Raw genomic sequence first — 72,089 nt, forward strand, 5'->3', positions numbered from 1 at the left:
TATACTCTAAAGGTGTAATCTATTGGGAGCTTTAGCTGTTAATCTGCACATGCCCCTCCTTTTCTAAATAACCTATCTTACTCCTCCTTTCTTTAGGAGGAGATTTGTAAGATGGAAAGATTTAGATGTGCAGCTTGACACCTGCAGTTCCATAGTACTAATGAATGCTTTGGTAATTCTATTTATACTGAAGCTGTTCTCTGTTAAACTATAGATACTAAAACTTTGCAATGTTTTGTGTTTTCCCAAACTGCACTGCTCAGTAATTCTCATTACTATGGAAATGCCACAATGTTATATGTCAGATAGACAAGCCTGTACCCAACATGCCCTACATAGCCAACACAGTACCTTGAAAAAGTAGGAATATATTTTCTCCTTTGCTACAATCATCATCATCATCATTTATTTATATAGCGCTGTCAAGATACGCAGTGCTTTACTGCAGTTATAGCAAACAAGGAATAAATGGTGGATAACAGACAAGGATTACAGAGAATAATAGGGTTTACAAACTAAAAGGTTAGGGTACAATTGAGACATTAGGATTGTATAAACACTTTGTCATTTTTGATACAGCAATGATTAATTAAGGTACATCGAATAGGCCTCTTTAAACAGATGGGTCTTTAAGGAGCGCTTGAAAGTTTGGAAGGAAGGAGAAAGTCTGACAGCTTGTGGCAGAGAGTTCCAGAGAAAAGCAGAAGCCCGAGAGAAGTCTTGTAGACAAGAATGGGCAGAAGTGATCAGAGGAGAAGTGAGGCGAAGATCAGAAGCAGAGCGTAGGTTTCGTGAAGGAGTGTATTTGGAGATTAGAGATGAAATATAGGGAGGGGTTTCATTATTAAGGGCCTTGAATGTGAGTGTAAGTAATTTGAATTTGATTCTAGAAGAGATTGGGAGCCAGTGAAGGGACATACTGTACATATGGGAGCAGCTGATGTTGAGCGGCGAGATAGATGAAGGAGTCTAGCGGCCGGGTTTAGAACAGATTGGAGTTGTGAAAGGTGACTTGTTGGAATACCTGTGAGGAGTAAGTTGCAGTAATCAAGGCGGGAGATGATGAGAGACTGAATCAGTGTTTTAGTTGAATCTGAACTGAGATAGGGTCGTATTCGAGCAATGTTGCGCAGTTGAATATGGCAAGATTTTGCAAGTGTTTGAATGTGTGGTGAAAAAGACAGATGAGAGTCTAAGATGACTCCTAGGCAGCGTGCCTGTGTGGTGGAATGAAAGGTGGTGTTGTTTACGGTGAGTGATATCTGAGGGACAGGGGAAGATCTTGGAGGAAATATGAGTTCTGTTTTAGAAAGGTTCAGTTTCAGGTGGCGCTGTGACATCCAGGAGGAGACAGCAGAGAGACAGTCTGTGACTTGGGAAAGGACAGAATTAGAAAGATCAGGAGTAGACAAGTAGAGTTGGGTGTCATCAGCATAAAGGTGATACTGAAGTCCAAATGACTGAATGAGTTTTCCTAGTGAAGTTGTATAGAGCGAGAACAGCAGGGGGCCAAGAACAGAGCCTTGAGGAACTCCAACAGAGAGTGGGAAAGTAGTAGAAGTAGAGTTAGAGAAGGAAACTTTAAAGGAACGGTCAGACAGATAAGATATAAACCATGAAAGAGCAGTGTCCCGAATGCCAGATGAGTGTAGAATGTCAAGGAGGAGTGTGTGGTCAACTGTGTCAAAGGCTGCAGAGAGATCTAGAAGGATTAGAATGGAATAATGACCTTTAGACTTTGCCAATAGAAGATCATTGGTTACTTTGGTGAGTGCAGTTTCAGACGAGTGTGATGGGCGGAAGTCAGATTGCAAGGGGTCGAGGAGGGAGTTGTGAGTGAGATGCTGGATCAGGCGTTTGTAAACCAGCCTTTCTAGTAATTTGGATGCGAATGGAAGAAGGGAGACTGGATGATAGTTAGTGGGAGAGCTGGGATCAAGGGAAGGTTTTTTGAGGATAGGAGTGATTAGTGCTTGTTTGTATAATGATGGAAAGGTACCAGTAGAGAGTGAAAGATTGAATAGGTGGGTAAGTGCAGGAGAGAGTGTATCAGAGATTGGGTGGAGAAGGCGAGAGGGTATGGGGTCAAGGGAGCAGGTGGTGGGTTTTGAGCTGGCTAGAAGTTTGCTAACTTCATCTAGAGTTGCAGGGGTGAAGGAGTGCAAAGTAGATGTGAGTGGACTGCACGTTGGTCTGAGATTGTTGTCGGACGGTATGCTCAGCCTAATGAGATCGATTTTTCATTAAAGAAATGAGCAAGGTCTTGGGCGGTAACATTAATAGGTGGAGGAGGTGGAGGGGGGCATAGGAGTGAGTTAAATGTGGCAAACAGCTGCTGTGTAGGGATGTAGCGAACCGCCGTTTTGGTGTTCGCGAACGCCGTTCGCGAACACCGGCAAAAAATGCGAACGGTTCGCGAACCGTTCGCGAGCTTCGAACACCCGCAAAATCGTTCGATTCGAACGTTCGAAGATTTTTCGTTCGATTCGAACGTTTGAAGGATTTTCATCGTTCGATCGAAGGATTTTCATTCGAATCGAACGGTCGAGGGATTTTAATCGTTCGAACGAATGGAAATCGTTCGAACGAATGGAAATCGTTCGAACGAATGGAAATCGTTCGATTTTAGCGGTCGAATGGTCGCGAACTCAAATTGCGAACGTTCCCAAACGTTCGCGAACATTAGGCGGACGCGAACGGTCGAAGTTCGCGCGAACTGTTCGCTACATCCCTACTGCTGTGGTTTGGAGGACATAGTAGATATTAGATAAGAGAAGTATTGTTCTCTGGCTAATGATAGAGCTCGGTTATAGCAGGAGAGCATGAATTTGAAGTGGGTGAAGTCAGGATCAGTTCGTGACTTTCTCCACCGTCGCTCAGCTGATCTACTACATCTTCTGAGGTACCGTGTTACACTAGTGTGCCAGGGTTGGGGTTTAGCTGGCCGGCTGTGACGGGTGGTAGAAGGTGCAAGGGAGTCAAGTGCTGTTGAAAGGGCATCGTTGTAGAGAGAAGCTGCCATATTGGGACAGGAGAGAGTATTAATATGAGATATGGATTGTGCTGATACTGTTGATAATTGTTGTGGTTCAAAGGCATTAAGGTTTCTGTACGTGTGGGTAGAGAGAGATGGTTGTGAAGGTGCAGATGAAAGCACCTGAGTAGTATTATGGGCTATGGAATGGCTAACTGAGTAGTATTATGGGCTATGGAATGGCTAACTCTTCTGAATTAGATAGTCAGGTGTATTTCAGGCACGTGTCCTCATTTTCTTTAACAGAAACAGCTGTAGTCCTTCTACCAGATAAGACAACACTCCCTGAAACATTTAATTATGTTTGGTCCTACTTTCTGGAATATCAATATCTGTTTGGTCCATTTGGTGATAAAAAAAAAGTCACTTTTGATCTCCTAGAAGATGAGGAGACTATCCCTGAAATGTTTTGTTGCATGTTGCTAACATGTAAATTGCTGCAGAAATCAGGTACACCGGACCATTGAAGGGGGGACCCATACGTTTTTGCACAAAATAAATATTATATTTTGCATTCATTTATACCTTGGCTAGACCAATTCTAACATGTAAAGATTGTCGAAACTTGAGACACAAACTATTGCTTATTTATAGGGAGAAGGGTGCATGTATTGTTGTCAAACATCTAATTCTTTCTTTCTCATAAACTCCGTAAGAGTGTTTCTGCCATTCTGTATTTCTTAGCTGACAGAAGCTTCCCTTAGTATTTGTGAAACTATTCTGTACTTTTAATAAATTCAAATAATATTTTGGATGAGTTTTCCTGCTAAGATATTATAGTTTCATCTATAAAATAAATCTGTTTCAATCATAGAATTTAAGTATAAAAAAAATCATATTTTGTAGATGTTTATCGACCATCTCCTTAAGATCTAATAAATACAATTCTGGATATTGTTGGGTTCGGAACACTATTTACTGGGATAAAATAGTGCTTCTTTCTTCTTGTTCTTTTTCTTCCCTAAAAACCATGATTGTAATGAAAAAACAGCAGATATGCCTTTAGGGAGAATATCACAGTACTAAAGTAATATACATTTTTTTCTTACATAAGAAATATTTGCCTCTAGGCACACTGCTATGCCATCAAAGTAAAATTAAAGTTCTATGCACAAATAAGATTTAACAATGGTGGTAAATCTCTTTGTTTAATCCAAAAATAGATGTGATAATATGTAGGCAATCAATAAGAAACACTAGAAGTAGCCATGTACAAAATGTCTCAATGTCCTAAATATATTGATAATGGGTTAAGTGCAGAGGACTTCTTGTATTTGTCTATATGTATTTTGTGGTCACAGCCTCATTGCACCCCCGCCTAATGGTTTTAAAAATTAGCGGTGAGCACAACTTTTCCTTGTTTGTTATAGTTATATAGGAGCAGTGGCCAGCTCCATGTTGTAGCCCCCACCCTTTCCAGCTATAGTCAGGTGATCCCAGTTGGTGGCCAAAAAAAGAGCAACCATGTTTGGGAGTTTTAACCTTGAAAGCAGCAAGTAAGTTGCAGGTAAAACTTTGTAAAATGTATAATGAAGCAATAGAATTCTTAATGAATCAGATGAAAATTGAGCATAGGACTGGCCAGATATGGGATGACTTTGACATAGTTGACCAGCTTAAATATATTGCAATATATGGACAAACAAGCCCTGTGTTGTTTAAAGGGTAAGGCATTTTGAGTGCAGAGGACTTCTTGTATTTGTCTACTGTATATGTATTTTGTGGTCACAGCCTCATTGCACCCCGCCTAATGGTTTTAAATATTAGAAGTGAGCACAACTTTTCTTTGTTTGTCTTAAAGGACAAAAACTATATTTAAGTTTATTACTGGGAGACTAATGTTTTGGCCAGCAATCTAGCCTTTTCCTCTCTCTCTATACAGTATATATATATATATATATAGAGCGATAGTGGGACGCACATCCATTCAAATGGACAATGTCTGGGTGCCAGTCGTAAAGTCAATAAATATATCCCAGCAGATGACGGCACACCAAAAAATGTAGCAAAATGCAAAAGGAGTTAAGTTAAATCAGGTTTATTATGATCCAACGTTTCAGCTCCATCTTGGAGCTTTCTTCCCTGACGAAAGCTCCAAGATGGAGCTGAAACGTTGGATCATAATAAACCTGATTTAACTTAACTCCTTTTGCATTTTGCTACATTTTTTGGTGTGCCGTCATCTGCTGGGATATATATATATATATATATACATACACACACAGTAGTACTACCTAGGGCAGCACTCCGCTTCTGTGTTAGCCTCGGGTGCATGGTAAATGTTCCAAAGAATACTGAATAAGACCAGCATCTTGTGATAGAAAATAAATGTGCGTGAACAGACAATGTGTATATACTGTACATACTTGTAATTGTTGATTGTCTTATACATTTTTGCACTAGGTGCTTCCAATAGTTTAAGGATACTCTATACACAGTTATTTATATTGACTGTAGTTCTTATACGTCACCTTTTCACAGAATGTGTTCATAATTTTTATAGTCAAAAGTATATTCCAAACAGGTTCAAAGTGGCATAATGTAAGTATTCCAAAGTAAATTTGGAGAGCCTTTTTCCCTTTATTTCCTTAGCTATTTAATAGTGAATCCCAGTACTGTTTGTCTTGATGTTCCAACAGGAAAAAGTAAGCCAAAAAGAAGTTTACTAGACATTCTGCTTGCAGTCATTTTCCAAATAAATGGGCTAATTTTCTCCAAGATATTAAAACAGTGATACTACAATCTACCAATTTTAAATATAAATTGAAACTATGTTAGAGCAATAAATGTGATCCCACTAAAACAACATTCTTATGACCAGTATTTATCTATATGAGGAAGACCGCAAATTACATTACTATAGTAAGCATTTTCACAGCTACACCAAGAATAGTTTAGCAAAGGAGAGATGTGACAAAAAAGATTGCTTTTGATGTTAGAGTAATTCATAAAAAACATAATGTCTTCTCAAATAACCCTGCTCGATTTGTACATCAAATACACGCATACAAATTTTAAGAAGCTTTACACAGACATTATATTTGGTGTTTTATGGGGTTAAAAAACACAATATAGGTGCAGGTCAGCAATTCTGTTGATCCTGAAAAGCAACTGAGGTGACATAAAAAACTCATGTTTAAATGGTGTAGACAGCATGACCCTTTCAAGGGTTAATGTAAAAAATGCAATACAAAATATCGCATTCATTATACTTATTTCATTAAGTTTAGCCTGCACTTGTTTATATGCTACCATGTGACATGTAGATGAACTAGTTACTAGCTGATTAAGCAATATGAGTATTGTAGGAGTTGACAGTTTTAAAGATACAAATACCTTTACTAGCATAGTTGCTAAATTGCACAGATTGCAACCAATAATATCTTGCTCTTCTAATTTCAAGTAGCCTAATAAAGAAGAGTTGCTAATTAGAATATTTGATCTGCTGAACTAATCAAGTCCTTTATCTGACAGCCCTAGCTATGACAGTATATGGGAGCATATGGGCCAAATATTTATGTGCTCCATGGGGAGTATTTTCTTTTAACAAGATAAGCTTTAAGTTACCCTTACAACAACATAAAACAATAACATCCATAGTAAAAGGACATGATTATTGAAGCAAATGTGACACACTTTAGGCATCATCTACGTATTGCACCATATTTATGGGCCCTCAAATTTCCCTGCAATATGTATTGGTTTATACTGAACCATAGTTATGCATAAACTCCTATTCATTCATTCAGTGCAGATACATCAAAATAAATGGGCAGAAGTGTCACTCTTATGCCAAATGCCATAAACTACGCCAACCAGACTTTCAACAAAATTGTGTAAACTTTAATGCATCAGTTGCAGTCGTGTCACGTACATCCTACCGATGACCACAATGACATAATTTCTAAATGATACTGTTTACACTGCAAATAATTTACTCTACCATATACAATTTAATTACTGTACTAACAAGTGTATTTTTTGTAGCTGTAATATTGGTGTGTAGGCAGCTATCCCAGGTTGTTTTGTCTGATCCTGTGCTTTCAGAAAGAGCTGGCACTTCACAATGGAACTGCTTTTGTTTCTCCTACTTAAGTAACTAAAGAAGGCACAGTGGGGCTTGGATTTTTACTATTGTGTTCTATTCTCCAATCTACCAGGGATCGGGGGGGCAGTGCAGCCGTAAAGAGAGACTGAATTTTATCTGAACACATGACTGAGAGCATCTGGGAAACTAACAACATGTCTACTACATATCCGATTTTAAAATTAAATATAAAAGCATCTGTTTGCTCTTTTACTATTAACTGATGCTTTTTCAAAAAACATGTTTTCCTGTTACAGAATCCCTTTAAGCTTTACTATAAATGTACCCTTAGAGATCCAAAACTAAGAAATGGGATGTGAAAATGTAACATTTCAGGAGGGGTAAGTAATGCAAGTAAGTGACAATTTTGTGTAACACCCTCTTGGCGACCCCCCTGGTGCCAAGGTTGTACATTCTTAATAATTCAGGCCCTGAGTCCCCTTTGCAAGGTGAAAGGGTACTGGGAAGTTCCTCTTTTGGCAGTGCCTCCACCTAATGGGATCCGGGAATATACCTGCTGGTGGCCCCATAAGGAAAAAATTCAAACACACAAACTTCTGTGTAACAAATGTAACTTTATGCTAGATTAAAGGCAAAGTAAAATACTGTATGCATTCACTTGGTATTACCCACACCCTGGAGAACCTGTGACGGTCCCATCCTGGCACCTCCCTGCCAGGCAAAGTCCTGCACTACTCCTTTGGCAGAAAAACCTTCCCTTTTTCCCAAAGAGCACCATTGTCCTATGGTAGCGCTACCAGCCCAAATACCTCTCTGGCTGGACAGAGGTAATTTGCTCCCACGTGGCAGGCACAGCAAAAAAGCCTGTATCACAAAGTCTGTATCACACACAAGAGACATGCTGGATCCTTTCTTTTTTTCTACCCTCCTTCAGGCACAACTCACCCTTGGGATTCACACAGATGGGTAGGCTCACAAAGAGCTGGAACAGGCATCCACAGCGATGACATCCTCAGAAGCTCTAGGCTCTCCTAGCCAAACACACTACTTGCTTTATCCTCCAGCAGAAATATAGCTCCCAATTCTCTCCATAATGCGAGCATGTAAAATTCCAGTTTTGCATTTTGGAGCTTCAGACCCTCCTGGCCTAGCTCCCAGACTTGGGGCTGCTGCACCCCAGTCATCCAGGGGCTCCTCCAGCTTTTTGCCCCTTACATCTTTGTAGCAGTTTCTGTCCACCCTCTCTCAGTGAAAGTGAAAGCAGGAATGGCAAATGTGAGCACATGGCTCTCCTATATATCCAAAGGTGGTGCAGCAGCAACTCCTTGTGACACCCTCCGTTATCTGTCAGACACACTGCATTGGGACAAGGTTCCAGCCTCTTCCAAGACTATAGGTAGACCCTGTAGCTCACAAGCAGGGGATTTCCCAACATGTGGTTTCAGATTTTAAGGAACTGAGTGGAATTAACCCTCTGTATCCCTACTGTTGTTAAATTATGTGTGTTCTCCTTTAATGTGCAATACAGGATTGGATAAAAAATGTTTCATTCAAAAGTTACATTTATTTGATCTTACCTTTCTTTCTGTTAAGAATTACACCTCCCTCCTTAAATACAGCCAATTCTGACTATGATCTGTGACACAGGCTTGATCAGAGGGAGCTGATCAAAATGACACAGAAGAGTACCTACTAGATAAAAGTTTGGGTTGAGAAATGTTACTGCCAGAAAGGAACTGTGCCTCTGGACTTGTGAAGCAATCCCTTTGCATGAGGTATTTAGTTAAATTTTTAGTTAATTTTGGGCTTTAGTTGGCCTTTTTTCACAACAATTATTAAACAATCTTTGAAATGACTTAATAGATGAACTGGTTAAGTTAACATAGCTGAATAATTAGCACCAACTTAATAAACAGCTTCAGAAGCAGAATTGCACAAATATTGTGCTGTTAGTAAAGCACACATTACCTGTAAAAGGAGTATTTCTTTTCCAATAAAGAAACACCCAAGGGACAATTTAACTGCAATTTCATTTGCAGGGTAATGTGAAGAGTATAGCTAATATCTCTTAAATTTGAATGCTGCTTAAACTGGTTCAAATAAAACAAACAAAAATCCCTGCATATTTGATAATTAACTTTCAATTCTGTTCTGTGAACCTTTCTCCCCTTCATTAAAGAAGCTGATTTGGGCTGATAATTGCATTTGCTAACAGATGTCGTATTGTTACTATTTCCAAAATGAAGTTTTTTTCAACTGATTTACTATTTTCACATTTTCAGGTTTTGTATTGATTTAACAATAAACAATGCAAACCTATTATTTTGAGAAAATAAACCAAATGTGTATATGCATAAGATAGCAATAAATGATATAACCTTAACAAATATGCTTACCTGGGAACATGACTTCTGTTATCATTACTACTCATCATCAGTAATTTATTAATCAATGTTAAATGAATTGTTTATGAGTTAGAAATTACCAAATACACACAATATTTAAAAGGAAAATTAATTGTGTCTTAGTTTTACCCTATTTAATGTTAACTTATTGAGGTTAAGCACTATCACTTTGTGGGATAAATTATTTAAAAAGGGGGGAACTCATAGACACTGGATCACGTGACCTAATGGTTTAACTGAAAACAAATCATACAGTGATAATATATATTCTTTTGTATTTTTTTTGATTAAGAAGACGGGGATACGTTTCTTCTTTTCTCCTAAGCAATATATCTTTGTAACATTTCCATGATATACATAAATGGCCCTTAACTAGTCCATATTCATCAAATATTCATTAGCTATACTTTCAGAAAACTAAACATAACCAATAGTGATGGGCGAATTTATTCGCCAGGCGCGAATTTGCGGCGAATTTGCGCGATCCGCCGCCAGCGAATAAATTCGCCGGCGTCACATTTTTTTTTCCGAAAAAACGAGAATGCAAATTCACCCATCACTATTAACCAACATACTAGGAAATTACACAAAGCTGGTTGCATAAAAATATGATTTAGACCCACTGGTAAATGAATTCTAAGATGGAGTAACCAGAAAATTTCTCTTGTGTAGTAATATCAATGAATCACTTGTTCTGATCCCTCCTCTCTTGTCTGTGGTTTGAACACTCATTAAAGAAATTTAACTAATTATTGAATCCTCTTCTAGAGTGGGTCTAGCACATTTCAAGCAGGCCAACTATCGGAATATTCTGGAGACATTGCAGTGCATATAGGATATAATCTTATGACATTTCTTATGTTAATGTGAGCTATAACTTGAAATAAAATATATTTTACCAAAGTTTTTTTTTTTTTTCCTCATCTTTATCTTTCCTTTTGGGGACTACAAAGATGTGCTGGCTGCATTCATGTCCATATTATAAGCCCTATCATCTGCTTGATAACATTGCTCAAGAAATCTTTTGGAATTGTGTAATAAAAGGCACTACATTTGCCCATTTGCAGCAACTCATAGCAACCAATCAGCAGGTAGCATTTACTGGTCACCTGTTTTAAGTCAAATATCTTATTGGTTGCTATGGGTTACTGCCCCATGGCAAACCTATTACTTTTTATAACATATGGGGGTATGTTTCATGTCCTGAGTTCTTTTTACAAAATCAGTTTGGGGTTTGTCTTAAGAAACAGGAACTGTCCCACTGAGCGGATTTTAGCTTAAATGCTGCTGTATAAATTAATATTTTCAGTGCCTCCCTATTTGAAAGTTGAAAAGAGGAGGAAGAGGGCAAACCACTCAAAACTTATAATAACAATGAAGACCATTTGAAAAGTTTCTAGGAATACAACATTCTATAACACACTGAAAGCATAATGAAAGTCCCTTTAAAAGAGTCCTTTGCACCAAAACTGTGTTTTGCATCATTAAAAAGATATGATTTATTTGTAATTGCTATTGAAAGTATTGTCTGTCACTTGGCACTAGGAACCCCTGTACTGTATGTTCTGCTTAGTGCACTTCTACCTCACCTTTAATAAATGAGCCCAACAACTAGTTTCACAATGTTTCTTATGCCAGCACCTATTATCATCATCTTAAAAGCCAAACACTCACACTAGCTCAATTTGATACTTCTACTGTACCCCTTTCATCCTACTACCTTATTCTGAGTAACATTCATGTATTCAAAGGGATAATGTACCCCCACTGTAAATTATGATAGTAGAAGTCACTGAGGGTTTTGTTACCATATAAAGTCACAAGGCTTCAGGCTGAGTTACAGTGACTATCACTAATGGATTATAAGGGATAATATACTACATATTATAAATTATATGGATATTAGAAGACTAGTGGTCACTGACCATATAAAGACACAAGGCTGCAGGCTGTGTTTGGGAGAGGATAGAGATTCAGTGGGATTACTGATCAATTAAGGGTATATTTATGTGTAACTGAGATGATAATATTATAGTGTGGTTGTAGCACTGAAAAACCCAAGGTAACAATGAACAAGAGGTACTAGCGATGTTGGGTCTTTAGAAGATAAGTATATAGTTTAGGTGCTGGCTGTTGAAGAACCAAGTGCAAAGTGTAAATCATAACACCTTTAGAATCCAGTGCAAATGTTTCTACCTGAAAGCAGCATAAATTACATGGTTACTACCAGTTAGAAAATGAAGATCTGATTGCTTGCTATAGGCAACTGCTATCAGCGACACTGTGCTTGCACCTAACACCGGTGAAAAGCTCTTTATTCCCTTGTGCCTTGTGCAATCACAAGGGAGTCTTGGACTTAGTGCCTGCTCGGAGCAGATAACCTTTGGTTATATCTCTCCTTTTTTATGCAGCACTACCAATGATGTGAATGATTTTTCTTAGTGGTTTTCAGCTTGGTCCCATTGCAATTAGATCCTTAGGCCTACTATTCAAATATTAATTGATGAATTCTAAAATCATGTTAGTTATGATTGCAGCATCTGAAATAAACAATAGCCAGAAGCCAAAAAGAAATACATAATACTTTTATGAAACCTACTAAAACTAAATCAACTTCTGCAAGATCAAAATGAATTAAGGATGAATAGGAAAATCCATGTTAATCAATATTATGCTCAATCTTAAACCAAATCAATATAAATATGTTTTTTACCACAGTTAGCAGAAAGAGAACATACTATTCAAAGCTGGTGTCATGGTCGGCACCCTAAATTCAGAACCAATGCTAAGCACCCTGTTCACGGCTCTTGCTTCTGCCTTTAACAGCCGCCATTCACCTCGGGAGGAGCCCTCGGCTAATCGGATGCCACCAGGTCTTATTAAGAGAGGTGCCAAGCGAAAGGTTCTGAACAAGCAAAGGGGCACAATGGTAATGCAAACTTTGGGCAGATGGTCACGGTACAAGGCGTAGACAGAAAGCGTAGTCAGATCAGACGGGGTCGGGGCAGGCAGAGTACAAACTGAGTCAGGCAGTCAAGGGTTAAACCAGGAGGTCAATCAGAAGGGATACGTAATAAGCTGAATCGGTTACCAGGCAGGGGTCAGGATACAGAAGTCAGAATCGTCAAAAACCAGGCAGGAATCACAACAAGGTATCAAAATCAGACAACAAACAATCCAGGAATTCTCTAGGGATGAACCTATAACGGGCAGTGAAAAAATCCAAAGTGTCTCTATAAAAACAGAAGAGGCGCGCCGCACGCGGCCCAGTTACCGACGCCTAATAAGAGGAGCGGCGTGGCAGGCGTCCCCGCCTTGCTTCTGGACAGTAAGTTATTACAGCTGGGCCCTAAACGTGTGTCTTTGGTTGGAAGAGAATAAACTATGTAAACAAACTTTTCAAATGTCTGCTCTCCATAAACTGTAACAATGCGAGCACTGCCAGCAAGAGTACAAAATATAAAGGATTTATATGGAAGTTGGGTCTCTTTACTAACAAAGGCGAGACATTTAAGTGAAATGGCCATTTAACTTTCCTAGTTTATAGGGTATGTAGGAAACACTATCAATATAGCAGAAACAATTATTTCCCTGTCTAAAGTTGATAAATTATGGCAAACCAATTCCAACAACTAATTTCTTATTCCTCTCCACTAACTGCCATTTCAGGAAATGTAGCTCTTTTTTTTAAATAAACATTAAAGCCTCATTTGCAGTACGGTCTAGTTTCTAGAACTACTTTATTGTTTAATAAACCATAAAAAATTTTTAAAAATCATGCCATTATTACTATATTAATACTTCATATTATTACGAAGATATAGGATTATTGAGTAAACTTTGCCTTTAAAGATTAGTGTGCTGATTATTTAAATTTTTGTATCACTAAACTATACTATCACTACAAGTTACAACTTTTCTAATTCGTGTTGTAAATCCTGCAAACACAATAAATAGAGACACTACAAGATATTTTCCATTATGAAGGCAGTTTGGTCAATAATAATAGGTTAGTTACTTGTTTTACAGTGCTTAAAGTAAACATATTGTTTACTTATCCCATAATGGCATGCAGGGGGAAGGCTGGAACAGGTTAATAGACCATATTACAAATTTACAATGCAGTTTTACCCTTGAAAACAGTTTTTTAAGCTCCTGGTCGCACATTCATCTAGACAGGGATTTTTCTTTGATTTTTAACAATTTACCATAGAAAAATGATTATAAGTGTTTATTCCCCTACACAATTACATATTGGCTTTTTTTTTTATTAAGAAAGTGTAAACAAAGCTCTATCAAACAGCCTAACTCTCAACAGAAATTGTTAGCAAATGCTTAGCCAAGTATAGTTTGCTACTTTTTACTCCCACACAAACAGCTATAAAATATAAACAGCAGAATAAATTGCCCATCTGTTGCTATAAATCAAAAATACAATCTTATCCTACTGTAACACAAGGTAAATACAATAATGGTAAAATCTATAGCTGCAGAGATGATAAAGTATCTAGGGCAGCTGCCCTCTACTCTGTGGCCTGGGCACCGCTCATGATCACGCACTGAACTGTAAACAGAGAAATACATCAATAATCTGCTATTTTTAACTTATAATAGCTTCAAATGTTTTGATCTTTAGATTGCGACAGTAAAATGTATTTTTCTGAAATATATCATAATTTTGGAGACAGCTCCAAGGTAAAGGTCTTATGCAGGGCTTCGTTGTTGAGCAGGAAATGAATTGAAAATTATTTAATTAACCTGATAATCACAGAGCTGTGACTGTGCGTGCAAACATACTCTCTGCTGCTGAGTTTTAGAAGCAGTTTCCTTCTTTCAAAAGGCACACTTCTTTTAGTAATTCAATTACCTCTGGGAGCACTATTGTTATTCAGTCACTAAAGAGGGGGCAGCACAGAGGTGAGAACATCAGGGGTTTGTCCACATTGTTTCTAAAATTCTAATTCATGATTAAGACAATTAGCTTGATACTCTTTAAAAAGGCACACATATTGTCTAGTAATACATAGTATATTACCAGTGCATAAGGTGTTTTTTTTCTATAATTATATTTAAAATTAATATTCCACAAAACAGTGCTATTCCATAGCAGGTGTTCATATATCTACATATAATGTGTATATAGTTATTTTAATTCTTTTTATAGGTAACTTGGATTTAATTTATAGTCATGTCTGTAGGTTATTCCACACAATAAGTAAAGATGCCTCTGTATACACTTCTTTTCTCATATCAGCCTCAGTTTTTGTGGGCTGCCCAGTTAATTATTGTTATTCTATCTTTTATTTGCCTCCATACTAGGGATGTTCTCATAAAGGCGACAATGACATTTTCAAATAACAAATAACATTTTCTCTCCCATTACTTGAGGAGTAAAGTTCTAGCAATCACCCCTAAATGAACCATAAAAAATCTAATGTTCCCTAGCTGTCTATGTATATCCTAATTTACAGTTATAAATATTCTCAGTGATAAACATTATATTGTCTCATCATTTTACGTTAGATCAGTTACAGCTGTGATAACTGTGGACCAAAACAAGTAAACATGATTTGCCTAAGAGCTCACAACCCAAATAGATTTGATTACCATACCTTATACTTTTAACAATTGTAGAGTAAAACCCAAAGCAATAAGTAATTTATTGCTCATGCTTCACAAGTAATGATTCAATTATACTGAACAGCTTCTAGTTGTTGATTTTTTAGCTTTTATTATAGCAGTTATTTCATACTTAAAGTACATTGGCATCCCAATGATGTAATGTGTTATTACAGGCCACCAAATATGATTTAAATGATGTTAGTAACTTTGTAATGTTTCTGCTATTTTTATTGCATCTGCCACGAAAGGGAATATAAATACAATCTATGAAAATGACTTTAAGGGGGCCTGCTTTTAAAGAACAGTGATTAAAATGTATTGAATCACCAAAGCTTTTTACTCTCTAAGCACTTTAGTATGACAATGTTTAAGGCCTTGGCCTGTGAAGCTTAGTGTACAGTGATTGGAAATTATTGGAGTGCTTCAATTTTTTAGGAGCATTTCAATCTCTCAAATTGGACTTCATATGTGGAAGACTGAATCCCTCTTCAATATGAGAATCACTTCAATAATTTTAAATCACTCTTTACTGTACAGACTCAAGATTCAGATCACTTCCAAACCAAAGCAGTCAAAGAAAAAAAAAATAACAGCTGTAATAATTTTTAATTTGGTCTACTGAACATGCCTATTGCCAGCAGCAGTAACCTAAAAAATCTCTCAACTGAATTCAAAGATGTTTTTATGAGAGATTGCAGGTGGGTTTTCCTTTTGGAATACGGTGTACAGAATTTAAAGGTGTAGCTTTCAGCTTTTAGCACTGAATGCCACTGCAAATTCAGTGTTTAAAAGATACTAGCCCTTTCCTCACAGGCATCAGACAACTTTATACAGCTCCTTCAGCACAGATTTTTAGTATGGGTCTTCTTTCTAATCATATTGAAATAAAAGGAGGGACACGGCAGGGTTGCCCTATGTCCCCTCTAATCTTTGCTCTATCTTTGGAACCATTAGCCACTGCTATCAGAGAGAACACCAATATTAAGGGCTTTTCAATAGGTGGGAAAAAATATAAAATTAATCTTTTTGCAGATGATATCCTCCTTACATTGACATCCCCTCAAACCACATTACCAAACCTATTACAGACCCTAGAAAGATTCCAACTTATTTCAGGGTACAAGATAAACCCCACAAAGTCGCATGCCTTACCATTGCAGATGACCACATCAGAATTAAAACTGTTACAACTCAACTTTGATTATAAATGGGAAAAAGATTCTTTGGCATATCTGGGAATATACCTCACCTCCTCATATGACACTTTATATAGGGCCAATTACCCTATCTTAATAGATAAGTTGAAAAAAGAATTAGTCAAATGGCAATCTTACCACCTTTCATGGTTTGGTAGAATAGCAGCTATCAAAATGACACTATTACCGCAATTGTTATACTTATTTCGAACATTGCCAATAAATTTTCCTGTGACAATAGCCTCTTCACTCCAAAAAAATATATCGCACTTTATATGGGGTGGGAAAAAACCCAGAATTAAGGCGGCTATTATGACTAAACCAAAATCATTAGGAGGATTGGGAGTACCCCATCTATACAGATATTATCTGGCTAGCAGACTAGAAGTAATGGTTCACATACACGCCCCAACAGAAGAGTCCTGGAAAGGAATTGAGGACCATTTCACTGCTCCACTACGTTTAGCCCACCTTTTCTGGATCCCTAAAACTTCCAGAGACACACCGCCAGACATCTTACCACCTTCACAACAAGCACTAAATCTGTGGGACACCGTAGCAATCAAAATGAAACTAACCACTTCCACTACCAGATACAGAACCATCTTCTGTAACAGCAGTTTTCTCCCAGGATGCACGCCTACAGACTTTCAACCATGGATAGCAGCTAACCTGTTGACCCTACTTGACTTTGTATCTGCCCAGACAGTTAATTCATTCCAACATTACAGGGAAGAATATAATATACCACATACACAATTCTTCCGGTATTTACAAATACGACATTATATAGAAACCCTGTTTAAAACTCAAACAAACCAAGCCCTTTCCTACCTTGAAAAAATGTGTCATAATAAATCGTACCCAACCCATCTGATCTCACTACTATATATGCACCTTGCATCAGATAATACTGATATGCACCAGCCTTACATGACGAAATGGGAGGAAGACTTGAATCTCACTATCTCTGAGAAGACATGGACAGCAATCTGGGACACAGCTAAAAAAACTTCGATATGTGCAGTCTCTAGCGAAAGGGCTTATAAAATCATATTCCGCTGGTACTATACTCCAACGCGCATTAGTAAATTGAGTGGTAACCCGGATCACTCCATTTGCTTTAGAGGGTGTGGAGATAGGGGATCCTTCCTGCATACCTGGTGGACTTGTACGATAGCTCAAGCGTTCTGGAAAATGGTAGCGACACTGCTCTCTGAGGTTTTGCATTGCACTATCCATGCAACACCTCAAACATTCCTGTTAGGAATGAGGATCAGAGCAATACACTTTGCACAATCTCCCAAATTAGCCACGCACATCCTTACAGCAGCAAGATCTCTCTTAGCAGCGAATTGGAAGCAACCAAATATTCCAGGGCAACAAGCATTGATATCAAAGATAAACTGGATCAGAGCAATGGAATCCATAAGAAACAGACTGCAAGACAGAAGCTATGAAGGGGAGCTGGAGTGGCATCCATGGGCCCAGTACTTGGAGGAACTGCAGGCTAGAGGTACCACTTGAGGTGTGCTAGATGTTGTCCTCATTCATTTAGCCAGAACCTGATAATTCTCCCCCCTTTCTTCCCCCCCCTTTTTTTTTTTTCTCTTTTCTTTCTTCTCTTTCCGACTCTCTTCCCCCTTTCATATAACCCCCCCCCAATATAATGCAGCATGGTGAGCTAAATCAGAAATGTTGAGACAAGGGATGACTTACTTTAGCACACATGGTTAAAGATGTATGAATACTATGTTATGCTACGGATTACTGTTAAAATTGGACTACTGCTTTGTTTGTTCTCTCTAGCAATTTAACCCTTCCTTTGTTTCATGTGTTGGCAGTCTCTTTTCTCTGTCTATTTGAAAATGAATAAAATTTTGAATTACAAAAAAAAAAAGATACTAGCAACGGCCAGTGAAGTGGTGGAAGCTGGAGATGAAGCAGATGTAGATTTATTTACTTTTATTTTTATTTACTTTTTTTAAACATACAAAATAGACAGCAAGTAATAATAATAACATAATGAACATCCAAGATTTACATAAAAGCAAAGAAAGGAAAAAAAGAAAAAAGAAAAGAAGAGAAGAGAAGGAGGAGAAATGATCCATAATCTAACAGGTAGTGGGGCCAAAGAAAGAAAATAATTTAGTGAAAATGAAAAGGGCGATTCAACTGTTTACCAGATATAAGCAAAATGAAACAGAGATTGCAATCTGACAATACGAGTGAGTTCTACAGGATAGCAGCTGTGGGAGAACATGATCACTAATAGCTTTAAGATATAGGTTTTGGCAGTTCAATGGAAAATATTAGCAATTATGCCTAAAGCAAGTTTAGTATAAGAGAATAAAAGGGGTCTTTGTAGTCGAGAAGGCATAGATATACCAAGGGTCCTACATTTTCCTGAATTTGCTGGTCCAGTCTTTTGTTGACCATAACCCGATTCATTTGATTCAAATTGTATTTGAAATGGGAGATGCAAATATTAGTTGATTTACAAACTTTGCAATTCTGATTTTGTCAGAAAAATAAAGTTTATTAATGTCCTTGTGTGATTATTAATATTCATGTTTAGTAAACCATTTTGAGGATATTTCTTAAGATTTGTGTTAAATAGTTTACAGGATCTTATAAATTTGAGACCAGATTCTTTGGACATTGAGAGAATCCCATTCGATATCCATCACTGAGCCAAATTGGCCGCAGAGTCTAAAGAAATCCCTACTGAGTTGGGAATTGATGCTGTTTAAGCGGGAAAGGACCATGTACCAACGTTCGAGAACTTTGTAGGCAGTTTCCAGAAATTGTATAATCCTACAGCACCTGGCTGTGGATTCCCATATCTTAGATGAAGTTTCTTCTCCAATGGTGGTACTAAGGTCCCTGTTCCATGTTAAAGTTAATGTGGAAATACATTTTTAACGGGTGAAATACAGACAAAAGGGGCTGAATGTTTAAACCTCAATTAGTTCTCCATAGTAGATTTGCCTGATTAGGTGATGATAAGGAATTTAGTTATTAGGAAGGTAGGGTAAAGTAGGGTAAGATAGGTAGAGGGGGTGGGGAAGTCAATAAGTAGGACTCTGCATACTGAGCAGAATGTTGAATAAGAAGGAGAAATATTTTAAAAAAATATGAGAATATAAGCTGCAGGCAAGAACTTCCTTATGCCAAAGTACAATATGAATTCAAGAAACATCATTCAATGGAAGGTAGACTTTTTTTGTTGTCACTGCTACTGCATTCAACACTCTTTTTACCCAGATTTTTATGAAGGGACAAGAACGTACACACAATTCTGCAAACAAGTTTTATTTTGGTCACAACATGTTTCAAGTCAAATGGATCCTTTTTCGCTTGAAAAAGGATCCATGTGATCCAAAAACATGTTGTGACCAAAATAAAATTTGTTTGCAGCAGAGCCTGTGGATTGCATGCTCCATGCTATTCTACGTTGTTTCAAGTTTCAATATTGGTCTGCTGGTGTGACCTAAAATAACTAAAACAGGTGAAAGGCAATTGAACAAATTTTGTCTTAAACATTCACACAATGTAATGAAACCCTTCTCTCATATTTAGGGATGTCGCGGACTGTTCGCCGGCGAACTTGTTCGCGCGAACATCGGCTGTTCGCGTCCGCCGCAAGTTCGCGAACGTCGCGCGACGTTCGCCATTTTGGGTTCGCCTTACCTGGCGCTTTTTTTTGACCTCTCACCCCAGACCAGCAGATACATGGCAGCCAATCAGGAAGCTCTCCCTCCTGGACCACCCCCACACCCCCTGGACCACTCCCCTTCCATATATAAACTGAAGCCCTGCAGCATTTTTTCATTCTGCCTGTGTGTGCTTGGAAGAGCTAGTGTAGGGAGAGAGCTGCTAGTGATTTCACTGATTTGAGGGACAGTTGATAGTAAGTTTGCTGGCTAGTAATCTACTTGATACTGCTCTGTATTGGAGGGACAGAAGTCTGCAGGGATTTGAGGGACATTTTAGGGTAGCTTTGCTGGCTAGTAATCTACCTTCTACTGCAGTGCTCTGTATGTAGCTGCCTGCTGTGGGCACTGATCTCTTCTGATCTCATCTGCTGACTGCTGTAATAACCCAATAGTCCTTGTAAGGACTGCTTTTATTTTCTTTTTTGTTGTTTTACTTTGCTACTTTAACAGCCAAGTGCTATTAGTCTAGCAGTGTTGGGGAGTGGGACTGGTGTGCTACTGTGCTGCTCCTAGTAGTTCAGCAGCACCAACCCGAGAATATTTTTTTTTTTAATATACATATAATTTTTTTTTTATTTTACTTATCTTACTGTTCTTTAAGGTGTCCAGTGCTGTTTGCTGTTCTTCATAGTAGTGCACCAATAGTAGTGCACTTGCAGGCATTATTTGCCCAGTGGCCATCTAGCTGTGTGAGCTTGTTCACATTCTGTCTAAATATCAATAATAATACCGTCTCCAGAAACACCACCTGAGTGACGTTTTTCAAGCAGCAATAATATATTCCGTATCCACCACTGCTGTAGTGTATACGTTGACCTTGTAGGCATTATTTGCCCAGTGTGTTCTTCATTTTCAAACCACTGCCACTTAGCTGTGTGAGCTTTTTCACATTCTGTCTAAATATCAATAATAATACCGTCTCCAGAAACACCACCTGAGTGACGTTTTTCAAGCAGCAATAATATATTCCGTATCCACCACTGCTGTAGTGTATACGTTGACCTTGTAGGCATTATTTGCCCAGTGTGTTCTTCATTTTCAAACCCTTGCCACTTAGCTGTGTGAGCTTGTTCACATTCTGTCTAAATATCAATAATAATACCGTCTCCAGAAACACCACCTGAGTGACGTTTTTCAAGCAGCAATAATATATTCCGTATCCACCACTGCTGTAGTGTATACGTTGACCTTGTAGGCATTATTTGCCCAGTGTGTTCTTCATTTTCAAACCACTGCCACTTAGCTGTGTGAGCTTGTTCACATTCTGTCTAAATATCAATAATAATACCGTCTCCAGAAACACCACCTGAGTGACGTTTTTCAAGCAGCAATAATATATTCCGTATCCACCACTGCTGTAGTGTATACGTTGACCTTGTAGGCATTATTTGCCCAGTGTGTTCTTCATTTTCAAATCACTGCCATCTAGCTGTGTGAGCTTGTTCACATTCTGTCTAAATATCAATAATAATACCGTCTCCAGAAACACCACCTGAGTGACGTTTTTCAAGCAGCAATAATATATTCCGTATCCACCACTGCTGTAGTGTATACGTTGACCTTGTAGGCATTATTTGCCCAGTGTGTTCTTCATTTTCAAACCACTGCCACTTAGCTGTGTGAGCTTTTTCACATTCTGTCTAAATATCAATAATAATACCGTCTCCAGAAACACCACCTGAGTGACGTTTTTCAAGCAGCAATAATATATTCCGTATCCACCACTGCTGTAGTGTATACGTTGACCTTGTAGGCATTATTTGCCCAGTGTGTTCTTCATTTTCAAACCCTTGCCACTTAGCTGTGTGAGCTTGTTCACATTCTGTCTAAATATCAATAATAATACTGTCTCCAGAAACACCACCTGAGTGACGTTTTTCAAGCAGCAATAATATATTCCGTATCCACCACTGCTGTAGTGTATACGTTGACCTTGTAGGCATTATTTGCCCAGTGTGTTCTTCATTTTCAAACCACTGCCACTTAGCTGTGTGAGCTTGTTCACATTCTGTCTAAATATCAATAATAATACCGTCTCCAGAAACACCACCTGAGTGACGTTTTTCAAGCAGCAATAATATATTCCGTATCCACCACTGCTGTAGTGTATACGTTGACCTTGTAGGCATTATTTGCCCAGTGTGTTCTTCATTTTCAAACCACTGCCATCTAGCTGTGTGAGCTTGTTCACATTCTGTCTAAATATCAATAATAATACCGTCTCCAGAAACACCACCTGAGTGACGTTTTTCAAGCAGCAATAATATATTCCGTATCCACCACTGCTGTAGTGTATACGTTGACCTTGTAGGCATTATTTGCCCAGTGTGTTCTTCATTTTCAAACCACTGCCATCTAGCTGTGTGAGCTTGTTCACATTCTGTCTAAATATCAATAATAATACCGTCTCCAGAAACACCACCCGAGTGACGTTTTTCAGGCAGCAATAATATATTCCGTATCCACCACTGCTGTAGTAGTGTATACGTTGACCTTGTAGGCCTTGTTTGCCCAGTGTGTTCTTCTTCTTCTTCATTTTCAAACAACTCCCATCTAGCTCTGTGAGCTTGTTCACATTCTGTCTAAATATCAATAATAATACCGTCTCCAGAAACACCACCTGAGTTGTTGTTGTTTTTGTTTTAAAAATAATGCCAGGCAAAGGCAGGCCGCCACGCAGAGGCACTAGGGGCCGTGCTGCTATGCTATCCTGTGGCCCTAGGAAATTGCCCAGTTTTAAAAAGGCAATGACCCTGAACTCCCAAAATGCTGAAGAGGTAGTTGACTGGCTTACACAGCACACCCCATCCTCTACCGTTTCTAACTTTACCACAACATCCTCATCCTCCACTGCTATGGGCACCCCACGTAACACTTCCTCCACCACCGGCGCCCCTTCTTCACTGGAGTCAGAGGAGTTATTTTCACATGAGTTTCTTGAACTGAGTGATGCGCAACCATTATTGGCAGAAGAAGATGAAGGAGATGAGGACGTTACACCAGATTTAATTCTGGCAGAGAACACAACAGAGATGGACATAATGAGTGATGACGAGGAGGTCCCCGCTGCTGCTTCCTTCTGTGAGCTGTTAGAAGAAATTGATGCATCTGAGGAGAATGATGATGAGGAGATTGATGTTTTGTGGGTGCCCAGTAGAAGAGAGCAAGAGGAGGATAGTTCAGATGGAGAGACGGAGAGTCAGAGAGGCAGGAGGAGAATAAGACTTAGAAGAAGCAGGGAGGACAGCTCGCAGGGAACAGTAGGGCAACAACATGTATCGGCACCTGTGGTCAGCCGGCCAACGCACCCGCCATTGCCGCCAACGCCGCCGACTTCTACTTTTACCCCCAGATTGCCAGCCTCAAAAAGGTCAGCAGTGTGGGATTTTTTTAATGTGTGTGCCTCTGACAAAAGCGTTGTAATTTGCAATGAGTGCAGTCAGAAACTGAGTCTTGGGAAGCCCAACAGCCACATAGGTACAACTTCTATGCGAAGGCACATGAACGGCAAGCACAAAGCACTTTGGGAGCAACACCTCAAAGGCAACAGGCAAACTAAAAGCCACCCTCCTTCTGGTCCAGCATCTTACTGCTCTACCTCTGCTGTCCTTGACCCGTCTGAACCACCCTCCACTCCGCCTTCCACCTTGACCACCAGTTCCCATTCCCAGTCATCTGCCCCCAGCCAAGTTTCTGTGAGGGCCATGTTTGAGCATAAGAAGCCAATGTCTGCGAGTCACCCCCTTGCCCGGCGTCTGACAGCTGGCTTGTCTGCACTCTTAGCCCGCCAGCTTTTACCATACCAGCTGGTGGACTCTGAGGCCTTCCGCAAATTTGTAGCAATTGGGACACCGCAGTGGAAGGTACCCAGCCGCAATTTTTTTTCAAAAAAGGGAATACCACACCTGTACCACCATGTGCAGAGCCAAGTCACCGCATCTCTGTCACTTAGTGTTGGGCCAAAGGTCCATATGACTACTGACGCATGGTCCTCCAAGCATGGTCAGGGCAGGTATGTCACCTACACTGCCCACTGGGTGAACTTGGTCATGGCTGGGAAGCAGGAAATGTGTGGCTCAACAACGACAGTGGAGTTGGTGTCACCGCCACGGATTGCACGCGGTTCTGCCACCACCTCTACTCCTCCTTCGCTCTCTACCTCGTCTTCTTCCTCTTCTTCGTCCTCTGCTGCTGGGTCCTCCTCCTCCTCCACACCTGTGCACCCCCAGCTCCCCCTAGGCTATTCGACGTGCCAGGTACGCCGTTGTCATGCTGTCTTGGGGATGACGTGCCTGGAAAGCAAAAACCATACCGGATCTGTACTCCTGTCATCTCTGCAGTCACAGGCCGATCGGTGGCTGACCCCACACCAACTGAAGATCGGAAAAGTGGTGTGTGACAATGGAAGCAATCTGTTGGCAGCACTGAGACTGGGCAATTTAACACATGTGCCCTGCATGGCACATGTTCTGAATTTAATAGTACAACGTTTTGTCTCAAAGTACCCAGGATTCCAGGACGTTCTCAGGCAGTCCAGGAAGGTGTCGGCCCATTTCAGACGTTCCTATACAGCCATGGCACGCCTTGCTGACATTCAGCAGCGGTACAACATGCCAGTCAGGCGTTTGATTTGCGACAGCCAGACTCGCTGGAATTCAACGCTCCTCATGTTGGAACGTCTGCTGCAACAACAAAGAGCCGTCAACGAATACCTGTTTGAACTGGGTGGTAGGACTGGATCTGCAGAGCTGGGGATTTTTTTCCCCCGTTACTGGGTGCTTATGCGCGATGCCTGCAGGCTCATGCGCCCTTTTGAAGAGGTTACAAATATGGTCAGTCGCACCGAAGGCACCATCAGCGACCTAATACCCTTTGCTTTCTTCCTGGAGCGTGCCGTGCGACGAGTGACAGATGAGGCTGTAGACCAGCGTGACGAGGAGCAGGAAGCGCACGATTTCTGGTCGGAATCACCAGAACGAACCCAGGCACCTGCTGCAACGCAGGGAGAGGTGTCAGAAGTGGAGTCAGAGGAGGAAGGTGGCTTTGTGGAGGAGGAGGACCAACAGGAGCAGGCTTCCCAGGGGGCTGGTGGTGACCTTTTGGGGACCCCTGGTCTTGTACGTGGCTGGGGGGAGGAGACCGTGGATGATGCAGTCCTTGATAACGAGGAAGCGGAGATGGATACCTCTGCATCCAACCTTGTGAGAATGGGGTCTTTCATGCTGTCATGCCTGTTGAAGGACCCCCGTATCAAGAGGCTTAAGGAGAAGGACCTGTACTGGGTCGCGACTCTACTAGACCCTCGGTACAAGCATCATAAAGTGGCAGAAATGTTACCAACATACCACAAGTCTGAAAGGATGCTGCATTTACAAACCAGCCTGCAAAACATGTTGTACAATGCTTTTAAGGGTGATGTCACTTCAGGAACTCATCAACATTCCAGGGGCAGAGGTGCCAGTAATCCTGCCACGAGTGCACCTGCAAGGACAAAGCACTTTGGCCACTCTGTAACGTCAGACATGCAAATGTTTTTCAGCCCAAGGCAGCGGCAGAACCCTTCGGGATCCACCCTCAAAGAACGCCTCGACCGGCAGGTAGCGGACTACCTGGCATTAACTGCAGATATCGACACTCTGAGGAGCGATGAACCCCTGGACTACTGGGTGCGCAGGCTTGATCTGTGGCCAGAGCTGTCACAATTTGCCATGAACCTCTTGTCTTGCCCCGCCTCAAGTGTCCTCTCAGAAAGGACCTTCAGTGCAGCAGGAGGGATTGTAACTGAGAAGAGAACTCGCCTAGGTCACAAAAGTGTGGATTACCTGACCTTTATTAAAATGAATGAGGGGTGGATCTCGGAGGGTTACTGCACGCCGGAAGACTTGTTCTGAGTTTCTGATTCTGACTCCCCATGCAGCTGTCCTTCTCTGCACGCCTCATGACTCCACATACAGCTGTCCTTTAGCGTCCTCCTCCCTCCACCACCGTTACAAACTAGGGTGCAAACCCTACTGGTTTAATTTGAATCCAGGTAAATCCTGAGTTTTTCTGGCCTCTGTGCTTCAGTGGCTGTGACCAAAAAAAACAGAATATTTTCAGCATTTATATGGCATATTTTTTCTGGCCTCTGTGCTTCAGTGGCTGCGACCAAAAAAAACAGAATATTTTCAGCATTTATATGGCATATTTTTCCTGGCCTCTGTGCTTCAGTGGCTGCGACCAAAAAAATTGAATATTTTCAGCATTTATATGGCATATTTTTTCTGGCCTCTGTGCTTCAGTGGCTGCGACTAAAAAAAACAGAATATTTTCAGCATTTATATGGCATATTTTTCCTGGCCTCTGTGCTTCAGTGGCTGCGACCAAAAAAATTGAATATTTTCAGCATTTATATGGCATATTTTTTCTGGCCTCTGTGCTTCAGTGGCTGCGACTAAAAAAAACAGAATATTTTCAGCATTTATATGGCATATTTTTCCTGGCCTCTGTGCTTCAGTGGCTGCGACCAAAAAATTGAATATTTTCAGCATTTATATGGCATATTTTTTCTGGCCTCTGTGCTTCAGTGGCTGCGACAAAAATAAATGAATATTTTCAGCATTTATATGGCATATTTTTTCTGGCCTCTGTGCTTCAGTGGCTGTGACAAAAAAATGAATATTTTCAGCATTTATATGGCATATTTTTTCTGGCCTCTGTGCTTCAGTGGCTGCGACCAAAAAAAACAGAATATTTTCAGCATTTATATGGCATATTTTTCCTGGCCTCTGTGCTTCAGTGGCTGCGACCAAAAAAATTGAATATTTTCAGCATTTATATGGCATATTTTTTCTGGCCTCTGTGCTTCAGTGGCTGCGACTAAAAAAAACAGAATATTTTCAGCATTTATATGGCATATTTTTCCTGGCCTCTGTGCTTCAGTGGCTGCGACCAAAAAAATTGAATATTTTCAGCATTTATATGGCATATTTTTTCTGGCCTCTGTGCTTCAGTGGCTGCGACTAAAAAAAACAGAATATTTTCAGCATTTATATGGCATATTTTTCCTGGCCTCTGTGCTTCAGTGGCTGCGACCAAAAAAATTGAATATTTTCAGCATTTATATGGCATATTTTTTCTGGCCTCTGTGCTTCAGTGGCTGCGACAAAAATAAATGAATATTTTCAGCATTTATATGGCATATTTTTTCTGGCCTCTGTGCTTCAGTGGCTGTGACAAAAAAATGAATATTTTCAGCATTTATATGGCATATTTTTTCTGGCCTCTGTGCTTCAGTGGCTGCGACCAAAAAAAACAGAATATTTTCAGCATTTATATGGCATATTTTTCCTGGCCTCTGTGCTTCAGTGGCTGCGACCAAAAAAATTGAATATTTTCAGCATTTATATGGCATATTTTTCTGGCCTCTGTGCTTCAGTGGCTGCGACTAAAAAAAACAGAATATTTTCAGCATTTATATGGCATATTTTTCCTGGCCTCTGTGCTTCAGTGGCTGCGACCAAAAAAATTGAATATTTTCAGCATTTATATGGCATATTTTTTCTGGCCTCTGTGCTTCAGTGGCTGCGACTAAAAAAAAACAGAATATTTTCAGCATTTATATGGCATATTTTTCCTGGCCTCTGTGCTTCAGTGGCTGCGACCAAAAAAATTGAATATTTTCAGCATTTATATGGCATATTTTTTCTGGCCTCTGTGCTTCAGTGGCTGCGACAAAAATAAATGAATATTTTCAGCATTTATATGGCATATTTTTTCTGGCCTCTGTGCTTCAGTGGCTATGACAAAAAAATGAATATTTTCAGCATTTATATGGCATATTTTTTCTGGCCTCTGTGCTTCAGTGGCTGCGACCAAAAAAACCAGAATATTTTCAGCATTTATATGGCATATTTTTCCTGGCCTCTGTGCTTCAGTGGCTGCGACCAAAAAAATTGAATATTTTCAGCATTTATATGGCATATTTTTTCTGGCCTCTGTGCTTCAGTGGCTGCGACTAAAAAAAACAGAATATTTTCAGCATTTATATGGCATATTTTTCCTGGCCTCTGTGCTTCAGTGGCTGCGACCAAAAAAATGGAATATTTTCAGCATTTATATGGCATATTTTTTCTGGCCTCTGTGCTTCAGTGGCTGCGACTAAAAAAAACAGAATATTTTCAGCATTTATATGGCATATTTTTCCTGGCCTCTGTGCTTCAGTGGCTGCGACCAAAAAAATTGAATATTTTCAGCATTTATATGGCATATTTTTTCTGGCCTCTGTGCTTCAGTGGCTGCGACAAAAATAAATGAATATTTTCAGCATTTATATGGCATATTTTTTCTGGCCTCTGTGCTTCAGTGGCTGTGACAAAAAAATGAATATTTTCAGCATTTATATGGCATATTTTTTCTGGCCTCTGTGCTTCAGTGGCTGCGACTAAAAAAAACAGAATATTTTCAGCATTTATATGGCATATTTTTTCTGGCCTCTGTGCTGCAGTGGCTGCGACCAAAAAAAACCAGAATATTTTAAGCATTTATATGGCATATTTTTTCTGGCCTCTGTGCTTCAGTGGCTGCGACCAAAAAAATTGAATATTTTCAGCATTTATATGGCATATTTTTTCTGGCCTCTGTGCTTCAGTGTCTGCGACAAAATTTTTTTATATTGTTAGCATTTATATGGCATATTTTTCCTGGCCTCTGTGCTGCAGTGGCTGCGACCAAAAAAAAATTAATATTGTTTGCATTTATATGGCATATTTTTTCTGGCCTCTGTGCTGCAGTGGCTGCCACAAAAAAAAATTAATATTTTCAGCATTTATATGGCATATTGTTTCTGGACTTCTGGTTCAGTGGCTGCGACAAAAAAAACATAATTTTTCAGGAAAGTACACATGCCTAATTTTTCAGGGTTCTGCAACAGTGGCAAAATCGCATCTTTTATGGTCACCGCAGGTGATCAATAAAGTAGACCAAAACTGGGCCCACACTGCAGAATCAGTGTTTTTTGGTTCGCTTCACTGTACATTGAATTACCTCTGCCTGACCGTGCACGTGCGCACAAGCACGGTGACTGCTAAACACACCACTACAGAAATATTGCCACCAACAGGACGAACATCCTGGAGGTGACAAGCAACTAGTAATTAAAAACTATTATTTGCTCACTTGACGGTATCATTCATTAAAGCTCTTTGCGTCTTTTTGCGTTGCAGTAAGCACCGCGTTTCGTCTTTGCGTGTGAACAGGCTGTAACTTTTACACGACTTGATTGGCATGTAGACGCCGGACGTTTTAAAGCATTTTATTACACAGGTTTAGAAATGTAGTGTGATTTCTGCCCTTTACAGCACAAAACGCAGCGCTGTGTCAACAATGGATTTTTTAGAAACATTTTTGCCCTTGATCCCCCTCTGGCATGGCACTGTCCAGGTCGTTGCACCCTTTAAACAACTTTAAAATCATTTTTCTGGCCAGAAATGTCTTTTCTAGCTTTTAAAATTCGCCTTCCCATTGAAGTCTATGGGGTTCGCGACGTTCGCGAACCGTTCGCATTTTTGACGCAAGTTCGCGAATATGTTCCCTACTCATATTGTTCCATTGGTTCAGCTCAGGTCTTCTGAGATGCTATAGTCAATTGGAAGTGTATTTTTATCTCTTTAGTAAAGAACCTACAGAGCCCATGAAGAGTGTGCTGCCTGCTTCTGGTAGCACTGTTCATGAGGGGTGGGGTGAGGGCCTTCTCCAATCTGCTGCCCCTTCATTAACTTAGGTACATTAGTCAGAAGGTGTTTTCTCACTGAATTCTATGCACTGAAGTTAATGGGCATTTTTTTGCAGTAAACATTTTTGCTGTGAAATTTTGTTGTTGTTTTGTGAAAAACTTTGCTGATGGCAAAACACAGAATTTTGTAGAAAATATCTGAAAAATTTCACTTTACACTACTGTTGACTAATAAAAATATTGAAACATTTAAAAATTAAATGGGATATGTTTTCCACTATCAGATTTATTCAACTTTAGTTACAGTCAAGTTAATTGTAGCAATTGTTATACTTACAGAAAGATCAAGTAAAAAAAAACTAGACTCGTTTGCTTAAATAGGAAAATTCCATTACCTTGATAAACTTGTACAGTGTATATTATGAAAAGAAAAGCATCTCCATACTGAATACCCGATGCAGCATGCCTGCATAGAGCAGATAATAACAAAGCAATAAAACACATTCAGGGTTTTAATTATATTGTTCAGGTAGGTTAGAATGTTGGCATACCACAAGATTGAGAATGAAGCAAAAGATTCATCCTTTATTTGCTCACAGGCAGTGAATTTTAGTCCCGTGTCAGGTTAGGAATGGCTTTAGAAATGCACAGGTTTGCCAAGGAAAGGAACCTGTAGCTTTTCTACCTCCTGACCCAATAGCAATACAAGAAAAAGGAAGTTATATTCTTAGAAAATCAAAGTAAAATCAAAGTATGTAAAATCTAAACTACAACATCTCCTGTCAGGAAGATGGAATGATGACAGCTAGAACTAGGTTACAATGATTAAAGGTAATACATACAATGCAAGTTTTCAATCACCATAAATCATTGATAGTGTCTGGTATTACTGTTTTGTCCCCCAAGGTGTGCATCTTTATAAAAAAAAAAAAAGAGTAAAGATAAGGGATTTAACCTAAATATCAGATAATATGGTTACATCTTTAATGCCTTACAGTATCTGCTATCTGTTAATAAATGCCAAATCAGCCATCTATTTACATTATGTATTACTGAAATAATTTACAAATAACATTGAATAACACATTACACCTGATTCTAGGGTTACCACTTGATGCTTAATATGTTTCTAGCAGTCCATAGAACTGGGCCATGTGCATCGCAAGGTATTTTTTAACTTTGTTCAATCATTGAGAGGATTTTATTCTGATAATCCACTAAAAAATCCTTACGTCCTTACATCTATCTTCTGATTCATATATGAAATTAGGGGCCCTGTTTATATAAACGTTCAAATTGGAAAAAAAAAATATTTTGTCAAAAATATCATAGAATATGCTTACTTAATGATTTGAAAGAAGAAAACATCCTAATGATGTTACTCAACCCTTAACGGAAAACTAAACCCTAGCCCATCCACAGCCCCTCTTCACTGCTCCCTCCCACAACATGTATTATGTTCAAAAGGTTCTCTGTCTGCTGACCTGCCAAAAATGTGAAGAATTCAAAGGTGTAATTTTCCCCTGTCTTCCTATCGTCTTCTGTTATTTTGCTGACATGGAACTTGCAGGAACATGTGTAGATGAATCTATGTCCATAATCAGCTTTGAATGTGCATGCATGTGCAAGATCTGTATCAGAGAAATGACAGGAGAAGATAGGAAGAAAGGGAAAGATGGCACCTTTGAACTATTTCTGAATTTCTGTGTGTTTGTTTAAGGATGCCTCAACCCAATCCATATAAAATACCCTGACTAATTTCTCCAGATAAAATTTTAGGGTTCGGGGAGTAACATATATATTTTCATTTTAATTTAATTACATCTTTTCTTCTTTGTACTCAAGTTATTGTTCAGCTATTATTAGATCTATTGTACATATTGTGTATTACTGGTAAAGGTACAGTAGGGGGTTCTCAAAGGTCTAGTTTTAGAGGATTTTTATACCTCGAATAAACTCAAAACTCAAATGTTTTCTAATCTATGAAAAAACTTGAATGTAAAGAACTCAAATCAGTGAATTCAGGGTGAAAAACCTAAAAAACTCGGCAAGGTGAGAATCTTTCCTTAGGTGGCAGTAAATGGACAGTTATCGGGAGCCTGAGAAAATGTCTCTCATAACTTTTAGAGATGAATTTTTATATTTTAAAGTAGAATTTACGCTCTAGTGATGCAGCCCATGACCCATTTCGATGCTTAAGTTGTAAGCATGGAGCAGGTGAGGGGGGCTGTATCGGTTTTGCTGCCACAGGGCCCTGCACTGGTCATAGTATTTCGCATAGGGACCAAGGAGGAGTCTGAGCAAGAACACAGGTAGGCAGGAGTTAAACTTTATTGAGACACAGGCAAGGTTAACAGAGAATTAGTACTTGTATAAAAACACTGACAGGTAAAAAGGCAAGGCTGAGGAAAAGGGCTGCCACAAGGGTTAATTAAGCAGGAAAGCAGGTTCACAGGTAGGCAAGGTAGAAAAAAGTCCAAGGCTCGATACACAGGGGGTTAACAAGACAAGTTCAAAGTACAGGTAATAGTTCAGGGCGGGTAGTTTACAGGCCAGGGACAACCCATAACAACAGGATCATTATAAAGGGAGAACTTATAGGTAGCAGGGGGCCTATGGGAACAGTGGTGTTTTAAATGTTTAATATTAAGCTAATTTGGTACACTGATGCTACTTCAGTAATTCCCTATGGGATCCCTGGTATCTAGTGAATGCATCATCGGTGCATTGTCACTGACATCATGGAGCCATGTTAGCTCTGTGATATAATTTCTGTGCCCCACACAGGCACAAACTTTACACTAGAAAACCAAATTATGTCTGGTTCAAAAATCAAAGGCTAAGTCATTCAGCGTCAAATAAAAATCATCATAATTACCACTGTGATTCCCTGTGAAACGCCATAAAAAAAATCTGCCTTAGGTTTAGTCCTCTCCAACTCACATTTTTAAATGTTGAATAATAACAGGGCATTATTCTCTTAAATAAAGCATAGTTTCTGTGTAGTATTCTTTCCACTGTTCATTAAGCCGGTACATTTTAAAGCGTCCATCAAGTTCTTTTGCATTAGTGAAAATGATAAGGAATATATTTATCATATGTACTTAGCATATAATTGCTTTACTTTAGCTGTCATATGCTATTATTCTTGTATCCATCAGTGCTGTTTTATACAGTATATGATTTTTATATTTTTAACAAAAAAGTGATACATTTATATATATATACAGTATATCTATATATATATATATATATATATATATATATATATATATATATATATATATATATTTCCCTTGTTTGTTATATATATATATATATATATATATATATATACATATACATACATATACATATATATGTATCACTTTTATATATATATATATATTCCAAATTCAATAAGGTCTAACTTCTACAAAAAAATTTTTTCCTTTTAAAAAGTCCTGAGAGTGCAGACCTTATTGAATTTGGAATGGATGAATACATGGGACACTGCACCCTGGCATGTGCTGGCATAATGGAGTATATATATATATATATATATATATATATATATATATATATATATATATATATATATATATATATATATATATAACACTCCAAAGGAATCCGCACTCACAGGTCTTAAGTTAAATTAAAAATATTTATTTAGAACAAATCACTAACGTTTCGGCCTCTCCGAGGCCTTTCTCAAAGTGATCATTTTACAAAAAACATGCCTTATATACACACAATCTGGCGGGAAACAATGGTAGCTCTGACGTCTACTGCTCGTCGGAAACAGAGCGACTCCCTTCATGATGAAAACCACAGATTCATTTCTATTTCATTATAGGGTATGCATTACACTTCAATCTAACAGTATATTATTAACTAAAAACAAGTTTTAACCAATATATCAAGACACTGTTCCTTTGTAACTATTTTGTAACAATATGATGACTACTTATGCTCGAATTTGTAACTCTGTTTCTTAGTGTCTCTGATTTAACATTCTTCGAGGATGTCAAAAGGTCCTGACTTAAACGCTACCTGATACATCACTTATTACATACCTACCATACGTAACCCTCAATAATTGTTCCTCCCACTAGCTCTAATATATATATGTTTTAACTCTATCATTCCAGTTGTGCTAACATTAACATCATGAGTGCTGCTCAATCAAGCTGTCCACTGTGGTGCACTACTCATGTAAATTATATCCCATATGTATCCCCTAATGTGACACTACTCAAGTGTACCCCTGTATAGACCCTCTTATTTAATAAATAAAAAAATAATAAAAAATAAATAAAATAAAAAACCTGACGTGTTATCTGTCATCCTCCAACATTAATTACATTGTGTCTATTAATCGACCAACTCCCCTCACGTGGCTCTATATACCTATCAACAGAATGCTATTACATTCATTCATAAACACACTTCTACGGAGAAGAAAATAATAAATATATAAAAAGTAAGAGTAAAATTCAAAAAAGAGAAAACCCCACCCAGTGTTCAAGTCTGTGTAGTAAAGTCAATCAGCGTATATCCAGACCTATTTTCGGTATGTACGCCCATTCAGTGTACACCATCAGTGGAACAGTTATATGCACGTTTGGGTTTCTTGAGGCTTCCACAACCTATATAAAGGTGGTTACCGATGTCGGATACTACCACCAAGCCAACCCCTTCGATGGAAACTTAGCTGCCAGTGAGTCACAAGCCGCCAATGTTTGGCGCTCGTCAATTATAGTAATTAGCGATCGTGAAGTATCGCTGCACAGCCAGCCCTCCCGGTGGAGATCCCACTTCACATAAATTACAGGTGGCCCCTTCTCGGCACTCACCATGGCAGGCATCCCTCTCTCCTCAGATAGCCAAGTTACATTAACTGACCGCCTGAACGACTGAAGTAAAGTAACCGTGGGTGCCACAAAGATGTCCGTGATACCTTATTCGGTGAGTGAAGGGCGATTGTGTTTTACCGGCTATTTGAACTCGAGACGCAGTGATGTCCTCGTGCAGAGAAATTCCCCGGCCATTTGGCATCTGGAACCGGGTCTGCAATGAACCTCTCTGTTGAGCAACACGACGGCTGCGTGAGTGCCATACCCGACTTGGCTATCTGAGGAGAGAGGGATGCCTGCCATGGTGAGTGCCGAGAAGGGAGTCGCTCTGTTTCCGACGAGCAGTAGACGTCAGAGCTACCATTGTTTCCCGCCAGATTGTGTGTATATAAGGCATGTTTTTTGTAAAATGATCACTTTGAGAAAGGCCTCGGAGAGGCCGAAACGTTAGTGATTTGTTCTAAATAAATATTTTTATATATAGATATATATATATATATATATATATATATTTATTTATATATATATATATATAGATATATATAGAGATATATATAGATATATATAGCTATATATATATATATATATATATATATATATATATATATATATATATATATATATATATATATATATATATAGCTATATATATCTATATATATATATATAGATATAGATATATATAGATATAGATATAGATATATACAATCCAAATAGTTCAGCACACCACTAGAAAAAATCGACCCAGGTGCTACCAATTACAGCTGCATACAAAATCCAAGAAGATAAGGTGCACACTGTGATCCTTTGTAAATTTTTAAAAAGTACATTTTATTAAATACATGTCAAAAGAGGTCATCTCTTTTAACATGTATTTAATAAAATGTACTTTTTAAAAATTTACAAAGGATCCCAGTGTGCACCTTATCTTCTTGGATTATATATAGTGAATAAAGTACCCCCATTGTAAAATATAAGGATATCATAAGTTACCAAGGAGTTTCATGACCATATAAAAGCACAAGGCCGAAGGCCGAGTGTTTTTATACAGGTCATGGAACTCCGAGGGTAACTTCTAATATCCTCATATTTTGCAACTGGGGGTACTTTATTTATTATAATACACAAATTTTCAGTGAGTCGTGACAGAAATGACATCAGAAATCACCGTTTATAACTGATGACATCAGAACTCACCGTTTATAAGGATATAATTTACAAGATATTCATAGCTTTTGTGTATTATATATATATATATATATATATATATATATATATATATATATATATATATATATATATATATATATATATATATATATATATATATATACATGCATAGAAGAACCAGCAATCCCAGTTTTGTGATTAAATGTGCCTTTTTTATTTTACTTCATGCTGCATCCAACATTTCAGTCCCTTTTTGATAAAGGTCCCAAAAGTGAATATAGTGCATTTGTGTCAATTCATTTACTACAAACATTTAGTTTAACAGTTGCCGTGAGTGCTTTCACTCCCTACTAATTATATAATTGTTGTTAAGCACCCATTGCTATGGAGGTGAGGTGAGTGCTGATTCCCTAACACTGAACACTTGATCTAAAATCCTGAGACACCAGACAGTTATTTAGACATAAGGGTTTATTTATGAAAGCAAGTGCAGTGTGTAAAATGCCAATTCACCTACAAATTGCCTTGTCTTAAATGCAGTGTTTTCATACATTCCAGTGTAATTGCAGGTGCGAGGGGAAGTTGCACCTGATGCAATGGTGCCTAATTTGTCAGAATGTCAGAATTTGTCAGAATGCAAGCAATTATGGATGTGTGTTTCAGTGTATTAGATGCAACTGAAAAAATTTGCATCATTTCCAAAGCTCAGCGTCGAAAATTATTATTATTATTTACTTGTTATTTTTTAGGTGCAAGTTTGCTCCATAACAGAGCCTAGTCCTGTTTTTACCTGCTTTAGCTCCCACCCCATCTGGATGGATGGGAAAAGGTGACAACCCTAACACAGCCTACAGTAGGAACCCTGGAATTATTACCTTCAGGGCAGCAGTAGCTCCACTGGTTACTTGTGCCAATAGAGACACCTGCATGCAATTCATCTGGAAAGGCTAGAATGAGTGAAATAGCATTTGGAGCCAATACACTTAAGCATGAGGAGCATGTTTAGGTGCAATGACAGTTTCTATTTTTTTGAGCTGCAGCTGTGAACGTTAATGAGCCTTATTGTTTTGCATAATATAAGACAAAATATAATATAATTACATATATCTTTTAGTTATTTTTTAATGAACCTTTAAATGCTAAAATATTGATTTCCACATTTCCACAATATATTTTCTATAGCAGTGTTGCTTTACCAAATTGTTGCTGAACTACAACTTTCAGTACTATCTTGATTTGAATGCCTACTCTGGAAAGATTTGGGGCATGAAAATTTTTTTATGTCCCTTGCCAATTATATGAGTAAATCATAATGCTGTACAGATCTGAGCAGAGCTAGAAAAAAATGTTTAATGCTTTCATGATGGTTGTATAAAATCAAGGATAAAGATCAAGGTTATTTTGGGGTTGACTTGGCCTTTTTTAATATGATGTAGAAAGTGATATTCTGAGACAATTTACAATTGGTTTTCAATTTTTATTATATGTTTATTGTTTTTAAGGTGTTTGGCTTTTTATTCAGCAGCTCTTCAATTCTCTAGTACAGCAATCTGAAATTGCCCTAGCAACAATGAACTGATCTGATTAAAAGGCAGGAATATGAATAGGAGAGGGCCTGAATAGAAATGATGAGTAATAAAAATTACCAATAACAATATGGGGCACATTTACTAAGCTCGAGTGAAGGATTCGAACATAAAAAACGTCGAATTTCGCAGTATTTCTTTGGGTACTTCGACCATCGAATAGGCTACTATGACCTTCGACTTCGAATCGAACGATTCTAACTAAAAATCGTTCGACTATTCGACCAATCGATAATCGAAGTACTGTCTCTTTAAAAAAAAATTTGACTACATACTTCCGTAGTTTAAACCTACCGAGGTACAATGTTAGCCTATGGGGACCTTCCCCATCACTTTTCTAAGCTTTTTCAAATCGATCGATCAAAGTATTTGCGCTAAATCCTTCGAATTCGATATTCGAATTAGAAGGATTTAACTTTGACGGTCGAATTCGAGGGTTAATTAACCCTCAATATTTGACCCTTGATAAATGTGCCCCTAAATGTGTAGCCTTACAGAACATTTGTTTTTTAGATGGGGTTAGTGATAGTGATCCCTGTTTGAATACTGGAAAGAGACAAAATGCCATAATACAGTTCCCAACATTCTTTTGCCTGTATTAATATGCTTAAGAATGTATGTAGTCCCGCAAGTATTTATGTAATTCAACATTACTATGGAAATCCCCAAGAGTATACATACTGTACTTTGTGAAAATCCATAAATTCATGCCTCCACATGTGTAGACATGACATGCGTGCTGTATTGGGCATATTATTCTAGTGCTCAGGCTAATTTCACACATGGCAGGTTATTCACCAATGTTTCTCTGTCAGTGGAGAACTCTTTCCATCTGCTCCCAACTGCCTCAAAAGTAGGGAACATTTTTACATCTGTGCTTCTGCCTGATTCCCACTGAAGTCAGTGGGAGTTGTGAAAGGCAGTCACAGGCATTTCCTCTATCCCTAACCATTAAATCATCACATTGACGACAACAGTGCTTAAAGGAATTCTGTCATGATTTCTATAATGTAGTTTTTATTCCTAAATTATATTGTTTACACTGCAAATAATTCATTTTTTTGTCGTAATATTGGTGTGTAGGCAGCCATCTCAGGTCATTCTGCCTGGTCATGTGCTTTCAGAAAGAGCCAGTACTGCACTATGGAACTGCTTTCTGGCAGGCTTTTGTTTCTCCAACTCAATGTAACTGAATAGGGTTGCAGAGGGACATGGGTTCTTTACTATTGACCGCTGTTCTTGTATGCACCAGGGAGCTGTTATCTGGTTACCTTCCCTGCTGATGGGTTGCTGGGGGGAAGGGAGGGGGTAATATCACTCCAACTTGCAGTGCAGCAGTAAAGAGTTGCTGAACTTTTTCAGATCACAAGTCACATGACTGGGGGCACCTGAGAAACTGACAATATGTCTAGACCATGTCAGATTTCAAAATTAAATATAAAAAAATGAAAAAATCGATTTTAGTGCAGAATTCTGCTGGAGCAGCTCTATTAACTGATGCATTTTGGAAAAAAAACATGTTTTCCCATGACAGTATTCCTTTAATGACCAAAGGGATATAATGCTCATTCGACTACATGAAAATCAGATCTATAAAAACTTAAACAGAAAATGGTTGTATTCTAAGCTTGTAAATTAATTACCATTTAGGAATGGAATGTGACTTTTCTTTTTGCTTTGTTTGCCTAAAGGAATACTGTAATTCCATAATTATTTATGTTCTGATTTGTATATAACTTCTAATTATATAATGAGTAATAATAACAAATGTCATGGTTTTTTTTCTAGGCTTTTCTAAACAATGCACAATGCTGTCAAGCATAGATCATGTTGATAGAAACAAAGTTTCTGAGTAATAGAATGATCAGCAAAATTGTGAGTGTGTTGGTGAGGGTATTATTAATTTAAGATACTGACACTGTTACTATATTCACAAGTAAAAGTATGTGTTTTAATGGGGGGGGATTTTTCTTTGGCCTTTTTTTTTGTCTTTGAGTTTTGTGTCATTGGATTCATTCCATTTCTTTTATTAAAGTCATTTTCAGAATTTCCTTGTGTGTGATATTAATCTTTGCTAATAATGAAACTGTCTGGTGGAATGCAATTTTCAGAAATTTGGTGAGCGATAGTGGAAAATTATTTTGAAAGTTAAGTCACTTGCTAGTGAATGACAGATTAAAAGGTATTATTTTAAGGTTATATATTCTGTGTCATTTTATCAGCAGATGTTAAAGATAGCACCATTTGATTAAGTCTTATCAATGTGTTAAAGTGTTGAAAGAACCAGAGTCTACTTAATCACTTGATGAGTAATTTTCCTCTTAGATAATTTTACTGGTGTCTGAACATAAAATACAAATGAAGCATTTCAAAGAGATCTGTGCAATACATCAAATAATATAAATTGTGCAATTTCAAATGTACTAAAGAGCAGGTAAACACTAATATTACTAAGCAAATTTCAATAACATTTTATATAAAAATATTTAAAGGGGAAATTAAACACCGTAGTACTAGCATATTTTATAAAAACTTTGCTGGACTACAGGTTCATTTTGTCAAGGAAGCATGCTGTAAGCTGTAACCCAGAAATATTAGCATTTTATTCTTAAAGCAACATCGCTTGAAAAAAACTTTTTCTGTCTCTTCATGCAAAATATTCCTGATCTTTGTAAATTTGGCTCAGTGTTCCTTGTTGCTCCGATTGGGCCTGAAAGCTGTAATCATATGTATGGGGCCATTGTATATATGTAAACAGGTGTGTGTGACTTGCATAATGTGCTTAACGTTTTAACACAAAACATTGGTCAGCTGTATAAATTAATTTATACATTTCTTAGTTCCTGACTACTTCAAAGGAGTATAACCCCTAGTCAGGTAGTAGATGCTAATCAAATGCAAAATAAGTAATTTCCCGCTGGTGCTTCGTGTTTAAGGATTTTTTTGCTGGAAAGTAATTTCCCTCTAAAATGCTTTGAAGAACATTTGTGATGGGTGTTTTGGAATTTATTACTCCTAACAAGATACTCTGGAAAGCCATTTAGTCAGGGTCTTTAGCATTTCAATGGGAACTGGATGTACAGCTGCTTATTGGTAAAACAACATCAAATGAAATGACCTAGTTTGACTAAAACAACAAGATTGTGGTTAACTTGTTAAAGGACCAGTAACACTAAAAATTATTAAGTTCAAAATCTATTCTATACCCCTCTAACAATGCATCTGCCCTGCACAATTTTACATATTTCAAGTGCTTTATGTGAAAATGCCATTGAAAAAGTTCTCTTCCTGTTTTCAACAAAAGGCGATAGGGCGACTTCAGCTGTTCCAGACCCTACATGTGTGCTCCACTGCAGCTCCCGACATCACCTCCTCAAACTGGAAGCCAGTTACAAATAATTTTCTCACCCCTTGTTAGCTGCTGTTGTCTTCTTTAACATTCCTGCAAATTATGTTCCAAAGAAGAGAGCCATGGTACCTGTTACTGTGCTGCAAGCTAAGTGCTCAGACTGACAGTGGATTTATGGCTGACCTGGGTGCTGCTTTCCCTGCTCGCAGCACTTACAGACATAAATCAAACTGAGTTTAAATACAAGGGGCTAAAAAATTCCTTCATTAAGCTGCAGCAACTGGCTTCCGGTTTGAGGAGGTGATTTGAGAAGCTGCTGTGGAGTGCACACGTGGGGTCTGGCACAGCTGAAGTCGCCCTATCATCTTTTGTTGAGAACAGGAAGAGAACTTTTTAAATGGCATTTTTCACAAAAAGCATTTGAAATATGTAAAATTGTGCAGGGCAGATGCATTGTTAGAGGGATATAGAATAGATTTTGAACTGAATAATTTTTAGTGTTACTGGTCCTTCATTTAGCCAATCAGAATACATTCCTATTTTGACAAGTGAGACTGTAACTGTATAGCGTAGGGAGTTTTTACAGAAAGAGAGAGAGTGTGAAGACTTGAGTAAGGAAGGTCAGGGACTAGTCTTCTGAAGGCTGTTCCCTATACAATATATGAAAGATATTTATTTTTTATTATTTGCTATCTCTGGGCTAGATAAACTTAATAAATCGTTTGATCACTGGGAACCTCAGTGTTGCATCCATTTACCTGGCTGTGGTTAATTGCAGAATCTATATTTCACACAATATACAGATATATACATCTCTAACACACAACAGAAGCATTAAACACTAACAGCCCTATGTAGAAAATAGTGTTAGTGTTCCTCTGCCCTATTTATTCATTAGCCCACAATTAAAATATATTTTATAGAAAATATATTTTATAGAAAATATATTTTATATATTTTTTTGTATTCACTTTGCCACTCAACCGACAACCAGAAAAAGATTGTTTGATTTGATGTTTGCAACAGTGAATGTAATAAAATGTCATTACGAAAAAGCCATTACTTTTTGCAGAAAAAAAATTACACTACCTTCAAGCTTGTCTTAAAGGGATACTGTCATGGGAAAAACATGTTCTTTTTCAAAATGCATTAGTTAATAGTGCTGCTCCAGCAAACTTCTGCACTGAAATCTGTTTTTCAAAAGAGCAAACTGATTTTTGTTATATTTAATTTTGAAACCTGACATGGGGCTAGACATATTGTCAGTTTCCCAGCTGCCCCCAGTCATGTGACTTGTGCTCTGATAAACTTCAGTCATTATTTACTGCTGCACTGCAAGTTGGAGTGATATCACCCTCCTCCCCCCTTCCCCAGCAACCCATTTTCAGAACAATGGGAAGGTAACCAGATAACAGCTCCATGGTAGATATAAGAGCAGCACTCAGTAGTAAAAATCCAGGTACCACTGCAGCGCCATTCAGTTACATTGAGTAGGAGAAACAGTAGCATTTCAGAAAGCAGTTCCATAGTGCAGCACTGGCCCTTTCTGAAATCACATGACCAGGCGAAGTTACCTGAGATGGCTTCCTACACACCACTATTAAAACTAAAACAAACTTTTTGAATTAGGAATGAAATTTTATATGGTAGTGAATTATTTGCAGTGTAAACAGTATAATGTAGAAATAAAAACTACACCATTAAAATCATGACAGAATCCCTTTAAGAAATAACTTTTGCAATGTAGTAACTGCTCAATGAATATTATTGCATTGCAGAATGCAAATTATTTCTGTGATTTTTTTATTCCATTTACATTTTTTATTACATAGAGCCATAAGAATTTCTAGCTGAAAAATCAAACAGTAATATGTCTTCCATATTAAGTCAGTTGAGGCTATTTTTCTAGCTCTTAGAAACTGTCCTTTTGGTATGGCTTTAATAATTCTTGGATTGTAAAAAGTTATCAGTATGTAGCAAATTTTTGCAGTCCATTGATTTTTGTAACCTTTGTACTGTACTATATAAGGCATGACTGTCACTTTAAGAGGTGAATGGGGGAGGTTCCTGGTTTAGATGAGGGCATTTAATCCCATATTATCCTGCACTCTGCATACTTGAGAAAGGGCCTGACCCGAAACATGTAGGGGCCCATTTACTTAGCTCGAGTGAAGGAATAGAATAAAAAAAACTTCGCATTTCGAATGCTTTTTTGGCTGCTTCGACCATCAAATGGGCTACTTCGACCTTCGACTACGACTAAAACTAAAAATCGTTTGACCATTTGATAGTCGAAGTACTGTCTCTTTAAAAAATAAGTTCGCGACCTAAAACCTACAGAAGTCAATTCCCCATAGGCTTTGCTATCTTTTTTTGGTCAAAGAAAAAACGTTCGATCGATGGATTAAAATCCTTTGAATCAAGGATTCGTTCAATCGTTCGATTTGCGAATACGATGTGCAATTTTACGAATTGCGGTAAATCCTTTGCCTCCGATGTTCGAAGACGAAGGATTTAACTTCAACAGTCTAATATCAAGGGTTAATTAACCCTCGATATTCGACCATTAGTAAATTTGCCCCATAGTATTTTACACTGCTAAATAAAAGAATACCTGCAGTTTGAAACTATTGCTTTGAAGCTGTTTACTCTTTTTCTACATTAATTATGCTGATTATTTTGGGAGTGTTACAAACACTCCTGGAATTTACAGCTGTATAAAAATTGAATACATTTGAACCAGCATTTTGTTGGCCTCCATCTTCAGTATAATATTGGAAAGCCAACATAATCCACATACCTTAAAGTTAGTGTAGAATATGTTCTGGCCTATCTCCTTAGCCCTAGATCTTGCTGTTGAAGTTGTTGCCTCACCAAAACAAATAAAAACTTTTGTGCACATGTATAGTCTTTAAATGTAATGACAACTTTGTCTACAAACATTTTAAAAAGTTCATGTAGTTTATGTAGTGCTAAGCTGTGGGTAAAGTGTATAGATGTAAAGTGAAGGTTTTAGTAAACTATAGGGCCCATTCCCTCACCTATACACAGTGAGCAAAGTGCAATTTTGAGCGCCATATTTTTTCCAGAATTCCAGTATTATTGTGGACATCTCCTAATGCAAGTGCTATGCACCATCTGCATTTGAGTCCAATTCCTCATAATGGACACAACTAGGGGCCCATTTACTTAGCTCGAGTGAAGGAATAGAATAAAAAAAACGTTGAATTTCGAATGTTTTTTTTGGCTACTTCGCCCATCGAATGGGCTACTTCGACCTTCGACTATGACTTCGAATCAAACGTTTCGAACTAAAAATCCTTCGACTATTCAACCATTCGATAGTCGAAGTACTGTCTCTTTAAAAAAAAAACTTCGACCCCCTAGTTCGCCACCTAAAACCTACCGAAGTCAATGTTAGCCTATGGGGAAGGTCCCCATAGGCTTTGCTATCTTTTTTTGGTCGAAGAAATCGTTCGATTGATGGATTAAAATCGATTTTTCGTTTGATCATTCGATCAAACCAATTGCGGTAAATCCTTCAACTTCGATACTCGAAGTCGAAGGATTTAACTTCGACAGTCGAATATTGAGGGTTAATTAACCCTCGATATTCGACCATAAGTAAATTTGCCCCCTAGTGTCATGCACCTTCTGCATTTAAGTCTAATTCACCAAAATGGACACAACTGTGTTTGCAGTGTGAGCTATGTCTGTGTTTGGTTCTTTAGGTGCAGGTGTGTCCGTAGGCATGAGGGGAACTCTTGAGCTACAGCCTCAGTCTGGTCAGGAGGTAGGGGTAGCTCCAAGGGTTCCCATGTTTCAATAGGGCAGCAGTCCCCAATTCAGAATGAAAGACAGGAAGGACTGAGTGGTGCTGAGCCAACTATCCTTTGATGCAAGTATCTTTAATGGGTCAGGGTACTGAGTGATGAACACAATTGGAGTGAGTCACCTGTCGTTATAGTATTAAGTAAAAACATTTAAGTACTATAGGCATTACTAGAGGCTGTTTTACAAGTAAGGTTATGAGACAACAAGCCCCAGTTTTGCTAAATTTAGAGAATGCAACCTTATTTGGTACCAGAAGTTCAACAAGAATCATAAGGAGGGGCAAAATCAGGTCATACACTGAAAGCAATATCAACTCAGTGCCAATGGAACAAGATTAGCAAAGTTAATCACTAGTCGATCACAATGAAATCTGTTTGCTCAGGCAACAAGCAGGAAGGGATAGGATCTACAAAAAGTCTACTCCAGCTGCTGACTGGAGGAAGGTAAGTTAACCTCATTGCTGAAGCCGCACTTGTCAGCATGAGGAGGAACAAGCACTACCATCTGCTACTGTTTAGAACTGTATGGAAGGGGTGTCAGTGATTGCTAGTAGTAGTGGGGGAACTAACAACAAAATTTAAAATGCTCGGGTGATTACGGGGGTCATTTGTAAATGAATCACATATAACAGAAAATATCAAAAGGTGGTACCAGTGGATCAAGTGGATACATTTAAAAGCGACAATTAAGATTAAGTGTAGAGCAGTAGTAATGAAATTATTGTGTTGGCAACCTCAGGGTTTGGCAGCTAAAATGGAAATCTCTGAGCTGTAAAAAGTGTCCATCATCTCTTATTTTTAGACATAAATAAATACAGTATACATTAAGAGCAACTCAAGTATTTTGGAAGTCTGATGGATTCTACTTTAGTTGTCTACCGTCTGATTTTTCAATAACGCTTAATTTTACAGTAAAGCATAACATATTAATAAAATAAACCATTAAAGGCAATCTAAACCCTCCAACACCACTGTCCCCATGGGATCCTTGTTATCTGTAAAAAGTGGTATAAAGTACATGGCCAAAAACTTAATTACAGATGCAATAAAATAAGAACACAGAACAGCAAATCAACAGCAATGCAAGTTATCTTGTTATCACAAATACAAAGAATCTTGTTTCATGATATTACTGCACTTATACATCATTGTGTTTAAAACTTCCATTCCAGTTGTATGAACAAGAATGAGGTGCCAGATTTATACAAGTCTATGACTTAGTGTCCTTGGTAGACACAAAACATGTTAGGCCTTGGTTCTTAATTTTGAAGAATAAAATGTAAGCTTTTAACCTTTTACAATGTGACTTTGGCTCTACTTCTCTTTTGTTGTCTCCACAGGGAGCATAAAGCAGGCAGAGTATGGCACACACAGGGAGCATAGGGCAGGCAGAGTATGACACACACAGGGAGCATAGGGCAGAGTATTGCATACACAGGGAGCATAAGGCAGATACAGTATGGCAAACACAGGGAGCATAGGTCAAGCAGAGTATGACACACACAGGTAGCATACAGCAGGCAGAGTATAGCACACATGGGTAACATAGGGCAGACAGAGCATGGCACACACAGGGAGCATAGAGCAGGCAGAGAATGACACACACAGGAAACATACGGCAAGCGGAGTATGGCACACACAGTGAGCATATGGCAGGCATAGTATGGCACACACAGGGAGCATAGGGCAGACAGAGTATTGCACACACAGCGAGCATAAGGCAGATAGAGTATGACAAACAGAGGGAGCATAGGTCAAGCAGATTATGACACACACAGAGAGCATAGAGCAGGCAGAGTATGGTGCACATGGATAACATAGGGCAGACAGAGTATGGCACACACAAGGAGCATAGAGCAGGCAGAGTATGACACACACAAAACATATGCCAGGCAGAGTATTGCACACACAGTGAGCATATGACAGGAAGAGTATGGGACACAGAGGGAGCATATGGCAGGCAGAGTATGGGACACACAGGGAGCATAGGGGAGGCAGAGTATGGCACGCACAATAAGCATAGGGTAGGCAGAGTATGGGACACATAGGGAGCATAAGGCAGGCAGAGTATAGCCCACACAGGTAGCATAGGGCAGACAGAGTATTGCACAGATAGGGAGCATAAGGCAGATAGAGTATGGCAAACACAGGGAGCATAGATCAGGCAGAGTATGGCACATATGGGTAACATAGGGCAGACAGAGTATGACACACAGAGAGCATAGAGCAGGCAGAATATGACACACACAGGAAACATACGGCAGGCAAAGCATGGCACACAACTGTAGCATAGAACAGGCAGAGTATGGTACACACAATGAGCATAGGGTAGGTAGAGTATGGCACACACAGGGAGCATAGGGCAGGCAGAGTATGCCACACACAATAAGCATAGGGTAGGCAAAGTATGGGACATACAGTGAGCATAGGGCAGACAGAGATGACACACAAAGGGAGCATAGGGCAGACAAAATATGGCACATACAGGGAGCATAGGGCAGGCAGAATACAGATGGAAATTTATCAGGACCACTCTAAAATGATCAGTGCAGGCCGTGCTACATACAATGACACAATGCTGGTGTCCCTTTGTCTGAGATGTGAACAGGTGAACAATGTCTGGGTCTGAGGTGTGAACAGTACAGGGTTTTAGGGGTGTGAACAATAAAGTTGTTACAAGTGTGAACAATGCAGATGGGATTACATGTGTGAACAATACCAGGGATTACGAGGTGTAAACAATGCAGGGGCCAGTTAATCTCAGTACTGATAATTTTTAAATCTTAAACAAGGCAAGCAGTCACAGCAGGCAGACTTTCATGTAGGGGGCCAGACAACAGGGGGTCGCGGGCTGGATGTGTTCCGCAGGCGTCAGTTGGACAGCACTGACCTAGAAGATGTGGAAGAGAAAGTTTACTTAAAATGATAAACAACTGTGCATTAAAATTACATGTATTTATTTGTGAGGTTTGTGATTTAAAGTAAAAAAAAAGGCAAAAGTAAATCAAAGTTTGATTAAAAGATATTTAAGAAAACTGAGATGTCCTATAATATTCTTAAATATTTTAGAATATTGAGTATTATAGGGAAGATTGTAGAAGTAATAAAGATTTACAGGAATTTTAGGTTTAACTTTTTTATAGATGGCTTTAGTGGCATGCAATTATTGGAGAGTTTTTTTGTTTTAGCAGTTATATTTACCTCACCAGAATTTCAATATATAAGGAAAGATAAACCAATGTTCTCTAAAAGATTGTGTCAAATATTGATGGAAGGCTCCCTAGCAACTCATCTTTCATGTGCAAAATATAAAATCTATATGATGCTTATCTACAATAATGGTATAGATTTTTATTTTTCATTTTGAACATCCTTACTAGATAAGACTTGAAAAAGGTGTATTTTCATATATTGTTACCTTAATCTAAAAATCAATGAGAACTTCACTCTCTTGTTCATTCAAATATTAATACTTTGCTTTCTACACAGTGCAGTAGAGATGTATTATAATGACACAAACTGACTGTGGAGATTAAAAATGAGATTAATATAATCATTATTTTATGAAACTGTAATAATAAAATACCTTCCGTTTAATGTATGCATGTGTACAGAACACATTTTACAATATATTTAATATATAACTATATTACTTTATAAAGAGTTCCTAAGTGAAAGCATGAAAACATTTTTTCGATCCCACTGTGGAACCAGGAGCTACGTACCATAGAAGTTGATGTGACCAGTATAGCCCTTTTGCAGTTTACAGAGTAGAAGGGATTGGGATCATGATATAACACCAGCACCAGCACCAGCACAAAACAAAACTTTTTTTCTGGGGCAAAAAAACAAGTGGACCTGTCACCCCGACAGGGTTATAATAAAAGTCCTTTACAAATTAAACATAAAATCCAAATTCTTTTTTTTTTTTTATTTAAGTATTCATAGCTGTTGTAAATGCATTTAAAAATCTCAGCTGTCAATCAAATATTGCCTGCCCCTCCTCTATGCCTTAGGCATAGAACGGAGCAGGCAATTACTTTCACTTTCCATTCAACACTTACTAGTAGTGATGGGCAAATTTATTCGCCAGGCGCGAATTTGCGGCGAATTTGCCCGATTCGCGGGCAGCGAATAAATTCGTGGAACGCCCGCGAAAATCCGCGGAAAAAAGTCGCCGGCGTCAAAATTTTTTTTTTTTCGAAAAAACGGACGCCGGCGTCAAAAACGGGCACAGTTTCGCAAATGTTTCACCATTTTGCGCGAAATTCACGAATTTTTCGGCGAAACGGCGCAAATTTGCCCATCACTACTTACTAGATATCACTGCTCTACCCACATCGCCCCTCTCACTTTACCATTTAATTGTGTAACCAGGGCATGGGGATGGACATCAGGACCCTCATTCTGGTGCATAAACAACATTTTGAGATGATGCAAGGCTTGAATTAATAACAGTGTCCACAAAATAGCGCCTGCCTGCTTGCTGTAATTATGAGTTCCCAGACTGAACGTAACAAGATTCAAGTAATTTATACAGTGTAATTAAAGTTTATATTGCTTGACTAATGTCATAAAATAGTATTTGGAATAAATTTTTTGGGCGACAGGTCCCCTTTAAAAATAAGACCAGTTTCTGAAATCTCACGTTATTATCTTGCTGGAGCCATTATACTGTATTATAGTCTGGAGTGGATCTCCTGTGCCTGAGATGACCACTCTTGTTACCTGAATTTTTTAAAGAAGGCAGACTTTTTAAAAAAAATTGATTAAATGGCCCAGAGAGCATGGAAAATAATATGTTCCTGGTTCAGTGGAAATACTTATTTTGATAACCTCATTAATATGTTTTAAGACTTCAGATCAGATGGGCTGAATCAGTCTGTAAGACCCTCTGGCTTTGTTGCATCAGAGAAACTTTGCTTTGGAGAAACATTGAGATAGAAACCTAATTAAATGTTATTAAACATGAGTGACAATACCATCTGGAGATTATATTATAATGTTTATTTGGGTGGTTTCTTGAGTAGAGATAGAACCTAGCCTATCAAAGATCACAAAATAAAATCTTAAAAAGAAAAAGTCCCAGTGGAATAAATGCCTGTAATGTTCAATGTTTTTTAATTCTAGGTATGACCTAGCCAATAAAGTACTATGAACAATAATTTTCCATTAAGGAAGAATTTGCAATATTTCCATCTGGCAGTCAGTACACTTTAACTGAAAGGCAGCAACACTACCCTAATTTTTAATTGTATCTTTTTTAACTCCTTGAATCAGGGGACTGTTATAAATTGCACTCCTTTGCACTAAAGTCCCGCAGGCAGTTGTTGGTTTAGGAATGTAAGAAGTAATGGAGTTATCTAACCTTTGGCGTGACTTAATGATTTTTTTTTTATGATTAATGTGAATGTATTTGAAGTTGCCTAGAGTACCAAAAGATTAAAGACATTTTGCATTTGCTATGCAAGTAGGTATTAAGTGCTACTTTTATTTATTTTTTTGTGAAGCCATATTAAGAAAAAAAGGACTGCTTCATATCTGCACCAATTCTATGGTATGTGCAATATATATATATATATATATATATATATATATATATATATATATATATATATATATATATATACTGTATATAAATATATGCGCATTGGACCCATACATTTTATATATATATATATATATATATATATATATATATATATATATATTTTGGCTGTACATGCATCTTCAATACACTTGAATGATTTTTTCACAAAAAATATCGGTGTTGCTGGTCTTTTTTGTACTATGTAAAGCTTTTTTACCTTGCACCCGAGTTTAAAATAGTTTGGCGGAGTGCGGCCCCACAGGAACTTTATATATATATATATATATATATAATATTATATATATATATATATATTATATATATATATATATATATATATATATATATATATATATATATATATATATATGCGCATTGTACCCATACATTTTATATACAGTATATATAAATGAGCCTTTGCGGGTGTGGCAGTAGTGCCCATAGCACTTGCATTAGTATTCTGCTGAAGGTGGGCTGGCTCATGCCAATGAGGCATGAAGATACTTGCTGGAAACTACCAGTGCCCATAAAATGCAAAACTGCTAGCAGCTTGCACATCCCAGGCAGTGCCTGAGACATTGCCATCACAGGTTGATGAGGCCATAAACCTGGAGAATGGTGGCATGGCTCAGGCGGTATATCACAACCTCATCTTCAGGCAGCTGGTCAAGAGAAAGAATTCGCCTCCTGAAGTGACAACGCTGCCTGATCCTAGCAGGAATCAAAGGGACATATTGGTCCAGCTGCTGGTTTTCTAACTGTTGCAGCCTTTCTTGACCACCAACAATACCTAGTGAAAACAATTCTGGCAGGTCCATAGTAAAACTCCTATCACTCTTTCAAACTAAAATAGCATCAGGTGGGGGGGGCGTTTATTGGTAATCCAGTGTTTCCCAGCATTCTATGCACCCTTTAACCATTTACTGAACCATAAGGCTAGATATTTTAATTTTCAAAGTGTGACATAGTACTCGGCAGGTCAAAACAGGGGAAAAATTTGTTTGGGGAAAATTTTTTAGTGAAAATTGATACATTTCAAATTGTTCAATTTTTGAATTAGAATAGTCAAATTCGAATAAAATATTTGGATGTTTGGATTTGAAAACTAGATTTTCGAGTTTGAAAAACTCGATCGTTGAACAACACAACTCACACCTTCGAATTCTAAATAATAAATTTAAAAAATTTGAATCGAAATTCATATTCGAATAAAAAAACTCATTCGACCCTTGATAAATCTGCCCTTAGGTGTAGGGGATATGTTAGTTCTTCACCAAGCCACAACAATCCAGTGTACTTTCATCACTGACTTTACCATGCCTCTTTTAATTAGAGGTGAGACTGCTCAGCAAACATTGCCATTATGTCAAAAGCATCTAAATATTCTCTGGGGGCCAGATGTTACCCTCACCCAGGGCTCAAACTAAGGGTAGGAAAAACTATGTGACTACTACATATGTGTGTGTGTGTAGTGAAAAACACTCCAGATGAAGGAGACCAAAATGTATAATATACATATATATTATAGGAGCATAGCATAGCATTATAGCAAGGCATTGTAAGTATTGCTTGCTAACCATACAACTAGAAGAGAAGACATAGAATAAAATGGAACTATGACCGAAATATCAAAATGTGGTAACACTTGCTTTATATTCTTATATTCTGAAACAATAAAAATCATTTGGCAGAGCAAAAAAAATATAGTCTGGCAACTGTGAAGAAGTCTGCTACTAGAACTTGCATGCACTTATACGGAACATGCTTAACAGGAGCGCAATAAATAGGATTTGAAAATGTTTTCTGTCTACTCTTTAATGTTAACATGTTTTTCTTATATAGCACTAATGAATACATGTTGTCTTTACTCAGTACCCCTATAATATTTTGTTCAATTTGACCTAATGAGTTATGTATAAACAAAACCCTTCCATTTCTTGTCCTTTTTCTTATATTGGCGCTTGCAAACTTGAAAGTGAAATAGGTTTTAATTTAGTTTTCTCCATTTAGCTGAAGAAATAACAAAAAAACACAGTTATTAATCAAAACAACAGGCAAAAAGTATGTTACACAAAAGCCCTATTCATTGAACTCCTATACTGGCGTATAAATTCTCCTCTCCGTGTCTCAAAGACCACTGTCTGTTACAGCAACAGATGGAAAGACACATGTTCTATATTTCTAATAATATTTATACATTTACCGCTGTGTTGAACAATTGGCAGTTTCAAACACCACAATACCAAAAACATGGAAATCGAATTCATGTTTAATATCATGTAAACATAAAGCTCCAAGGACACAATCATATAGAGAGTAAAGAAACAGTACACATGGACACTCATATTTATTTCTCAAAATAAGTTTCTCTCATTGAAAAGCACACTTAATGGCTCCTATTATTACTGGCCTGCCTTTGCTCAGATGAATTCTCTCTCTTCTCAGATGTAGTCAGTTAAAATACTCGTTATGAGGAACTCATGACTCATAATTTTCTTTTGAAATTCTTTCTGATTTATTTGCTTTTGAAGCCAATGAAAAACAAGGATCAACAGAACAAAGCAACTGGCCAAGGAATACAATCTATTATTAATGATTTGAGCTATCCCTGGGAATGGGAATTTATAACAAAACGAAAACATTTCAGAGAATATGTTGAACTGTTGTTGAATCTATTTTCTGATCTGGACCACTTTTTTCACAGAAACAGAAAAAGGCACAGTTAGCAAGATGTTGAGGGATAAACTAAAGGTTGAACATAATTGGAATTTGCCTTTTTTTCTACTAAATATAACAATGCAATGTCTTCATAAGGTGTACAGGTTTGTTATATAACCACATCTCTTTAGGTCACCATGGCTGCATTAAAGCCTTTGGTAGTTCATAAATAATACTATTATATTATATAGTGTGCCAGTTAATAGCATTTTTTGGTTTAGTATAGTGTGACATTACATTAAATTGCTATGCTAGACTGCCTGTGATATGCCCCTTGTCCTTGAATTTTGGCAATTGATTACAATTCTGTTTGCAGTTGCCAGTGTATGAAGGTTAGACTTTCTCTTAGTTTCTGTATCTTTAATGTTACTGCCATAAGAATTTACAAGTGATAGAAGTACTGCCATCTTCTGGGAAAGGTTTACCAGTTTCTGCATATTCTGAGTTTTATCTCAATGACCAGGAAAAGGGAAAATTACTACATACTTACCATGATTTTCCTTTCCTGGCCACTAACCATGTCAGCTATGCCTGTGTAAGCCCCTCCCCGCGCTCCATACAGAAGGATCCACCCCCAATAAACTTTAAATAGCCCCACAGCCAAGTACCTGGTGTCTAGTATCAAGCTGTCTTAGTAATCTTAAAGGGTTGGGGTGAGCAACTTGCTGACATGGTTAGTGGGCAGGAAAGGAAAATCACGGTAAGTATGTAGTAATTTTCCCTTTTCCCTGGCCACACCATGTCAGCTACGCCTGGGAAGTACCCAAGCGAGCTGGGAGGGCAATAATAACCTTCCTGACAACAACATATTGCAAAAGTTTAGTCTTGCTGAGTTTGCCACGACTTTATAGTGGGATATGAATGTGTGCGGAGATGAACAAGAAGCTGCTCTACAGACCACTTCCATTGGTGTGCCCATCTTCACTGCCAATGAAGCTGAAATGCCTCTTGTAGAATGAGCCCTTACTTGTAGCAGACTTGCTTTGTCCATTAGGGAATAAGCCCTCTTGATGATAATTGTTATCCATCCAGCCAAGGTACTTTTGGATGCTGCTAATCCTTTCCTTTTACCTCCGGGGATTATGAACAGTCTATCCATGTTTCTAATGTCTTTTGTTCTTGTGACCAAACTTGTGACCAAATTTTTTAGTCTGGGATCTTCATTGTCTAAGGAGCGAAGATCCAATTCATCCTCTTCATGAAAAGGGGAAATAACTTTTGGTTTGAAGTCCGGTATGAATTTTATAACTACTCTGTCTGGGTGTAATATCGGACTGGTAGAATCATGGGCCAGGAAATGGAGTTCTCCTACCCTCTTTGCTGATGTGATGGCCACCAAGAAGAGTGCTTTTAGTGTAAGGTTCCATAAGAAAATGTCATGCAGGGGTTCAAAGGGAGATTTTGATAGAATCCCCAAGACTGAAGGCAGGTCCCACTGGGGACAACACCTCCTTTTAAATGGAATCAATCTTCTGGTAGCCCTGAAAAACCTCTCGATTAGTGGATGAAGGGCCCATCTAACCCCTGAAATTGATGATAAGGCTGATACTTGAACCTTTAGAGTTGAAGGGCTGAATCCTTTATTCAAGCCGGATTGAAGGAACCCCAAGACCTGAGCTACCAAATTGGGTTGTTCTTTAATCTTTTGGGATCTACACCACAGTTGAACTTTTTCCCAAATCTTCCAATATCTGGCATTGGTTGAGTTTTTTCTTGAGTTGAGAAGATCTATTACTTCATCTGATAGCCCCCATGTCCTGAGTTTTTGCCGCTCAGTCTCCAAACCGCCAGGTTCAGACCTGAGGGTTTCGGATGACACATCCCTGCTTGGTGTAGTAGGTTTTCCAGTTTTGGAAGTCTCCATGGATGATCTATCAAAAGCTCCTGTAGGATTGTGAACCAGGGCCTGCGAGGCCTAAAGGGAAATACAGCTATCACTTACACTTTCGGTATTCGGGGAATCGGCGGGAATATGTAAGTTAGAGGAAAATTCCACATCTGAGTCAGGGCATCTGTCGCTTCTGCCCCTTCTTCCCTTCTCCTGGAAAAGTATCTTTGACACTTGGTATTCCTCCTTGTTGCCATGAGGTCTATTGAGGGAGCTCCCCACCTCCTCACTATGGAGAGAAATATCTCTTGATATCTCTTCCCACTCGTGGTAATCCAGACTTTTCCTGCTTATGAAGTCTGCTATTTTGTTTTGTGGGCCTGGAATATGTATGGCTGTTATGTCTACTAAGTGAAGTTCTGTCCACTGGAAAAGAGGTGACACTTCTTTCAGCATGGAGATGCTTCTTGTGCCCCCTTGTTTCCGAATATAGTCTACTGTTGTGACATTGTCTGATTGTACCTTTACATTCCTTCCCTGTATCTTTTCCTGAAAGAATTTAAGTGCCCAGAATACCGCTCTTGCTTCTAAGATGTTTGATGGCATATCTCCTGAGGGAATTTTCCACTTTTCTTGTGTTACAAGTTCTCATAGGACTGCCCCCAGCCTATTCCCGAGGCATCTGTGGTTAGGGTTAACCAGGGTTCTGGAAACAGGACCTTTCCTTTGCTTAGCCTTCCTGGGTCTGTTAACCATCTTAATTCTTCCTTTACATTTATCTTGATAATGATCTGTTGATCCAGACTCTCTCTTTTGCATTGCTTGAGGAATGATATCTGGGGAATTCTCATGTGCCATTGCACCCAAGGTACCAGCCCTATTGAGGCAGACATGGAGCCCAACATTAACATAAACTGGTGTGCTGGAATTTTCCTCCTTCCAAGACAGGTCCTCACCTGAACTGCTAATTTTTTCTGTCTCTCTTCAGAGAGGCTTATCAAATTCCCTGGAATGTTGATCCAAGCCCCTAAGTATTGGAGAGACTGGATTTGGTTCAATTGACTCTTCCGAGGATTCAGACACCAACCATGGGAATTCAGTTGATTGATGACCATCTGCAAATCCCTTATCAACTTTTTCCTGGATTGTGCCACAATCAAAAAAACGTCCAAAAAGTGGAATATGCTTATTCCCATCAATCTTAGGTGGGCAACTAGGGTTACCATTATTTTTGAAAAAACTCGGGGAGCTGTTGAGAGACCGAATAGCATTGTGATGAATTGATGATGCAAACCTCAGGAACTTGAAATGCTGGGGATATATTGGAATATGATGGTATGCATCCTGGATGTCTATGCTGCATAGCTAGTCTCCTGTGGAGAAGGAGTTTTTTTATTGAGAATAGTGATTCCATTTGGATTTTTTACTTGTAAGCATCTATTCTCTTGAGATCCAGAATAGGTCTCCATTTTCTGGATGTTTTTTTTACTAGAAAAAAGACCTACTCTTATGATTTCCAGAACCCAAGTCTCTGATGGATTCCACCCAAGAATTTTGGAACTTCGTCAATCTGCCTCCTACACAAAACTCCTGGGCTGGCAGACCGTTAGAACTGTTTTTTTTAGGAAGGGGAAGGCTCTTCCCTTTGGCCTGTCTGAATAGTCCTGACTGGCCTCCTCTCCACTGGGACTGTCTTGGAGCTTTGGGTCTGTTATGAAAGGACCGATTGTCTGAAGTATTCCTTCGTCTCTGAAGGCATTTCCTCCTCTGACTGATTGTTTAAATGTATATTTCCTCTTTTTGGATTGTGGCAAGAGCTGGCTTTTGCCTCCTGAAGTCATTTTAGAGGCTGTGTCTGCTTCCCAGCGCCTCAACCACAATGCTCTTCTGGTATAAACAGATAAGGCCATGGATCTTGAAACTAGTCTGGTGATATCCACAGCTGCATTAGTGAGGAATGCTGCTGCTAGCTTAAGTTCCACCAATCCTTCAAGGATATCCTTCCTCTCTCTTCCTACTCTGAGAGTCTGTTCTACATTGTCAATTCAGACTTTTAGGGCTTTAGCCACTGAGATACTTGCCATAGCCGGCTTACAAATTTACCCTGCATTTGTAAAGGCCCTTTTTAATTCAGCTTCCATTCTTCTATCCATGGGATTCTGAAGAATAGCCACGTCATCGAGTGGAAGGGCCGTACGTTTCGAAAGATGAACTACAGGAGCATCTACAATAGGGACTTTGCATAAAGCCTTTACATCTTCTTCATTAAACGGATAGTATTTGAGGAATCTCTTTTGTACTGAAACTCGTCAAGACATCTGTTCCCATTCTGAATGAAGCAAAGCTTTCACCTCCTCATGAATAGGAAAATGGTCTTCTGTTTTTTTGACTGAAGGTAGAAATACAGATTTAGCTGGTGTGGATTCTGAATGCTTAAGAGGTAGGGCTTCTCTTACTGCTCTGATAAGGGAGCAATAATAGAGGTATCTAAGGAAGAGGAGTAATCCTCTTCTTCTTCCCAACCTTCACTTTCCAGTGAATCTTCTCCAGAGACTAAACCACTCGGACCGGCTTCTTCATTATCTGAGATCTGCCATTCAAAACATGTTGGCTGTTTAAAGGACTTTAACTCTTCCCTTACTGTTGTCTTGATCAGATTTAGCATTTCCCTTTTTGGCGAGGTTTCTGAAGTTGCCGCAGCCCTCAGGTTATCCTATGGCTAGGATCTAGCAGAGGAGTCCCATGATTCTATGTGGAAGAATATCCCTTTATGACCTGCTTCATTTCTTTTCCCGTAGGGTCACACTGAAAGAAACAATATGATATCCTTCAGGACTGAGAATACATATATATATATATATATATATATATATATATATATATATATATATATATATATATATATATATATATATATATATATATATATATATATATATATATATATATATATATATATATATAGACAAATACAAGAGGTCCTCTGCACTCAAACCATTAGCAAAATATTTAAGACAGAGACATTTTGTGCATACTGCTACTGAAAAATGCCTTACCCTTTAAACAAAACAGGGATTGTTTGTCCATATATTGCAATATATTTAAGCTGGCCAACTACATCAAAGTCATCCCATATCTGGCCAGTCCTACGCTCAATTTTCATCTGATTCATTAAGAATTCTATTGATTCATTATACATTTTACAAAGGGACTAAGTTTTACCTGCAACTTGCTGCTACTAGCTGCTTTCAAAGTAAAACTCCCAAACTTGGCTGCCCTTTTATTAGACACCAGTGGGATCACCTGACTGTAGCTGCACCCCCGCCTAATGGTTTTAAAAATTAGTGGTGAGCACAACTTTCCCTTGTTTGTTATAGTTATACAGGAGCAGTGACCAGCTCCATGTTGTAGCTCCCACCCTTCCCAGCTACAGTCAGGTGATCCCACTGGTGTTTGTTATATATTTATATATATATATTTTTTTCCCTACTACTGGAAGCAGTCTTTCTGAGGGGGGGCAGCAGGCTCCGGATCAGAATCCATCCTAAAAGTATTTTGTAATTAAAAATGGATGGTCAAAAAGGTTAATTAACCCCTGATACCAGAGCCACTAATTACCTGGATATGCACAGGTCTGGATACAGCAAACTGCAGTATGGCAGGGTCCAAGCAGCGTGGCAGGATAAGGTAGTTTTGGGCAGCTAACCCTTGGTTCGTTTGGCTGCCATTTAAATAAGGCTTGAACCTTTTAGGCGCATTGCTATGACGCCTGTTCCGCCTTCCTAGCCACCAACAGCTGGTCTGGACCTATCAGCTTGCTCTGTGACGCCCATTCCGTGTTCCTGCCCACCAACAAAATGCTGCTGCCAGGGACTGCACATGCGCAGAGCACATTTTCCCCTATCCAACATGGCTGCTGCCGGTTTTACCCATCCTTTCATGGGCCTAGTGGTGATGTGATCCTCTCCGGAATGGAACTGCTTCTATTAACCTGCTGCCCCCGCTCCCATCCACCCAAAAATCTTAGACCCCATCCCTTCAGGTCGCCGGACCAAGCCAATTGCAGCCGGTATGGCAGGGTGGATGGAGGGACAAGTTCCCGCCTTCTGAGGGAGGGAAAATATATGCACTGGGGGAAAAATGTTATTGTAGCTGAAAAAAACCCCGTCCCTGGGCTGCCTTCTTGGCGAAGCCCTGCTGCCTGCAGTAAAAAATCAAAACCTGTTTCCTCTGAAAAGGTGCACGGACAGAAGGAAAAAAAGACACCAGGTACTGGGCTGTGGGGCTATTTAAAGTTTATTAGATCCTTCTGTATGGAGTGTGGGGAGGGGCTTACCATGCATAGCTGACATGGTGTGGCCAGGGAAACCACCTCTAGGATAGCATTAGACTGTATGCACCACAGTTTACCATGTGTGCAGAGTGTTCCTGCTATATGCAGCCATCTTCTTACAAGATTGCATCTCTACCCACGTTTTGGTGACTATTTTCATTATAATGTAATAACAATAAACATAAATAGCAAATCATATCAGATTAAGCAATTATGAGGTCAGCTTGTTTATATATAAACTGGTTTATCATTTAAAATGGTGGTCATTTTATGAGACCAGCTCATGAAATATCCAATAGCTACTAATGAATAGCTATTTGATTGATTTGACTTTTGACACTATAACGTTCAAAGTCAAGCAAGCATTATAAAAATTGCCTCAAGCTTTTTGCCATGAATGAGAAATATTACTAGGCGATGAGGAAGAAAATACTTTTACATTTTATGTGGCTAATGCAAGTTAAAATATTTAAATTTGTTACAATTTACAAGTTCCTATTTTCCAAATCTACTGCTGCAAAATAATTTTCTATTTATTTTAATACACATTAGAAATGTTGTACCTGTGATTTTTTTGTGTGTAATGCTAGTTAACATTAAGTGATGCAATGAAGTATATACCATACATTAGTGATAATAAAATAACATCAATAGAATAAAGAAAGCCCTATTCCATGGCGGGTAAATGGCCAGTGTCCACGGACTAATAATAATAAGTATAATATCAATCTTAAGACCCCCCATCCAGGATACCCAGAGGTCATGCCTAAGACAGATAAGGGCAAAGGGAAGGCAGATGGTGGTCTCAGGTAAGCACACACTTGCCAGATGGTGGTCTGAGGGTATCATACACTTGCGTGCTGATCAGAGGTCAAGACCCTGCAGACAGAAGTCAGAGGGTTAAAACATCAGTTAGGCCACAATGCAGAAGTGTTTTTATGAAACTGGTGTTGCCATCCTGTCTAGAACGTTGGGATCAGGAAACCATTGTATGGTGCAATAAATTTTGTAATACATGCCAGTAAGTTCCTATACCTTCCTTTGTAGAAGGAGGGTTCGGACCACGTATGATGTATCCGTGTACCCCTACGTGTACCGTAAATGCTGTCAAAAAGGTATAAAAGCTTGTTACAAGGGGAGTGTCTTTGGAAAGCCCTCGTGTCTCACTTAGGTTCTATACTAAGGTGATTTCTGCGACAGCTTCCTAAACAAAACTATATATTGTCTGTTTACAACCAAATAAATCTACCTCACTTATTTTGCATAGCCTTCTCTCTCTGAGTGTTGCTTTACATACGAGGTTGTGATAGAAAAAATACTGACATTAGTTACAGTTTTAAAGTAGTTCACACCAATTCTAAATGGTTCTGAGTAGTTTCCTGGTTACTCTAACATACTTTGAAGTCTCCAGCTGTTATCAGGAAAGGTTAGAGTTAAATCTGCTGGCAAAATGGCTTCACTGTCAGCAGTTCTACAAACCACATGCTAATAAACAAAAGGGCTCTTTTATGAGCACAACTGCAGCTGCTCTCATGCAAAAATGGATGCACTGCCCCTATTCGAAAAAGGTACTTGCATCCAAAGGTGCTCCTTGCACTTTCCTATATGAAAGCATATGTCCCTGTTCTAAATCTTGAGCAAGTGTGTCTTTAGCAGCTACTTTCACCCTTAAGCTGGCGGTAATGCCAGGGTTCCCATTGCAGATTGTGTCAATGTGAATTACAGATTTGCAATTAAAGTATTTGATGCAGATGTCATTTTGGCACCAATCACTGGAAATCACATTTTGGCACCCAGCTCACTGCAATTGCACCCAATTCATCAAAATTCACATGTGCAATTGTGTGAGTGTGTTTTGACTCATTAGCCATAATTTGCGTCAAATGCACTTCCCCCTTGCAGCTGCAATTATGCTGGAATTGTGGGAACAACTTGTCATTTGGGACAAAAAAAACAATGTGAATCTTGTCAGAAATTGCCCAGGAAACCCATTTATTAAGGTCACATAAGTGCCTTGACCGATCATCTTTAACTGTAACTTTAAATTCCTTTTAGCACTGTGCCACACAAAAGTTGATTGGACCATAACTTTGCTCAGTTACAGGCAAATTGGCTAATGATCACTGTGTGTGTGAGCCTAATTGACCAGTATAAATAATCAATGTTTGTCCATTTAGGCCATTTAATCTACTGGGGGTAAAATAAAGTCAGTCTTTCTTTGGAGTCTCTAAATAATTTGGCAAATGCAGTTGTCTACTACCAATATCTACTTTATCCATAGCTTTTTTCAGTAAATTTAAACCATGCTTCCAGTAGGGCACATTCTAATATGCTGACACAATGAGAAAAGTGCAATTTTGGGCGCAAATGGCACATTTCTTTTTCTCCACAGTGCAGGGGTTTCTTTCCCCAGAATTCCATTGTCGTTTCAGAGTACAGTGCAACTGTGTCCAATTCATCAAAGAAGACACAAGTGCACTTTATTGCAAGTCGGGCACAGTTGCATTTAATACTTCCAATGTCAGCCTGGAGTCATTTCTTGTGTTCACGGTGTGAGTGATATCTGCCCCTGGTTCTTCAGATGCAACTGCACTGCTGCAATTAACATGGAGCACCTAGCTCTAGGGTTTCCATTTGTCAATAGGTGCAGCAGCTCTCAATTTGAAACGGAAGGAAGGGTTGAGTGGCGCTGATTGCAACTATATAAAAGTGCACATATGGGTGCAAGTACCTTTAATGAAAGTGGTTTGAGATGAACTTACTGTGGGGTGCAAGTTGCCCACTTTGCGTATGGATGAAAAAGCACCCTAATAGTTGACTATCAATTATCAAGTGAAACAGTAGACTGCCTTCCAATAGGTTTCCATAAAACCTAGCACACAGTACCATCAGATAATTATAATCTAAACAAGTTTAAATCATAATGTTGGCATGGAAAAACTGCCAGCATATTTGTAGTTGTATCTATAAATAAATGGTTATACATTTTGTATCAGCAATTAGTGTCTTGTTTTTATAAAGGTAGCAGTGGAAAAAGAAATAAAAAGCAAAATTTGCATTGGCCTTGTAAATGAAGCTTAGGATAAATCTGTTTCAGGAGCACTTAAGGCTTTGGATAGTTTACTTGATCATTATGTTTATAGTAGGAATTGCAAGAAACCATTGTATTATTGTGCATTATTGATTGAAAACGGTGGTTGTTCCGCATTATATTTGATCCTTGAAATACCAAGTCATTTGTTTTAAACATTCTTCTGCTGACTAAAACAGCAGACATTTCCTTTGTACATTTGCGGATGTTCTTGCTGGGATAGCTGTGATAGGGCTCTAGAAATAAAAAAAATAGAATTGCAGTCAAAAATAAACTGTATGCGTAGCAACATAAAGCTTAATCCATATTGTTTTTATAGCCATTGCTTGTCTTACAGTGCAATATAATAATATAGCAGCTCACCATGTCCCAAAACAGTTTTTAAGAACACTACAAATACTATGATAAAAGCATGTGTGGACGATTGTACTGCACTCAAATTTGCAAGATGCCTCATAAGTGATCATTGTAAAGCACAATATAACATTTAGGCAGTATATAAATAAATGACGAGGAGGAGGAGTGATCCTACAAAGCACCCTATACCTTTATGTGCTATATTTACTATGCCTGTACAAAATTTAGGGACGTTTATATAATGCAGTGTAAAATGTGGCATAATATAAATCATTTGGCAGCCATAAATCTTTGTAATAAAAGTCAAACTGAAGGAAGTCTTTGGGTGTATATTTAGGGTTGCTATCTGGCTGTCCTAAAACACCTGCCAAGACCAGGGCCTGTATTACAAATTTACGGACAATCTATTTGCTGGTAAATTTGTAAAATCCTCTTGTTCCATTCCTACCCCACCCACTTAACGGAACAGTTCAGCTTAAAAATAAAAACTGGGTAAATACATAGCTTGTGCAAAATAAAAAATGTTTCTAATATATTTACCCAAAAATGTAATCTATAAATGCTACTTATGTTACTGGATCTCTAACATAAAAGTACAGAACACAACTTCCTGCTTTTCAGCTCTCTAACTCTTGAGTTAGTCAGCAACTTTAAGGGGGGGCAGATGGGATATAATGTAACTGTTCAGTTTGTTGGCTTTTGATCCTTAGCATGCAGGTCACATTCAAAAGCAAACAGTTGTGACCCATGTGCCCCCCCCTCAAGTCACTGATTGGTTACTGCCAGTGGAAACCAAGAGAGCTGCAAAGCAGTGTTCTGGATATTATGCTAGACATCAGGCCACACCAGCCTTTATACAGTACATTTTTTCAACTAACTATATTGAAAACATTTTTTATTTTGCACATCCTATCTATTCACAAAGTATTTATTTTTATACTGAACAATTCCTTTAAGCCACACTCCATCCCAATTCCTCAAGTGCCCCATAGTCCTCCCAATATTCCATTAACCCACCCCTTTGTGTCACCACCTGCCCCCCAGGCCAGCCAATTTGATTATTTCCAAAAGGCGGCAACCCTATTGTATGTATATTCCAAAGTTACAATAAAACAATAAAACGTCTATACTTCAATAGAGTTGACAATGCAAGGGTAGTAAACTATCAGAAGCCTGCATCGTTGTTAATACAGAATAAGAGTTTATGGCAGATTCTATGATTTGTGCAATCTTTTCTTTGTTGCTTTTCAGAGTATTGAATATATAGTTTTAAAAGTCACAAACACACACTCAAAATTACACTGTATTCAAGTTGCATTCATTTTGGATGTGCATTAATGGAGACATCCCAGATGACTGAGTCTCTTCAGTGATAAATCAAAATATAATTATTATCTGTGTAATGTCTGTGTGAATACCAGCAGTTTCTAAAAGTTTTCTGGAATCTGCTTTTGGAGCTTGAGAATGATTCAGTGAACAAATTTGGCACTTTTAGAGCCATATTTCAGAAGAAAGTAATTTCTATTCTAAGATAGAACACACAAAAGGTTACTGGTTAAATTAAGGAATGTTGGCCTGGAACATAGTATTTGTACCTGGATAGAGAACTGGCAAAAAGATAGACTACAAAGAGTGGTGGTAAATGGAACATTTTTTAATTGGACCAGTGTTGTTAGTGGAGTACCGCAGGGCTCTGTACTAGGTCCCTTGCTTTTCAACTTGTTTATTAATGCCTGGAGGTGGGCATTGAAAGTACTGTTTCTATTTTTGCAGATGATACTAAATTGTGCAGAACTATAGGTTCCATGCAGGATGCTGCCACTTTGCAGAGTGATTTGACTAAGTTGGGAAACTGGGCAGCAAACTGTAAAATGAGGTTCGATGTTGATAAATGCAAGGTTATGCACTTTGGCAAAAATAATATAAATGCAAGTTATACACTGAATGGCAGTGTGTTGGCAGTTTCCTTAAATGAGAAGGATCTAGGGGTCTTTGTAGATAACAAGTTGTCTAATTCTGGGCAGTGTCATTCTGTGGCTACTAAAGCAAATAAAGTTCTGTCTTGCATAAAAAAGGGCATTAACTCAAGGGATGAAAACATAATTATGCCTCTTTATAGGTCCCTGGTAAGGCCTCCCCTGGAGTATGCAGTGCAGTTTTGAACTCCAGTCCTTAAGAGGGATATAAATGAGCTGGAGAGAGTGCAGAGACGTGCAACTAAATTGGTTGGAGGGATAGAGGACTTAAATTATGAGGGTAGACTGTCACGGTTAGGGTTGTTTTCTCTGGAAAAAAGGCACTTGTGAGGGGACATGATTACACTTTACAAGTACATTAGAGGACATTATAGACAAATAGCAGGGGACCTTTTTACCCATAAAGTGGATCACTGTACCAGAGGCCACCCCTTTAGACTAGAAGAAAAACTTTCATTTGAAGCAACGTAGGAGGTTCTTCACAGTCAGGACAGTGAGGTTGTGGAATGCACTGCCGGGTGATGTTGTGATGGCTGATTCAGTTAATGCCTTTAAGAATGGCTTGGATGATTTTTTGGACAGACATAATATCAAAGGCTATTGTGATACTAAGCTCTATAGTTAGTATAGGTATGGGTATATAGAATTTAATTAAAAGTAGAGAGGGATGTGTGTATGGATGCTGGGTTTTCATTTGGAGGGGTTGAACTTGATGGACTTTGTCTTTTTTCAACCCAATTTAACTATGTAACTATATGAGGGGTCATGTATGACTGCAAGCACAGGTTATGCATGGACGTAGTAAGTTTCACAAAACACTCTATTCATTAATGGTACTTGCTAGCATTGAGCTAAACTGCCTGTACTGCATGGACTCCCAAAACCCAGAACAAAAGCCAAGATTCTGGTTTGAGCTCACTCTTCTGCCTATAACAATCACATTTCACTTTGGGAGGAGCCCTGCATTACTTGGATGCCCCCTGAACTTATTGTGAGATAATCAGAGTTCTGGGCAATCAAGGGAAACAGATTGTGTCAAAAAAATAACGTGGATAGAGCAGAGTGTAGTCAAGAGGGCAGGCTGAGGTCAAAACCATACAGACAGTAAGGTATAAAATCAGGACCCAAAAGCACGTTCAACAATCAGGCAAAAGTCAGTTCAGGCAGCAAAACAGCAAAGGTCAAGGGACAGGCAAAGGTCAGGTACACAAGAACTAAAGAACTCACCCTAAGACTTGAAAACAGACCTACATTGGGCAGTTAAAAATAGCTCATGGGGCCTTGAAATATTTGAATTTTGTGCTTGCACAATGACATCATGTCTCCACAATGTTATTCTGCTGCACCAAACTGAATAAGAGACCATGCACATCGGACATGCGCTCATGGATCTTCGCGGGTGAGGCAGCAGGCATCTCCACAGTCCCACAAGACCATCAGATTCTGTAACATTGCCCCATTGTGCTTAACCAAAAAAGATTTGTGAAACCACTGGAAAACTTATGAAATGGCAAGATTTCTCAGAATGCATTGGAGTTAAAGGTCATGAGCCTTTAAATGTGAGTTTACCAGCTGATACATTTTTTTCTCTTTTTATCACATCTTAACACATCCTGGGAACATCTATCAAAACCAAAATGGAAAGCTGCCAATTATACTTATTCAAAGGACAGGTAAGGGAAGTCACTTGGTTCTTTCAGATGCTTATCTTTAGCAGTTCAGAGGGGTGCATAAAACAGGAATAAAAATGCCAAAGTGTGCATAGTACTGCTATAAAATGTTGCTGATTACTTTCATTAAAATAAAAAAAAACTGTAGACTGTTCTTGTGTTTCTAACAGTAAGTAATATTGCTCATTTCCTTTTAGCTTCCTTATACAACATTTATCAACTTTATTTTGGTGACGAACAGAAAGTATCAGTTAAATCGCATTTTGCATTTTTCTTTGATTGAGCTGAAAATTCATTTTTTATTATTTTTGCCATAGCAACCATTCAATCACTGCTGTTTATTGAACTTGAGAAAATAAGTATTTTCTTTTGTCCTGAGAATCATATGCAAGACAACATCAAGAAATATCCCTCAAGCAAAATACAATATTATTTCTTTTGTCTTAGGAGAAAAGGCAATTCCAATGTTGACTTGTGTGCATTATTTGCATAACTTGACACTTTTTATAATCCATAATTTTGCAAAAATCAGGGTTTTTTAAACCTTGGACATTATTAATAGAACTATTTGTTTATTGATGTATTTGTATTTCAAAATCTACTGTTGCCGGTGTGCCTTTTAGTTTGCATGAAATTACTGAATAGAAATTGTCCTTTCAGATAGGTCAGTGAATTGTCTCATCTAAAACTCATTTAAAATATTACAAATGCATTTACAATACAATAAAAATTCATGCATTATTTTACAATGTGTATTATTTATTTTTCATTCAGAATATATTGAAATGAAAAATCCTTTTTCACAGTATTAGAAGTAAGTGTGACTAGATTCTTAAAACCATCTTAGAAAAACATTTCACCAGCAGAAGGTTGTGTGAATCCAGACTGACGTAAAATGAATTGCAGTGCAATTTATCTGATCAGGAATACATGGGACATTTGTGAGAATGGTATAGAGATTTTTTTTATATGCCTGAAGTAAAGTACTTCAAGCAAGTGCTAGGTATTAGAGAAAGGAGGAAATAAGCATTAGTATAATATTACTGAGATGGGAAGGGGTGTGGGGGTAGACAAGTGTGCAAAGCAAAGTGTTTACAACATCTAAGTTGTGTGACTAGATGGAGGTGTTTTGCAGTTTCTTGTTTGGAAATAAAACATTGATTGTGGAAAGCATAATATGCTTGACCTGCTAGTGTATGTGCCCTCCTATAGCCTTTGATGAGTGTCTGGATTCTGGATGGCAGCATTTTTGACCATTCGTCCAGTTTAGTTACATTTGATGGCTACCGAGCATGGACAACCTGCTTCAAATCATCCCATAGATTTTTGATAATATTCAAGTTGGGGTACTGTGACTTCCATTCGAGAATATTGTACTTCTCCCTCTGCATAAATGCCTTTGTAGATTTTGAAGTGTGTTTAGGGTCATTGTCTTCTTGGAATATCCAACCCCTGCGTAAATTCAACTTTGTGACTGATGCTTGAACATTATCCTGAAGAATTGTTGAATTGTTGATATTGGGTTGAATTCATCCAAACCTTGACTTTAACAAGGGCCCCAGTCCCTGAACTAGCCACACAGCCCCACAGCATGATGGAACCTCTACCAAATTTGACAGTAGGTAGTAGGTGTTTTTCTTCAAATGCAGTGTTCTTCTTCTGCCATGCAAAGCGCTTTTTGTTAAGATCAAATTACAAAGTTTTTGTCTTATTAGTCCAAAGCACTTTGTTCCAAAATGACTCTGTTTGTGTTTGCAAGTGCAGAAAAGGCTTCTTTCTCATCACCCTGCCATACAGATGTTCTTTGTGCAAATTGTGCTGAATTGTAGAACGATGTACAGATACACCATCTGCAGCAAGATGTTCTTGCAGGTCTTTGGAGGTGATCTTTGGGTTGTCTGAAATCATTCTCACAGTCCTCCGTATATGCGGCCTGCCAAACCTGGGTTTTACAACAACTGTGCCTGTGGCCTTCCATTTACTGTTTACATTCCTTACAGTTAAAACTGACAGTTTAAACCTCTGAGATAGCTTTTTGTAGCCTTCCCCTAAACCATGATACTGAACAATCTTTGTTTTCAGATCTTTTGAGAGTTGCTTTGAGGATCCCATGCTGTCATGCCATATTCTTGTAAGGGCATGTTAGTAAAATTCAAGGAGTACTGTACTAATTTATTGCTAAATATTCCTATTATATGTGTTTTTGACAATGTTGAATTGTTTGTCAGTAACGGTTACATTAACATTGATGTATGTAGATATTGCTCCAAAGCACAGAAAAGCAAATACCTGCTCTTACAGACAAACAGGTGGCTCTTCCCACAAGGTCAGGGTAGTAGTGACCAAGGCTTGCTGAACAGAATATATCCAAGTCATGGGGAAATCTGCATACACATAATTGTATTCTCTTTCAGACACATAGGGGTTTGTTAGACATATTTTACCACAGACAGGCCTTTCAATTTTAGAAAAACTGAGAAATTTTCTGAACTCACTCTGTTTTCCTGCATTAGATCAACAGGCTTGTTGGAGACTGACATCTTTAAAAATAAATGCAAATACAGTAGAACCCCAATTTTATGTTTTTCAGGGAACTAGGAAAAAAATATGTAAAATCTGGGAAAATGTAAAATCAGATAAATTTGTTAAAGCAACTTTTTATTCAAGTACTGAAAGGATATAATCACAGGAGTCAGTTTTACTTTGAAATACAATATTTATCATGTCAATAACAAGGGGTTAAGCATTGCAACATTCATTTTACATTATGGGGGGCATGTGCAAGACCTCTCTGTCAGTTACATGCACAACCTAAACCAGTAAATTATTGGTGCATGAGTGTATGAGGGGCAGACTAATAGGAATTGACTATATACAGACAGAACCATAGCAAAATATAAATATGGTTAGTATGTTAAACCTCTTTATTTCACTAATATTAATATTCACAGAGGAAAAACAGCAATTTTTGGGAACATCATGACAACATTTTTAAGTAAAATTTGGGAAAACATTACTTAAAATCAGGGAAATGCACCCATTGAAATGCTTTATATATTGGTGGAACCACAAATAAAAAAATGTAAAATGTGGGAAAACTTAAAATCAGGGTACTTAAAATTTTCAGGTTTCACTGTAATTGAGTGCAGAAAAATGTGTGAGTTTAGGAAATCACTTGTTATTTTCTACAGTCAAAATATCTGTGGTTTGCTTTAATACATATGCCCCATAGACTAAAAAAATAAATAACATTTTCATATGCTATCTTGTTACATTTCATACAGAAGAATAGAAAACAAAGAGAAAGAATTTATTTTCTGCTGATTAATATGGCTCTTTTATTCTAGACCCATTAATGTACAATAGTGCAGTTTAAAGACTTTTAAGCCCTCCAATTTTGAAGATCAGGACTTGTTCTAACACTCAGGGGCAGATTTACATAGAGGGTTAATTAACCCTCGATATTTGACTGCCGAATGTAAATCATTCGACTTCGAATATCGAAGTGGAAGGATTTAGCGCTATTCCTACAATCGAACGATCTAAGGAATAATCATTCGATCAAACGATTAAATCCTCCGAATCGAACGATTCGAAGGATTTCAATCCATCGATCGAATGATTTTCCTTCGATCAGAAAATTGTTAGGAAGCCTTCCCCATAGGCTAACATTGGCCTCGGCAGGTTTTAGGTGGCGAAGTAGGGGGTCGAAGTATTTTTTAAAGAGACAGTGCTTCGACTATCGAATGGTCGAATAGTCGAACGATTTTTAGTTCGAATCGTTCGATTGGAAGTCGTAGTCGAAGGTCGAAGTAGCCTATTCGATGGTCCAAGTAGCCATATTCGAAGTATTTTTTCTTCTATTCCTTCACTCGAGCTAAGTAAATGGCCCCTCATTGTCAACATGAGATTTGAATTATAGTGACTTTGCTTACAGCACTTCTGTAGTTCCAAGAATATAATATTTCTACATGGTTAATTTAATATGATGTAAAGAAATTTTATATATGCCATTGCCAGGAAATTATCCAAATTCTATCAGCTGAAATTCTTTTTATTCTGTGCCATTTTTAAAAAGTATGCATGAATGAGCAATAGCCTTAACACAAATGTTATCTATATTTTAAACCCACTAGAAAGTTTTAGATGCAGTTTAATTGACAGCAGTTAAAACTGTATTTATAAGTCACTTGAAAAAGCCAACTACATTTCTTCTTCAGAGTAAAAATACACTGGCCCTCAATCCCGAATACTATTTTTTCCTTTCCTAATAAAATCAGGCCTATTTATAAAGCTGTGTTAAATTCAGCTCTATGATGAATGCTATGTAAAAAATGGTGTTTATCATTTCCACTATATACACAACTTATTACAACATATTACATTGCAACCTTATTTTTATGTCTGAATTCGGAAATTCTGACTCTCTTTCTCTCTCTGTCAAAGATACAAGACTGGGTTACCAACCTCATCTTTTATTTTTTGTTACCCCACAAAACTAGGTTATGGAAAAGGGTAGAAGAGTCTAGATATAACTTCCTTGACAGATTTAGTACTGACAGACCTTGTTTACAACAACGCCTGTTCACTGACCTTTAATCAGAATCAAATCAAAATGAACTTTAACTTGTGTAATGAATTTTGAAAAATTGCATTATTTGTTTTAATATAAGAAAGGACAACTCACAATCATACCATACATAGCATAGGTGAATAGCATTTTGAATTCAATCAAAAGAGTAAAACAGAATAAAAATGGTTATAATTGTTAAAAATGTACAACATGTGATTTAATGGTTTTCCTCAAAGTCAAATTATATTTACATTTATGAAAAGTTGAAAAATCACTTTTATGTTTTTCCAGTGCCTTTGGCCTTTATTAGGGGCAGATTTACTAAGGTTCTAGTAAATTTTCGAAGTACAAAAAGTTTGAATTTTTTGGATAGTTCGACAATTGAATAGAATGCCACTGACACATTTACTTAGCTCGAGTGAAGGATTAGAATAAAAAATACTTTGAATTTCGAAGTATTTTTTTGGCTACTTTGACCATCGAATGGGCTACTTTGACCTTCGACTACGGCTTAGACTCAAACGATTCGAACTAAAAATCGTTCGACTATTCGACCATTCGACCATTCGATAGTCGAAGTACTGTCTCTTTAAAAAAAACTTCAACCACCTACTTTGCCACCTAAAACCTACCGAGCACCAATGTTAGCCTATGGGGAAGGTCCCCATAGGCTTTCTATGCAATTTGGGATCTAAGGAAAATCGTTCGATCGATGGATTAAAATCCTTTGAAACGTTCGATTCGAAGGATTTAATCGAACGATTTTTCCTTTGATCGTTCTATCGAAGGAATTGCGCTAAATCCTTAGACTTCGATATTCAAAGTCGGAGGATTTAACTTCGAGGGTCGAATATCGAGGGTTAATGAATTAACCCTCGATATTCGACCAATAGTAAATGTGCCCCCATGACTTCGAATTTACTTCGACTTTGATTCAAAGTAAAAATCGTTCGAATACTGTCTCTTTAGAAAAAATTCGACTTCAATACTTTGCCAAATTAAACCTGCCGAATTGCTATGTTAGCCTATGGGGACCTTCTACAAACTTTTACACATCGAATAAAAAACATTCGATTGTATGCTAAAATCGCTTGATCGAACGATTTTTATTAGATCGTAGGATTGCCAAATTCGGTGAAAAAACTTCGAATTCGATATTCGAATTAGAAGTTTTTCAATTCGATGGTCAAATTTCAACGTTTTTTGTACTTCGAAATTCGGCCATTGATAAATCTGCCTCTATCAGTTTTTAATGTTACTTTGTCCTATTTACTAATGCATTTTTTTTTTTAATTTCACTTTTGGATTTCTCACCAAAATTATTCATCAGATCTAAGATGGCAAGAACCATTGTAACCTATGTAACCCTTAATCCAAAAAAAATATTTACTAGCAGATCAGAAGTACTATCATCTTTTTCGGTAAAATGTTGTAAATGCTT

The sequence above is a fragment of the Xenopus laevis genome, chromosome 4L, assembly GCF_017654675.1.
Source record: "Xenopus laevis strain J_2021 chromosome 4L, Xenopus_laevis_v10.1, whole genome shotgun sequence".
Classification (NCBI taxonomy): Eukaryota; Metazoa; Chordata; class Amphibia; order Anura; family Pipidae; genus Xenopus; species Xenopus laevis.